Here is a 60,948-nt window from a genome sequence, read left to right as displayed (position 1 = left end):
TCAGTGCTTGGTCCTCTGCTCTTTGTGATTTTTATTAATGACTTAGAGGAGGGGGCTGAAGGGTGGATCAGTAAATTTGCTGATGACACCAAGATTGGTGGAGTAGTGGATGAGGTGGAGGGCTGTTGTAGGCTGCAAAGAGACATAGATAGGATGCAAAGCTGGGCTGAAAAATGGCAAATGGAGTTTAACCCTGATAAATGTGAGGTGATTCATTTTGGTAGGACAAATTTAAATGTGGATTACAGGGTCAAAGGTAGGGTTCTGAAGACTGTGGAGGAACAGAGAGATCTTGGGGTCCATATCCACAGATCTCTAAAGGTTGCCAGTCAAGTGGATAGAGCTGCGAAGAAGGCCTATAGTGTGTTAGCTTTTATTAACAGGGGGTTGGAGTTTAAGAGCCGTGGGGTTATGCTGCAACTGTACAGGACCTTGGTGAGACCACATTTGGAATATTGTGTGCAGTTCTGGTCACCTCACTATAGGAAGGATGTGGAAGCGCTGGAAGGAGTGCAGAGGAGATTTACCAGGATGCTGCCTGGTTTGGAGGGTAGGTCATATGAGGAAAGGTTGAGGGAGCTAGGGCTGTTCTCTCTGGAGCGGAGGAGGCTGAGGGGAGACTTAATAGAGGTGTATAAAATGATGAAGGGGATAGATAGAGTGAACGTTCAAAGACTATTTCCTCGGGTGGATGGAGCTGTTACAAGGGGGCATAACTATAGGGTTCGTGGTGGGAGATACAGGACGGATATCAGAGGTAGGTTCTTTACGCAGAGAGTGGTTGGGGTGTGGAATGGACTGCCTGCAGTGATAGTGGAGTCAGACACTTTAGAAACATTTAAGCGGTTATTGGATAGGCACATGGAGCACACCAGGATGATAGGGAGTGGGATAGCTTGATCTTGGTTTCAGATAAAGCTCGGCACAACATCGTGGGCCGAAGGGCCTGTTCTGTGCTGTACTGTTCTATGTTCTATATTTTATGAACCATTTGCTTTCTTTACTTCCTGCTGTACCTGTGCACTTAATGATTGGAGAAGGCACCAGCTTCACCTCAGTGCGAGTGTAGTTGCCCGCCTCTGCACCAACACCCCTCCCCTTGCCCCCTCATATCCCAATAACAGAACGGCAGCATATTCCTTCATGACAAGGTGACTTTTATGACTTTGTAATATTTGGCAGCTTTTATTGAATGGAATTCAAAACAGTAACATTGCATTTATGGAGTGTCTTTAATTCAGTAAGACGTCCTGAGGTGCTTCACAGGAGCATAGCCAACATTTGCCACCAAGCCACACGAGGAGATATCGAGACAGAATCTCAGTCATAGAGGAAGGTTTTAAGGAGCGTCTTAAAGGAGGAGAGAGAGAGAAGAGCAACGAATACAAGAACTGCCCAGCTGGGACTGGCAGCATCTAGAGACAGAAACAGAGCTAATTTTTCATGCCAGAGTCCAACTCCGTCCCCCTCACCGCAGCTGCTGCCAGTATCTCCAGCATTGTGTTTTAATCTTTCAGACTTCCTGGATCCGCAATGTCTCGCTTTTGCGTGAGGACTGGGTGTGAGCTCAGGTACAGGCGGCAGAGTTTCGAATGAACTCAAGCTCATGGGGGCATTGGAATAGGCACGTCTTGTGGTAACGAGGGTCGGCACGGTGGCACAGTGGGTTAGCGCTGCTGCCTCACAGTGCCAGGGACCCGGGTATGATTCCCGGCTTGGGGTCACTGTCTGTGTGGAGTGTGCACATTCTCCCCCGCGTGCCTGCATGGGTTTCCTCCGGGTGTTCAGGTTTCCTCCCATGGTCCGAAAGATGTGCTGGTTAGGTGCTAAATTCTCCCTCAGTGTAACCCGAACAGGAGTGTGGCGACTAGAGAATTTTCACCGTAACTACATTGCAGTGTTAATGTAAGCCTACTTGAGACTAATAAACTTTAACTTTACATGAGGATTCCCGCAGTGGATAAGCTGAGAGAGGGGCTGGGCTGGGCAGGGCTGGGCTGGGTGGGGCGGGGGGAAATGTTAGGGAGGTGAAAGTAGCTGATGTGAAGACAATGACCTCGTGGTATTATCGCTAGACTATCTATCCAGAAACTCAGCTAATGTTCTGGGGACCCGGGTTCGAATCCCACCACGGCAGATGGTGAAATTTGAATTTGATTTTAAAAATCTGGAATTAAGAATCTACTGATGACCGTGAAACCATTGTCGGAAAAACTCATCTGGTTCACTAATGTCCTTTCGGGAAGGAAATCTGCCGTCCTTACCCGGTCTGGCCTACATGTGACTCCAGAGCCACAGCAATGTGGTTGACTCTCAACTACCCTCAGGCAACTAGGGATGGGCAATAAATGCTGATGTGGAGATGCCAGCGTTGGACTGGGGTGAACACAGTAAGAAGTCTCAGAACACCAGGTTAAAGTCCAACAGGTTTATTTGGTAGCAAAAGCCACTAGCTTTCAGAGCGCTGCCCCTTCGTCAGGTAAGTCACTTACCTGATGAAGGAACAGCACTCCGAAAGCTGGTGGCTTTTGCTACCAAATAAACCTGTTCGACTTTAACCTGGTGTTGTGAGACTTATTGCAATAAATGCTGGCCAGCCCATGTCCCACGAATGAATAAAAAAGTCTTAGTGATGGAGCAGGTGGATGGTTGAAAGCTCACCTGGAAGTCAGATCCAACACCAAGATCGTGAATGGTTTGGTTCAGCCTTGAACAGTTGCCAGGTAGAGGGATAAAGTTCAGCAGGTTGTGAGGCCTCCTTCGTAAACTGTCACACCTTACATGGCGGTTAGATTCCAGGTTTCTTATACTGTACCAAACATCTCAATTGGGCGAGGCAGAGAGGTCAGTGCTCAACTGTACCACTGGGGCTGACATGATGGGGAGTGATCTGAGGAGGAGGTGGATGAACTTGGGATGGATGCAGTGCAACAACATTTGAAGCTCAACAGCATGCAAGGTAGGACCCATCACTTCATCAGTGCCCCTGCCAGTGGATTCAATATCCACCAGTGCCCTGGCGCACTGTGGCTGCACGGTGGACCGTAGAAACTCACCTAGGTCTCTTCAACGGCCCCCCGCGATACTTGCTCTTGGCAGAAGGTTGTCAAAAGGTGGTTGACTCGCCGATGGTGGGGATGTCCAAATACGAGGGGTAACACCCGTCTCTTCGAGATCGTTAGCCGGCACTTCTGAAGCAGCGATCCTGACCTGGCACTTGCCAATTGGAGGGTGCTACACCGATATAATCACTTATCAAGGACACAGTGCAGGAAAAAGACGAAAGTGAAAACTGATAATGCAGGATTTATTCCAACCGGTTTTCCACAAAGATCCAAGCATCACTTCCACAATCGGGGAGGGGGGTGGAAAATGGAGGATTAAATGGGCCCAGTTAATGCCTATTTTATATTCGTGTATGATTTCTCTGGATAGAGCATCACATAATTCACTGAAAGTCATTAGAAAATGGGAAAACCGAGGCAATGCTGTGAGTAATTGCTGTTGACTCTGCAATTAACACTTGCTCTCCCCAAGGTCTGAGGGATGGTGTAAAGGAACTCAGTACTCAGCAACAGCAATGCTCCAACTCGACGGGCGGCACAGTGGTTAGCACTGCTGCCTCACGGCGCCAGTGACCCGGGTTCGATTCCAGCCTCGGGTCACTGTCTGTGTGGAGTTTGCACATCTCCCGTGTCTGCGTGGGTTTCCTTCGGGTGCTCCGGTTTCCTCCCACACTCCAAAATTGGATGGGTTAAATTGATTTTAATATTGATCTGATATTAAATTGATTGGCTATGCTAAATTGACCTTAGTGTCAGGTGGGGATTAGCAGGGCACGTGTGTGTGGTTACGGGGATAAGGCCTGGGTGGAATGGTGATCGGTACAGACTCGATGGGCCGAATGGCCTTCTTCTGCACTGTAGGGATTCTATGGTTCTATATAGCTAAACGATTCTTCTCTGACAAATTTTAGAAGTGCTGATAGCTCTTTGATTCGTCTAATTGTGTCACCCTCACACCTCCCCTCTCGACAAGTCTGGCTGCCAGCCTGTAACTCACATATTGTCTTTGGGCTAAGCTGTGCTGCGCTGAGCAGTAGTTTGGGAAGGTTATTAACCTGCATCAGCATTCCTCTACTCCCAATGGCTCATTGGGGTAAAGACAAGTCCCTGGTATGGACCACCACCGTAGGCCAGAAAGTAGACAGGTTGGAGCTTCAGTCTCTGGCAGCACAGTGGCACAGTGGTTAGCACTGCCACCTCACAGCGCCGGGGACCCGGGTTCGATTCCCGGCTTGGGTCACTGTCTGTGCCGAGTCTGCACCTTCTCCCCCGTGTCTGCGTGGGTTTCCTCCGGGTGCTCTGGTTTCCTCCCACAGTCCGAAAGACGTGCTGGTTAGGTGCTAAATTCTCCCTCAGTGTAACCCAAACAGGCCCCGGAGTGTGGCGACTAGGGGATTTTCACAGTAACTTCATTGCAGTGTTAATGTAAGCCTACTTGCGACACTAATAAATAAACAGTGTAGGAATTGGTGTGCAGTGACTGCCATTGCGAAATGCTTGCATGAGTGGGCAACATTTCTTGGGTGAAAATTTCTCCATAATACAATATAAAGTACAATATAAAGGGAAAGACTCTTAGTACTGTAGAGGATCAGAAGGACCTTGGGGTCCGGGTCCATAGGACTCTAAAATCGGCCCCGCAGGTGGAGGTGGTGGTTAAGAAGGTGTATGGTGTGCTGGCCTTTATCAATCGAGGGATTGAGTTTAGGAGTCCGGGGATAATGACGCAGCTTTATAAGACCCTCGTCAGAACCCACTTGGAGTACTGTGCTCAGTTCTGGTCACCTTATTACAGGAAGGATGTGGAAAAGATTGAAAGGGTGCAGAGGAGATTTACAAGGATGTTGCCTGGATTGAGTGGCATGCCTTATGAGGATAGGCTGAGGGAGCTCGGTCTTTTCTCCTTGGAGAGATGAAGGATGAGAGGAGACCTAATAGAGGTACATAAGATGTCGAGAGGCATAGATCGGGTGGACTCTCAGAGGCTTTTTCCCAGGATGGAAATGGCTGCTATGAGAGGACACAGGTTTAAGGTGCTGGGGGGTAGGTACAAGGGAAATGTAGGGGGAAGTTTTTCACACAGAGGGTGGTGGGTGAGTGGAATCGGCTACCGTCAGTGGTGGTGGAGGCAAACTCAATAGGGTCTTTTAAGAGACTCCTGGATGAGTACAGGGGACTTAATAGGATGGAGGGTTATAGGTAGGCCTAAAAGGTCAGGATATGTTCGGCACAACTTGTGGGGCCGAAGGGCCTGTTTTTGTGCTGTAGTTTTTCTATGTTTCTATAATGAAATGCTGCTGGAACTAGGATCAGACAGGGGGATGACTGCTTGGGTGAAGGAGCAGCACCTCAATGTGAATTAATACTTTCGGAAGAGGAGCAAACGTACAGGAGGAAAATATAAATTTGCCGTGCAGTCCGTATGGCCAGGAAATGTCACACTTCCTGCAACATTTACAAGTAAAGGTGTCAGCTTTGGAACAGTAGTAACATGCTCAGCTCCAAGTCAGGGTTCCTGCGCTAAAATAAAGCACATAATCTGGATTGAATCTTCAGCTGCTCCATCAATGACCTTCCCTCAATCATAAGGTCAGGCGTGTGGATATTTACTGATGATTGCACAATGTTCAGCACCTTTCATATCTCCTCAGATACAAGGGAGAACCTACCCCTCCCGCCTTGACATTCAAAGACATCACCATCGCTGATTCCCCCACTATCAGCATCCTGGGGGTTCCCATTGACCAGGAACTGAACCGGACCCAGGTATATAAATACTGTGGCTACCAGAGCAGGTCAGAGGCTGGGAATCCTGCGGAGAGTAACTCACCTCCTGACTCCTCCAAGTCAACTGAAGTTGTCCGCCATGTACAAGCCTGTCCGCCATCTGCAAGGCACAAGTCAGGAGTGTGATGGAATATTCCCCACTTGCCTGGATGGGTGTGGCTCCAACAACACTCAAGAAGCTCGACACCATCCAGGACAAAGCACCCTGATGATTGACATCCCATCCACCATTTTCAAAAGATTCACTCCCTCCACCACCCTCCCTCCATCAGTAGCAGCAGTGTGTACCATCTACAAGATGCACTGCAGCAACTCATCCTTAGACAGCACCTTCCAAACCCACGACCTCTACCATCTAGAAAGACAAGGGCAGCAGATGCATGGGAGCACTAGTACCTTCAAGCTCCCCTCTAAGCCACACACTATTCTGACTTGGAAATACGTCGGCTGTTCTTTCACTGTCGCTGGGTCAAAATCCTGGAACTCCCTCCCTAACTGTGCACTCTGGGTGTACCTACACCACATGGACAAGCGGTTCAAGATGGCGGCTCACCATCACCGTCTCCAGCTCAATTAGGGATGGGCAATGAATACTGGTTTCATGTTCACATCTCATGATCATATGAATAAAGAACTTCAGCACAGTACTGAAGGCATGCCACACTGTGGGAGGTGCTGTCCTTCAGAACGACTGTCGATCCCGCCCTCTCAATTGGGCACCAAAGATCTCAGGGCGCTATCCCAAAGGGGAAGCAGGAAAGTTCTCCCTGGAGCCCTGCCCAATGTTTATCCCTTAAACAGCTTCTTTAAATTCAGATGATCCAATCGTAATCTCTCACTGTTTATGCATTTGCAAATTGGAGCCACGTGGCCTTGCAATCCAGCAGGCCCTAAATTACTTAAGTGTCCAATCAGGGCTGGGAGGTTGCAACAAGTTATATAAAAATGCAGCTTACATACGTCGAGGTACCGAGTAGGACCAGCAGGGAATAAAATAAGCTTCAAAAAAAAGAACATTTACATCTCTTCTGAGCTCTGTTGCTAAGTTGCAGGTCCACTGTGCCAGGTCCGCAATGGTCTCAGCTGACGCTCCCAAATGCAATACTGAAGGAGTGCGGCACAGTCACAGATGCTGTCTTCAGCTCTTAAATGGAGATCATGGAGGTGCCTTCAGGTGAGTGCGATAGATTCCACGGCACCATTCGAAGAGCAGCAGGGAATGATCCCAATGCTGTGACCGCCATTTCACTCTCAAGCAACACAATCAGAAAAACACACACACGTGGTCACTTAACGCACTTGCACTGCAGCAACTCGTGGGACTTTGCTGCCTTCCACTCCTGCACTCGAGTCCAAAGACGTGCGGGTTAGGTGGACTGGCCATGCTAAATTGTCCCTTAGTGTCAGGGGACGGGCTAGGGTAAATGCATGGGATTATGGGGATAGGGTTTGGGTAGGATTGTGGTCGGTGCAGACTCGATGGGCCGAATAGCCTCCTTCTGCATTGAAGGATTCTATAAATAAACAAGTTGCAACACACTTTGGGGACAATGTAAGGACGACACGGTGGCACAGTGGGTTAGCACTGCTGCCTCACAGTGCCAGGGACCCGGGTTCGATTCCCGGCTTGGGACACTGTCTGTGTGGACTCTGCACGTTCTCCCCGTGTCTACGTGGGTTTCCTCCCACACTCCAAAGATGTGCGGGTTAGGTGGATTGGCCGTGCTAAATTGACCCTAGTGTTAGGGGGATTAGCTAGGGTAAATGTCCGGGGTTACGGGGGATAGGGCCTGGGTGGGATTGTGGTCGGTGCAGACTCGATGGGCCGAATGGCCTCTTTCTGCACTGTAGGATTCTATGATTTGATGAGATGCTATGTGAGGAGTCCTTGCGAGGAATTAATTTCAGAAAGCTTTTGTGTTGACTGCTTTTGGTAACGGCAAAAGTTGAAAGATCTCACTTTGACTGTTTTTAAAAACAGTTTTTGCAAGATGGAAGGGCCCAAACCTGTACCCGTGCCTTCTCTGCAGGCAACGATTAATTCCGAGACACAGCTTCAGGGGTGTCGGGTGCTTGCCAGTGCAAGTCGGGACTGACACGAATGAGGGTGGCACAGTGTTTAGCGCTGCTGCCTCACAGCTCCAGGGACCCGGGTTCCATTCCCGGCTTGGGTCACTGTCTGTGCGGAGTCTGCACGTTCTCCCCGTGGGTTTCCTCCGGATGCTCCGGTTTCCTCCCACAGTCCAAATGTGTGCGCGTGGATCAGGTGGATTGGCCGTGCTAAATTGCCCCCGAGTGTTGGGGGGGGATTAGCAGGGTAAATATGTGGCGTTGCGGGGATAGGGCCTGGGTGGGATTGCCATCGGTGCAGGCTCGATGGGCCGAATGGCCTCCTCCTGCACTGTAGGGGGTTTCACCACCCCGAATAAACCCCTCCGGTCCTGCCTGTAACACCAATGGAGACTCCACATGCAGTATTTCTGCCAAGGGGCTTATTCCTGTTTACGCAGTGAGGTGAATAACCTCCTTCGGTTACACACAAGCCACACCACAAACTTCAGTCGTAAGCCCCCGGGACAAAGCAAAATTATCTCCCATACGGGGGTCCCACGCAACCGGCTCAAAACGATTCTCTGCACAGCAGCACTGAGTTACCTTTCCAGGATTTGTACGATAGGCTGACAACCTCTTTGAGGTTAAAGGAAAAGAGCAAACGGAAACCAAAGCGCGGTATTGCTCCCAAGGAGGAGCCTTTAAATACTGTGGTGCATTTTCAAAGTCGTAATTAAAGAGTGCGTGGGATTCGCAAGTCAATGGGTCAAACATGATAAGTGCATCTGAACGCAACTATGTTGTCCTTGAACGGAGAGACAGTCTCCAAACCCGTAAAGCCAATCGACTCGGCAGATCTTCGGCAGGATTCGAGCCGGGCTTCTCAGAGTTTCTTTCGGGTCCCGTGTTGGCCGCTGCAGTGGACTTTCGTTCCTATACCTCCCTCCGAAAGAGGTAGCGGCGACAGCCACATCATTGCCCCCCCCCGGGATTTCAGTGAATGTTAATGGTGGCTAGGGATGGGCTCAGCTCGAAACTCCGTTCCAGAGACGGCTGCTGGTCCCTGTGCTCAACGTGTCCATTCCGGTGGTGACCGTACTCGAGCTTAATCCTCATTTCCCCAATCTTCAATCTGGGCAGGATGTCTGGGATCCATTCAATAATAAACGGAGTGGGCTCCTTCTGCTCAGGGGACATGTTCCCTGGATGCAAAGGAAAATTCCGCAGTGAATTTCACAATAGCCACAAAGCAAAGCACCACCCTGCTGCAACCCACTGACTCGCCTCCAACAGAGACATGACCACAAGGGGCTGAATTTTGCCATTAGAGATGTGTTAGGTTGATTGGCCAGGTTAAATAGTCAGGAGGACTAGCTCGAGTAAAGGTGTGCAGTTATGGGGATCGGGCCTGGATATGATTGTGGTCGGTGCAAACTCGATGGGCCGAATGGCCTCCTTCTGCACTGTAGGGATTCTATAAATACCATAAAGCAAAGACCTTTCTAAGGAATTTGTGCTTTTGGTGTGACTTCAGTCTTAAGACAACAACTTTTATTTTTTAATATATATATGATACATGCACCTTTGACAGAATAAAATATCCCAAGTTGCTTCACAGACACATCATAAACAAAGTACGACAGCGAGCCACCTGAGGAGACATTAGGTCAGACGATCAAAAGCTTGGCCAAAGAGGTTGGTTTTAAGGAGCGCCCAAAGGGGGAAAGTGAGGTAGAGAGGGTGGTAGGGAAGGAATCCCAGAGCTTGGGGGCCGCTGAAGACGCAGCCACTAATGGTGGAATGATTAAACTGGGGGATACTCAGGAGGCCTGAATTGGGGGAAATGCAGATACCTCAAAGGGTAATAGTGTTGGAGGAGATTGGAGATAGGCATGGGCCAGGCTAAATCAAGGAGCACAGGAATTGGAGAGGCAAAGAGAGAGTCTGAGATTAGATTAGCACGAACAGTAAAATGGCAGTCAAAACAAAGGTGGAGTTTCTTCAGGGCCACAGAGGAGGTCTGCTGGTGGAAGGAGAGGGTGTGCCCGAGGTCCAGAATGAGTGTTTTGCATCTGTTTTCACCAGAAGAGAGGATGATGCTAATGTAAAGGGGGTGTACTCGCAATAATGGTCCCAATAACGAGGATGTACTTCAGTGGTTGGCTGAAAGCCACCTCGTCTGGATCGGACGTTTCCAAGGTTACTGAGGAAAGCATGGATGGAAATTGCTGAGGGTTTGAATCCAAGGGTGGCACGATAGCACGATGGTTAGCAGTGCTATCTTCTACTGCCAGGAACCTTGGGTTCTGCCCTTGGGTGACTGTGTGGAGTTTGCACGTTCTCCCCCCGTGTCTGCGTGGGTTTCCTCTGGGTGCTCCGATTTCCTCCCACACTCCAAAGTGAAGTAGAGAGGGTGGTAGGGAGGAAATTCCAGAGCTTGGGGCCCCCAGGCAGCTGAAGGTGCAGCCACTAATGGCGGAACGATTAAAATGGGGGATACTCAAGAAGCCAGATTGGAGGAATGCAGATAGCTCAGAGGGTAATAGGGTTGGATGAGATTACAAAGGGGATTTGCTTGTGGAAGGAGGGGGGCATGCCTGAGGTACAATTATGTGGGGTTACGGGGATAGGGTTTGGGTGGGATTGTTGTCAGTGCAGGCTTGACGGGCTGAATGGCCTCCTTCTGCCCTGTAGGGATTCTATGAATCATCTGGTCTTAGATATTCAACGCCTGTGCTGAAAATGGGTTCAGAACTACAGGCCAGCCAGCCGACCTAACACAGGCGCCGGGCTTTTAGGGTCAATGATCAGAGACAAAATTAATTGGCACCCAAAAAAAATGTGTTAATAAGCGATAGGCAGTCTAGATAATGGGCAATAAAATCATGTTTGACAAACTTGATTGTGTTCAGGCAGTGCAGACACTGTTGAATGCATGCTGTGTGACAAAGCACCACACAACAAACCTGTGTGGAAAGGTTTATGGAGCAGTGAGAGTGGATTGTATCCCCTGGATGCTTCCTCTGACTATAAAAACTCCCAAATAGCAAAGCTCTCGTTACTCACCAACTCTCAGGAAAGTCTTGAGCTCCAGTGGTCGAATTGTTGGCTGCTTCTCCATGCGCCCGTAAGCCTCCGAAATACTTTCTACCTGAACCTTGGGGCACTTAAATAACTCGTAGGTGCCATCGTGGTTTTCAGTGAAACTGCGGGTAACTTCCAGGGGCACCTGAATGATGGAACAGAGAGTGCCGGATTATCCACTGACTCGGTCTACACTTCCCGCTGCCTCGGAAAAGCAGCCAGCATAATCAAGGACTCCACGCACCCCGGACATACTCTCTTCCACCTTTTTCCGTTGAGAAAAAGGTACAAAAGTCTGAGGTCACCTACCAACCGATTCAAGAACAAGCTTCTTCCCTGCTGCCATCAGACTTTTGAATGGACCTACCTCGCACTGATCTTTCTCTACACCCTAGCTATGGCTGTAACACTACATCCTGCACCCTCTCCTTTCCATGAACGGTATGCTTTGTCTGTATAGCGCGCAAGAAACAATATTTTTCACTGTATCCCAATACATGTACGTGGAGGCTTTGGAGAGAGTGCAGAAAAGGTTTACCAGGATGTTGCCTGGTATGGAGAGTATTAGCTATGAGGAGAGATTGAATATACTGGGATTGTTCTCCCTGGAAAGACGGAAGCTGAGGGGCGACCTGATAGAAGTTTATAAAATTATGAGGGGTATGGATAGGGTGAACAGTTGGAAGCTTTTTCCCAGGGCAGAAATGACAATTACAAGGGGGCACAAGTTCAGGATAAGGGGGGAAGGGTTCAGTGGAGATGTGCGGGGGGGATGTTTTTTACACAGAGGGTGGTGGGGGCCTGGAATGCACTGCCAAGTGAGGTGGTTGAGGCAGCTATGTTAGTGACATTTAAGACTTATCTTGACAGACATATGAACAAATGGGGAATGGAAGGATATGAGAGGTTGGTTTAGATAGGGAAACGTGCTCGGCGCAGGCTTGGAGAGCCAAAGGGCCTGTTCCCGTGCTGTACTGTTCTTTGAATGTGACAATAATAAATCAGATCAAAAACCAAAATCAAAAATTCTATGAGGCTGGAAGGGTGGTAACAAATCCAGAGAATCTTATTCGACTGCACTTCAGGAAGGGTGTGAAGACTTTTGAGAGGATGCAGACAAGATTCACGAGAATGGTCCCAGGGAGGAGGGACTTCAGTTGTGTGGGCAGATTGGGAGAAGCTGGGGCTGTTCTCCACGGAGAGAAGGTTGAGCAGAGATTTGACCGAGGCGTCCAAAATCGTGAGGGGTCCACGTGGACTAGATGGAGAGAAACTCTTCCCGTTGGTGGAAGGATTAAGAAGGTCACACAGATTTGAAATGACTGGCGAAAGGAGCAATGAGGGCATGGGGAAATTTATTTTTTTGGCCAAGCACGTGGTTAGGATCTGGCGAGCGTGTAGGAGTCAGAATCAATCATGGCTTTCAAAAGGAAATTAGATAATCAACTGGACAGAAAACAAATTGCAGGGCTACGGGGCAAAGGCGGAGGAGCTCGGGACTAGATGACTGGCCTCACAGACAGCCAGCACAAATACAACGGGCTGAATGACCTCCTCCTGTGCTTTGAAAAATATCGAATTGGGAAATGAGGCACCAAGCACCAATCTGGACCAGTTTCTGCCAATACGAGCAAACAGAATTTAGTTACGAAAGCCCCACCAACGCCTCCACTTTCTCAGAAGACTAAGGAAATTCGGCATGTCCGCTACGACTCCCACCAACTTTTACAGATACACCACAGAAAGCATCCTTTCGGATTGTATCACAGCTTGGCATGGCTCCTGCTCTGCCCAAGACCGCAAGGAACTACAAAGGGTCGTGAATGAAGCCCAGTCCATCACTCAAACCAGCCTCCCATCTATTGACTCTGTCTATACTTCCCGTTGCCTCGGAAAAGCAGCCAGCATAATCAAGGTCCCCACGCACCCTGGACATTCTCTCTTCCACCTTCTGCTGTTGGGAAAAAGGTACAAAGGTCTGAGGAAACGTAGCAACCGACTCAAGAACAGCTTCTTCCCTGCTGCCGTCAGACTTTTGAATGGACCTACCTTGCGCTAAGGTGGTCTTTCTCTACACCCTTTCTCAACACTCCTCATTGTTCCACTGGAGCAAGCTGAGAGGGAGTGATTGGAGGCAGCAGTACTGGTGAGAGATTGATTGAATTGTTTATTTATTTAATTAGTCAGCTAGTGTGTGTTTTTTTTTGGCCTTTACTTTTGCAGTAGTATTTTAAGTTTAAAGTGAAAACTGGAAGTGGGCTGCTAAGGAGTCTGGGAAGGGTTTTTTAAGCACGCGAAGTATAAAAGGTAGGCTGCAGTATACAGCGGGCAGCGTCGGGAGCGGGCAGGGGAGTGAGTGGGAAGCAGAGTGTGAGCTATAAGGCTTTGGCTCACAGGGCTCAGGCAGAAAGGGCGAGCAGGGGTGAGTTTAATTCATTTTTGCTGTTTCTACCTGGTACTGGCAAGGTATCTAGAGGGGATGAGTGTGCAGGCAGTGCTATGTTCCTCTTGCACTATGTCTGAGGTGAGGGACGACGACAGTGTCCCTGCTGATTACATCTGTGGGAAGTGCACCCATCTGCAGCTCCTCCAAAACCGTGTTAGGGAACTGGAGCTGGAGTTGGATGAACTTAGGATCATTAGGGACGCAGAGGTGGCCATAGACAGAAGCTTTAGGAATACAGTTACTCCGAGGAATGAAAACAGATGGGTGACGGTGAGAGGGGCTGGGAGGAAGCAGTCCGTGCAGGGATCCCCGGTGGTCGTTCCCCTTAGCAACAAGTATTCCGCTTTGGATACGGTTGAGGGGGATGACATACCAGTGGTGAGCCGCAGTGAGAGGATCTCCAGCACTGTGTCCGTCTCTGTGGCTCGGGAGGGTAAGGGGCAGAGCGGGAGGGCAATAGTTATTGGGGACTCGTTAGTTAGAGGGATAGATAGGAGGTTCTGTGGCAGCAAAAGAGACTCACGGATGGTATGTTGTCTACCGGATGCCAAGGTCCGTGACGTCTCAGACCGTATTTTCCGGATTCTGAAGGGGGAGGGGAAACAGTCACAAGTCGTGGTACACATTGCTACCAATGACATAGGTAAGAGAAGGGACGGGGATTTAAAGCAGGAATTTCTGGAGCTGGGCTGGAAGCTGAGAGCCAAGACAAAACATGTGGTCATCTCTGGTACGTTGCCGGTGCCACGTGATAGCGAGTTGAGGAACAGGGAGAGAGTGCAGTTAAACATGTGGTTGCAGGGATGGTGTAGGAGGGAGGGTTTCAGATACGTGGATAATTGGAACACATTCTGGGGAAGGTGGGACCTGTACAAACAGGACGGGGTGCACCTGAACCAGAGGGGCACCAATATCCTTGGAGGGAAATTTGTTACGGCTCTTCAGGGGGGTTTAAACTAATTTGTCTGGGGAGTGGGAAAAGGAGTTTTAGTCCAGAAGTCAGTGAGGGTGGTGAGGTATTGGGGAAGGTATCAGGGTCAAGGGTGGGTACCGGTAGACAGGAAGGTGGGTTGAAGTGTGTCTACTTCAATGCAAGGAGCATCCGGAACAAGGTAGATGAACTTGGGGCATGGATTGGTACTTGGGACTACGATGTTGTGGCCATTACGGAGACGTGGGTAGAACAAGGACAGGAATGGTTGTTGGACATTCCGGGGTATAGATGTTTCACTAAATGTAGGGAAGCTGGTAAAAGAGGTGGAGTGGCGGCATTGTTAATCAAGGATAGTTTAACGGCTGCGGAAAGACACTTCGAGGGGGATCTGCACACTGAGGTAATATGGGCTGAGGTTAGAAATAGGAAAGGAGCGGTCACGTTGTTAGGAGTTTACTATAGGCCCCCAAATAGTAATAGAGATGTGGAGGAAGAAATTGCTAAGCAGATTATGGATATGTGTGGGGGTCACAGGGTAGTTGTCATGGGGGATTTTAACTTTCCAAATATTGATTGGAACCTTTGTAGGTCAAATAGTTCGGATGGGGCAGTTTTTGTGCAGTGTGTGCAGGAGGGTTTCCTGACACAATATGTGGATAGGCCGACAAGAGGTGAGGCCACATTGGATTTGGTACTGGGAAATGAACCGGGCCAAGTGTTAGATTTGGTTGTGGGAGAGCACTTTGGAGATAGTGACCACAATTCAGTGTCTTTTGTTATTGCAATGGAGAGGGATAGGGCCGTACGGCAGGGCAAGGTTTACAATTGGGGGAGAGGTAATTATGATGCGATTAGGCAAGAATTAGGGGGCATAGGTTGGGAACAGAAACTGTCAGAGAAAGGAACTAATGAAAAGTGGAACTTTTTCAAGGAACAAATACTGGGTGTCCTTGATAGGTATGTCCCTGTCAGGCAGGGAGGAAATGGCCGAGTGAGGGAACTATGGTTCACGAAAGAGGTGGAATGTCTTGTGAAAAGGAAGAGGGAAGCTTATGTAGGGATGAGGAAACAAGGTTCAGATGGCTCGATTGAGGGTTACAAGTTAGCAAGGAATGAGCTGAAAAAGGGGCTTAGGAGAGCTAGGAGGGGACACGAGAAGTCCTTGGCAGGTCGGATCAAGGAAAGCCCCAAGGCTTTTTACTCTTATGTGAGGAATAAAAGAATGACCAGGGTGAGGTTAGGGCCGGTCAAGGACAGTAGTGGGAACTTGTGTATGGAGTCAGTAGAGATAGGCGAGGTGATGAATGAATACTTTTCTTCAGTGTTCACCAAGGAGAGGGGCCATGTTTTTGAGGAAGAGAAGGTGTTACAGGCTAATAGGCTGGAGGAAATAGATGTTCGGAGGGAGGATGTCCTGGCAGTTTTGAATAAACTGAAGGTCGATAAGTCCCCTGGGCCTGATGAAATGTATCCTAGGATTCTTTGGGAGGCAAGGGATGAGATTGCAGAGCCTTTGGCTTTGATCTTTGGGTCCTCACTGTCCACGGGGATGGTGCCAGAGGACTGGAGAATGGCGAATGTTGTTCCTCTGTTTAAGAAAGGGAATAGAAATGACCCTGGTAATTGTAGACCGGTTAGTCTTACTTCGGTGGTTGGTAAATTGATGGAAAAGGTCTTTAGAGATGGGATTTACGACCATTTAGAAAGATGCGGATTAATCCGGGATAGTCAGCACGGATTCGTGAAGGGCAAGTCGTGCCTCACAAATTTGATAGAATTTTTTGAGGAGGTAACTAAGTGCGTTGATGAAGGTAGGGCAGTTGATGTCATATACATGGATTTTAATAAGGCGTTTGATAAGGTCCCCCATGGTCGGCTTATGATGAAAGTGAGGAGGTGTGGGATAGAGGGAAAGTTGGTCGATTGGATAGGTAACTGGCTGTCTGATCGAAGACAGAGGGTGGTGGTGGATGGAAAATTTTCGGATTGGAGGCAGGTTGCTAGCGGAGTGCCGCAGGGATCAGTGCTTGGTCCTCTGCTCTTTGTGATTTTTATTAATGACTTAGAGGAGGGGGCTGAAGGGTGGATCAGTAAATTTGCTGATGACACCAAGATTGGTGGAGTAGTGGATGAGGTGGAGGGCTGTTGTAGGCTGCAAAGAGACATGGATAGGATGCAAAGCTGGGCTGAAAAATGGCAAATGGAGTTTAACCCTGATAAATGTGAGGTGATTCATTTTGGTAGGACTAAGTTAAATGTGGATTACAGGGTCAAAGGTAGGGTTCTGAAGACTGTGGAGGAACAGAGAGATCTTGGGGTCCATATCCACATATCTCTAAAGGTTGCCACTCAAGTGGATAGAGCTGTGAAGAAGGCCTATAGTGTGTTAGCTTTTATTAACAGGGGGTTGGAGTTTAAGAGCCGTGGGGTTATGCTGCAACTGTACAGGACCTTGGTGAGACCACATTTGGAATATTGTGTGCAGTTCTGGTCACCTCACTATAAGAAGGATGTGGAAGCGCTGGAAAGAGTGCAGAGGAGATTTACCAGGATGCTGCCTAGTTTGGAGGGTAGGTCTTATGAGGAAAGGTTCAGGGAGCTAGGGCTGTTCTCTCTGGAGCGGAGGAGGCTGAGGGGAGACTTAATAGAGGTTTATAAAATGATGAAGGGGATAGATAGAGTGAACGTTCAAAGACTATTTCCTCGGGTGGATGGAGCTGTTACAAGGGGGCATAACTATAGGGTTCGTGGTGGGAGATATAGGAAGGATATCAGAGGTAGGTTCTTTACGCAGAGAGTGGTTGGGGTGTGGAATGGACTGCCTGCAGTGATAGTGGAGTCAGACACTTTAGGAACATTTAAGCGGTTATTGGATAGGCACACGGAGCACACCAGGATGATAGGGAGTGGGATAACTTGATCTTGGTTTCAGATAAAGCTCGGCACAACATCGTGGGCCGAAGGGCCTGTTCTGTGCTGTACTGTTCTATGTTCTATGTTCTAGCTATGACTGTAACACTACATTCTGCACCCTCTCCTTTCCTTCTCTATGAACGGTATGCTTTGTCTGTATAGCGCGCAAGTAACAATACTTTTCACTGTATGCCAATACATGTGACAATAATAAATTAAATCAAATCAAAATTCAGCACCAGTGTTGAGACACCTTCACTCTGTTTTCAATTTCTCGTACCCGGTCCGGGAACACTCGATTCCAACAGTGGAAGGCAAGATGAAAAATTGTTTTGCTGGGAGTAAATAAGGAGAAACTGGTTCTGCTAACGGGAGTGGGCCAGAGGACACAGGCTTGAAATAATATGTGGAAAGTCCCAGAGGGGAGAGGAGAACTATTTCTACACACACAGCGAGTCGTTGTAATCTGAAACACACTGGCTGAGACAATGGTGACTTGTGGAAAGTGAACTGGACACACACTTGACAAAGGAAGATTTGTAGCATTGCGGGGGGAAAAAGCTTTGCTTATATAGATTCTGTACAGGCACGTTGTATGATTCTATGAGTGGTCAGTCATTGAACCACGCCAGGCGTCTCCCTCATTTCCATTGCTTTGGATTGAAGGGGCAGCACAGGGGTTAGCACTGCTGCCTCACAGCACCAGGGACCCAGGTTCGATTCCCGGCTTGGGTCACTGTCTGTGCGGAGTTTGCACGTTCTCCCTATGTCTGCGTGGGTTTCCTCCGGGTGCTCCAGTTTCCACCCACAGTCCAAAAGACGTGCTGGTTAGGTGCATTGGCCATGCTAAATTGCCCCTCTGTGTACCCGAACAGTATTTATTAGTCACAACTAAGGCTGACATTAACACTGCAACGAAGTTACTGTGAAATTCCCCTAGTTGCCACACTCCGGCACCTGTTCGGGTCAATGCACCCTAACCAGCACGTCTTTGGACTGTGGGAGGAAACCGGAGCACCCGGAGGAAACCCATGCAGACGAGGAGAATGTGAAAACTCCACATAGACAGTGACCCAAGCCGGGAATCGAACCCGTGTCCCTGGGGTGAGAGGCAGCAGTGCTAACCACTGTGCCACCAGGCACCTGAGTGTGGCGGCTCGGGGATTTTCACAGTAACTTCATTGCAGCGTCAATGTAAGCCTACTTGTGACACTAATAAATAAACTTTAAGGCCTGGGCTTAGCTCAATGGGACCTACTGTTATGTAGCCTTATTGCGGAGCACCTACCTCCGGGGTATCAAATATCTGCTTGACCTGCAGAATGTTTGTGATGTGCCAAGTGTACTTGGAGAATGTTCCCAGAGGCACAGCATCCTTCCGAACAAAACCTATAAGACACAACACACACATCAAACATCAGTCAGCACCGGGCAAAAGCACAACAGGAAAGAATAACAGTTGTTGCTCTGCCTCTCTCCCAAGGCAGGAGAGATTTGAAAAGCAAGTGCGTGACCCTGTTCGGTTCCAAAGGATTTGGTACTGCCCTGCGTCGCACGGCATGCTTTTGCTTCTGGTAAATTGTGTTCTGATTCAGTTCAGTGAAGTGGAATGAAGGTTGCCTTTGTCTGCTGCCAACCTCCCCAGGGCCAGTGCATTTGGAATAGGGCCATAGGAGCAGGAGTAGGCCATTCAGCCCATCAACAGCCGACAGAATTCAGCACAGCCACTTGATCTCAGGAGGTTTTTTTATAAAGTTTTATTTACTAGTGTCACGAGTAGGCTTACATCAACACCGCAATGAAGTTACTGTGAAAATCCCCTAGTCGCCACACTCCGGCGCCTGTTCGGGTTACATGGAGGAAGAATTTAGCACCTAACCAGCACGTCTTTCGGACTGCGGGAGGAAACCGGAGCGCCCGGAGGAAACCCATGCAGACACGGGGAGAAAGTGCAGACTCCGCACAGACAGTGACCCAAGCTGGGAATCGAACCTGGATCCTTGGCGCTGTGAGGCTGCAGTTCTAACCCACTGTGTCTCCCTACTTCAGTACGAAGGAATTCAAGTTAAACATCTTTATCCAGAGAGTGGGTAGAAAGTGGAACTCATTACCACAAGGAGCGGCTGAGGCAAATAGTATAAAAGGCCCTGAAGGGGTTGTTGGATCAGTACTTTGTGATCTGGAGGTCCAAATTTGTGTAAATCCCTCTTGCTGACCATCATATATTAATGGCCTCTTGCAGTAGGCTTGCTAAGGAATTGAAGTGAATGGATCAGCCATGATCACGTTAAATGGGGGAGCACGCTTGATGGGCTGAATGGCCTACTCCTGCTCCTATGGCCCTATTCCAAACGCACTGGCCCTGGGGAGGTTGGCAGCAGACAAAGGCAACCTTCATTCCACTTCACTGAACTGAATCAGAACACAATTTACCAGAAGCGAAAGCATGCCGTGCGACGCAGGGCAGTACCAAGTCCTCTTGAGCGGACCAGGGGTACGCACTTGCTTGCCACACACTTTCACCTTGACTTGGGGTAATGCAGGTAAGAAAGATTTAGAAACATAGAAACTAGAAGCAGGAGGAGGCCATTCGGCCCTTCGAGCCTGCTCTGCCATTCATTTTGATCATGGCTGATCATCAAAATCAACATGGAAATGGCCAAGGGCTTCAAGTTTCTAGGTGACCTGGTCACCAATAACCTGTCCTGGTTCCTCCACACCAACGTTATGGTTAAGAAAGCCCACCAATGCCTCTACTTTCTCAGGAGGCTACGGAAATCCGGCATGCTTGCTACGATTCTCACCAATTTTTACAGATGCACCATAGAAAACATCCTTTCCAGATGTATCTCAGCTTGGTGTGGCTCCTGCTCTGCCCAAGACCGCAAGAAACTATGAAGGGTTGTGAACGTAGCCCAATCCATCACGCAAACCAGCCTCCCATTCATTGACTCTGTCTACACTTCCCGCTGCCTCGGCAAAGCAGCCAGCATAATTAAGGACCCCACAGACCCCGGACATTCTCTCTTCCACCTTTTTCCATTGGGAAAAGGATACAAAAGTCTGAAGTCATGTACCAACCGACTCAAGACAGCTTCTTCCCTGCTGCCATCAGACTTTTCAATGGTCCTATCTTATATTAAACTGATCTTTCTCTATACCCTAACTATGACTGTAACACTATAATCTGCACCCTCTCCTTGGATGGCATGGTGGCACAGAGGTTAGCACTGCAACCTCACAGCGCCAGGGACCTGGGTTCAATTCTGGCCTCGGGTCACTGTCTGTATGGAGTTTGCACATTCTCTCCGTGTCTGCGTGGGTTTCCTCCGGGTGCTCCGGTTTCCTCCCACAGTCCAAAGATGTGCGGGTTAGGTGCATTGGCCATGCCAAATTGCCCCTTTGTGACCTGGGATGTATCGGTTATAGGGAATAGTGGGGTAAATGTGTGGGGTTGCGGGGATAGGGCCTGGTGTGGGATTGTTGTCTGTGCAGACCCGATGGGCTGAATGACCTCCTTCTGCACTGTAGGGTTTCTATATTTCGAAGAACAAAGAAAATTACAGCACAGGAAGAGGGCCTTTGGCCCTCCAAGCCTGCACCGACCATGCTGGCCGAACTAAAACCCCCTACCCTTCCGGGGACCAGATCCCTCTACTCCCATCCTATTCATATATTTGTCAAGACACCCCTTAAAAGTCACCATCGTATCTGCTTCCATTGCTTCCCCCGGCAGCGAGTTCCAGACACCCACCACCCCTGGTGTAAAAAAACTTCTACTCTATGAACGGTATGCTTTGTCTGTATAGCGCGCAAGAAACAATACTTTTCACTGTATCCCAATACAGGTGACAATAATAAATCAAATCAAATATCCTGATTCCACCTTCCCCCTTTAGCCCCAGGAGTGATACCCATAGAAAGATGTGTTACCTGTGGTGGAGTTGGGGAGACGTTTCTTTCTGCTTCCCATCGAAATCCTCTGCTGGAGGGCATCAAAGAAGGTCTGAGGCACGTGGAACACCAGTGGCTCGGGCTTCCCTGCGTGAATGACAACTTGCATTTTACCACTGCCTGCAGCAACCTGCATTTATACAAGTGCTTTCAGCAACAAATTGCGTTTATATAGTGCCGTTGAAGCGGCAAAATGGTCCAAGATGCTTCACAGGAGTGGAGTTACTGCCCGTGATCATCTGGGACTATGGCGCCCTTATCTTTACTGTACTGATCCTCTGTTGAGATAACGCATCTCCTCAAGCGACGACACCCCAAACTGCATATTTGTCAAAAAAGGGAGACATTGGTACGGGTGACTCATAGAAACCCCACAGTGCAGAAGGAGGCCATTTGGCCCATCGAATCTGCACCGTCAACAATTCCACCCAGGCCCCATCCTCGCTTAGTTGCCCCTGCTAATCCCTCTAACCCATCACGTCCCTGGACACTAATTTAGCATGTCCAATCCACCTAACCAGCACATCTTTGAAGTGTGGGAGGAAACCGGAGCACCCGGAGGAAACCCACGGGGAGAACGTGCGAACTCCACACAGACAGTGGCCTAAGTCGGGAATCGAACCCAGCTCCCTGGAGCGGTGAGGCAGCAGTGCTAACCACCGTGCCGCCCAAATCTCAAAAGAGATAGATTTGAAGATGTATCCTAAAAAGGAGAGAGAGTGGGAGATAAGATTTGGGAAGTGATTTCCAGAGCTCAGGGCTGATGGAAGGCACAGCCTCGAATGGTGGTGGAGATGCAAAAATAAAAGGGGGATGGAATTGGATCTCGCCGCCTATGAAGGTGGTGGAAGTGGCGACAATCAAAAGGGCCTGAAGGAGATAAGCTTGTACAGTCATGGGGATAGAGCGTCGGGAATGGAACTGACTGCATTGCTCTACGGAGAGCTGGCAGGGACTTGATGGGACGAATAGCCTCCTGCATTATGATACAAGAGGCCAAAATTGGAGGAAGACAGATTTCTTAGAATTGTATGGGGTGGTGCAGCAGGAGGCGGAGGGGGTGGGGGGGGGGGGGGGAGAGAGGAAGGAGGAGAACACTAAAACCAAGCCTGTCATTTACCAATATAGATCAGTGAGTGACGGAAAAACACTGCAGTAAGACAGAACGGTGACATGTCGCTGCAATCAGATTCTCCAGCTGGGGTATAATTACTTCATTAACTTTAAACCACGGGGACATCACAGGCACAGCTTTAGAGATAGAACGGCTGGCAGTGAACGCCAATATTCCAGATTGGCGTCCGTGTTCGAAGAGTGCTGCTGATGACTGCGGGGCCAGATGGAGCTAAAGCTGCCAACCCTCCAGGGGCCATCCTGGAACGTCCTGGAATTAAGGACCCCCTAGATGCTGCTGCGAGAAGTGTAGGCAAAAAAATAAAAAAAAACAAAAAAAGATAATTTTCTTTCAACGCTTTTCATTTCTCGGTAAGTACCGGACTTGGGGAGGAAAGAATAAAGGCTGCTTCATCTGGATCGAGCAGCTGGAGGTCGAAACCTCAAGGAATACGTCCAACAAGAGTTGGTAACCCTATCTGGAGCTACTTATTGAGACTCTTATATACACACACGTGCTTTTGTATAACTAACTCTCTCCTGTGAAGAGCCTTGGCTATTTTACTATGTTAGAGTTACTATGTAGATGCCGGTTCGGTTTAGCTCAGCTGGCTGGACGGCTGGTTAGTGATGTGGGGCGGCGCCGCTGACAGCGAGGGTTCAGTTCCCATACTGGCTGAGGTGTGGTGATCTTCAGGTTAAATCACCGCCAGTCACTCACTGCCTGTGGACTATGGCGATTTTACCTTTGTTGGATCACCTTTGGTCATCTTGGAGAGGTCTATAAAATAATGAGGGGCACAGATCAGCGAGATAGTCAACATCTTTTCCCAAAGGTAGGGGAGTCTAAAACTAGAGGGCAGAGGTTTAAGGTGAGAGGGGAGAGATACAAAAGTGTCCAGAGGGGCAATTTTTTCACACAGAGGGTGGTGAGTGTCTGCAACCAGCTGCCAGAGGTAGTAGTAGAGGCGGGTACAATTTTGTCTTTTAAAAAGCGTTTAGACAATTACATGGGTACGATGGGTATAGAGGGATATGGGCCAAATGTGGGCAATTGGGACTAGCTTAGTGGTTACAAAGGAGGGCGGCATGGACAAGTTGGGCTGAAGGGCCTTTTTCCATGCTGTAAACCTCGATGACTCTATTTACTGTATGGAAGCCTCTATTGAGATAATGCATCTCCTCAAGATGCAGCTCCCCAAACTGCATATTTGTTAACAAATACCTTTACCTCCTTTATTTATAGAAACCACAGGAATACTTACAGTGCAGAAGGAGGCCATTTGGCCCATCAGGTCAACACCGACAACAATCCCAGCCAGGCCCTAGCCCCGTCACCCCACATATTTACCTCGTTAATCCCTCTAACCTAACCATCCCGGGACACTAAGGGTCAATTTAGCATGGCCAATCAATTTAACCAGCACATCTTTGGACTCTGGGAGGAAACCGGAGCACCCGGAGGAAACCCACGCAGATACGGGGGAGAACATGCAAACTCCGCTTGGACAATGGCCCAAGTCGGGAATCGAACCCGGGTCCCTGGCGCTGTGAGGCAGCAGTGCTAACCACTGTGCCGCCGTGCCACTTGGAATGGGCTCCAAATGCTCATCTTAAGGAGGGTATGTATTATGGGAAACAAGTCTGAGATCTTCCTGCCTGAATCTCCCGATTGCAGTAAGGATACAAGGATGAAACTACTGGATAAAACAAAACCATCTGTTTCACACCATGTCCCTCCCCTTATGGAATAGTCTAGAACTAGGGCACACAGTTTAAAAACAAGGATTCCCCATTTAAGACAGAGAAGTTGTTTCTCTCAGAGGGACATTAGTTTTGGAATTCTCTTCCCCAGGGAGCAGTCGAGGATGGTTCATTCGAGGCGGAGGTAAATGGATTTTTGATCGACAAGTGAGGGAGGCAGATGGGAAAGTGGAGATGAGACCATAATCAGATCAGCCATAGTCTTATCAAATGGCGGAGCAGGATCGAGGGGCCGAATGGCCTACTCCTGCTCCTAAGTTCTTGCGTGCTTTTCTGCAGTGACTATTTCCGCTGCCTTTCAACGTAGGTGGTGGTCAAGTACTCCACAGGAGTTGGCCAGTTTCCCCTCAAAAGACAAGATATCGAATTAGCCTGTTGCAAACCCACTCAAGCCATCAAAAAATATAAAAATTATAAATTATTTTACTGGCAGTATCAACACCAACAATTTTTTTTTATTCATTCGTGGGACGTGGGCGTCGCTGGCTGGGCCAGCATTTATTGCCCATCTCTAGTTTCCCCTGGAAGGCAGCAGAGTCAACCACATTGCTGTGGCTCTGGAGTCACATGTAGGCCAGACCGGGTAAGGACGGCAGATTTCCTTCCCTAAAGGATATTAGTGAACCAGATGGGTTTTTCCGACAATCGACAATGGTTTCATGGTCATCAGTAGAGGTCATAGAGGTTTACAGCATGGAAACAGGCCCTTCGGCCCAACTTGTCCATGCCGCCCTTTTTTTTTTAAAGCTCCAAAGCTAGTCCCAATTGCCCGCGTTTGGCCCATATCCCTCTATACCCATCCGACCCATGTAACTGTCCAAATGCTTTTTAAAAGACAAAATTGTACCCGCCTCTACGACTACCTCTGGCAGCTTGTTCCAGACACTCACCACCCTGTGTGAGAAAAAATTGCCCCTCTGGACATTTTTGTATCTCTCACCTTAAACCCTCTAGTTTTAGACTCCCCTACCTTTGGGAAAAGACATTAACTATCTCGCTGATCTATGCCCCTCATTATTTTATAGACCTCTATAAGATCAACCCTCAGCCTCCTACGCTCCACCGTAGATTCTTAATTCCAGATATTTTTTATTGAATTCAAATTCCACTATCTGCCGTGGCGGGATTCGAACCCGGGTCCCCAGAACATTAGCTGAGTTTCTGGATTAATAGTCTAGCGATAATACCACTAGGCCATCGCCTCCCCAGTAAGGGACCATTCTATGCAAAATTACTGAGCCACTGCCCCTTTAGCAAAGCCAAAAGCTTCGCAAAATCACATATCATTCACCATCAAATTGGTAATGCATGGTCTGGTTGATGCGCTCTGTGACACTAGCAAGCCAGTCCTGAAATGATAGGGTCACTTGGGATTCATCGATGGGTTGACTCACTGAAAGAGAGAGAGAGAGACAACAGTCACTACATAGGCATCAGTCCACATGAGCTGCTATACCAACAGACAATGTTCATTCATTTCTCTGGCTGTCTTTATTGTGAAGGTGCCTTCCCTTCCCTAGGGGCAAGAGGCACTCTCACACAGCCAGGGGACTGTCTACAGACTAATAGAAGTGCAATGAGGTGAAGCTTCAGGAAGGCAAATCATACAATAAGTACCCAAATATTAAGGCAGTGGAAAATTGCCACAAGTACATAAAGTTAAAGTTTTTAAGTTAAAGTTTTTAAAGTTTATTTATTAGTGTCACAAGTAAGGCTTACATTAACACTGCAATGAAGTTACTGTGAAAATCCCTGAGTCGCCACACTCCGGCGCCTGTTTGGGTTACACTGAGGGAGAATTCAGCACCTAAACAGCACGTCTTTCGGATTGTGGGAGGAAACCCACGCAGACACGGGGAGAACGTGCAGACTCCGCACAGACAGTGACCCGTGACAGGAATCGGACCCGGGTCCCTGGCACTGTGAGGCAGCAGTGCTAACCCACTGTGCCACCCTGCCAAGGAGGAATTGTGGGCATAACCGTTCTCACTTGCTAAATGTGAGTCTTGGCTCTCTGCACATCCAAAAAAAAACACGCCCCCTTGGAGGAAGACGAAGATTCTGCCTTTGTGAACTTCTCAGTAGTTAATCAGGGTGATGGACTGAATTGGTGAGTTTGCAAGTGTGAAACTGGCCCTTATTTAACATGATACAAGTTGTTGCTTTTTATCGTGGGATGGGAAGGCGGCTAGCAAGACCAACATTTACTGCTCGCCCCTAATTGCCATTGAGAAATTGAGCCGCCTGTGAGACGTCAGATAGGGAGATCCAGGATTGACCCAGTGACAATCAATGCATGGGGATATACTTCCAAAACACCGCTAGGACGGCACGATGGCACAGGGGGTTAGCACTGCTGCCTCACAGCACCAGGGACCCGGGTTCGATTCCTTGGGTCACTGTCTGTGCGGAGTCTGCACATTCTCCCCGTGTCTGCGTGGGTTTCCTCTGGGTGCTCCGGTTTCCTCCCACAATCCAAAGATGTGCAGGTTAGGTGGATTGGCCGTGCTAAATTGCTCCTTAGTGTTAGGGGGGGACTAGCTAGGATAAATTCATGGGGATAGGGCCTGGGTGGGATTGTGGTCAGTGCAGACTCAATGGGCCAAACGGCCTCTCTCTGCAATATAGGATTGTAGATGTTCAACTGGGGCGTTATCAAACAAATCTTGACACCCAGCCACATAAGGAGATATTAGGACAGGTGAGCAAAATTGGTCAGGGACAGTTTTCAAGGACTGCCTTCAAGGAGAGAGACAGAGAGAGAGGCAGATAACTTTAGAGATGGAATTTCAGAGCTTAAGGTGTGTCACCTAAAGGCAGCAATGGTGGGACAACTGGAATCTCACTCTCAGGATGGCTGGAAAATAAGCCACATGTGCAACATGCAACAGCAGCAGGATGCAGACTCTCCTGGGCTCAGGTATATTTGTTGGGGAAAGCAGAGAAGGTTTCTCCTCTATTGCGCGTAGTACAACCTGAAAACGGATCTGTTTCCCCCTCAGCGCGGGCAGCTCTCAGCCCAGCCTCTGTAAAGTTCCCGCAAAAGGCAAAATTCTAGCAGCGCTCAAGTGTTTACCAGTGACATCGTCCTTTTTCTTCTTCTTTGCTTTCGAAACTGCGCTCACCGCAGCCAGGGAGGTGGGATCCTGGCAGTAAATCGCCAGCAAGTGTGTCTCAGCATTTGCCTGAAGACCTGGTTTAAGGAAATTAAATCCGACACAAACAAGTCAGAGCGGCAAAGTAAACATTCATAGAATCTGCAGTGCAAAAGGAGGCCATTTGGCCCATCAAGCCTGCACCGACAACAATCCCACCCAGGTCTCGTCCCCCCCAACCCCACATATTTACCCCCCTAATCCCCCTGACACTAAGGGGCAATTTAGCATGGCCAATCAACCTAACCTGCACATCTTTGGACCATTAATTTTTGAATTCATTCGTGGGACATGGGCGTCGCTGGCTGGGCCAGCATTTATTGCCCATCCCTAGTTGCCCGAGGGCAGTTGAGAATCAACCACATTGCTGTGGCTCTGGAGTCACATGTAGGCCAGACCAGGGTAAGGACGGCAGATTTCCATCCCTAAAGGAACCAGATGGGTCTTTCCAACAATGGTTCCATGGTCATCAGTAGATTCTTAATTCCAGATATTTTTTATTGAATTCAAATTTCACCAGCTGCCGTGGCGGGATTCGAACCCGGGTCCCCCAGAACATTAGCTGAGTTTCTGGATTAATAGTCTAGCGATAATACCACTAGGCCATCACATCGCCTTATTAATGGATGCAGAGGAAGTTTTCTTTATCCAGAGTGTGGGGAGGACGTGGAACTGGCTTCCACTTTGAGGAGAATCACATAGATACATTTAAGGGCAAGTTGGATGAGGGAAAAGGAGTAGGAGGATATGTTGGGGTTAGATGAAGTGGCGGAGACCAGTTGAGTTGAATGGTCTGTTTTGAAGTAAATTTCATGCAATATTGAGATTAGGCTCAAATATATTCTTCACAGCAGACCCCCTCAGTCCTTACTCTCCAGATACCTACTTATTTATTCTTGAATCCATTTGAACTCTCTCCTTCAATGACCTTTCCCAAATATGTTAGTTCCCATCGATTGGTTCTGAAAGCTAAACAGTCTTATCGCCTCCTCATGGTATTTAACAGCATTACCATCATCACACTCCCCACCATCAATAACCTGGGAGGAGGTCACCACTGACCAGAAACTCAGCCAGACAAGAACAACTATAGAGCTATACAAGATCCTCGTCAGACCCCACTTGGAGTACTGTGCTCAGTTCTGGTCGCCTCATTACAGGAAGGATGTGGAAAAGATTGAAAGGGTGCAGAGGAGATTTACAAGGATGTTGCCTGGATCGAGTGGCATGCCTTATGAGGATAGGCTGAGGGAGCTCGGTCTTTTCTCCTTGGAGAGACGAAGGACGAGAGGTGACCTAATAGAGGTATATAAGATGTTGAGGGGCATAGATCGGGTGGACTCTCAGAGGCTTTTTCCCAGGGTGGAAATGTCTGCTACGAGAGGACACAGGTTTAAGGTGCTGGGGGGTAGGTACAGGGGAGATGTTAGGTGTAAGTTTTTCACACAGAGGGTGGTGGGCGAGTGGAATCGACTGCCGTCAGTGGTGGTGGAGGCGAACTCAATAGGGTCTTTTAAGAGACTCCTGGATGAGAACATGGAGCTTAATAGGATGGAGGGTTATAGGTAGGTCTAGAAATCATAGAAATCATAGAAACCCTACAGTGCAGAAGGAGGCCATTCGGCCCATCGAGTCTGCACCGACCACAATCCCACCCAAGCCCTACCCCCACATATTTACCCACTAATCCACGCATCTCAGGACTCTAAGGGGCAATTCTTTAACCTGGCCAATCAACCTAACCCGCACATCTTTGGACTGTGAAGGTAGGGATGTGTTCAGCACAACTTGTGGGGCCGAAGGGCCTGTTTGTGCTGTAGTTTTTTCTATGTTTCTAACTTAAATGCTGTGCATTCTGTGGAGAGTAACTCACCTCCTGACTCCATAAAACCATAGGGAGCAGAATTAGGCCACTCGGCCCATCGAGTCTGCTCCGCCATTCAATCATGGCTGATATTTTTCTCATCCCCATTCTCCTGCCTTTTCCCCATAACCCCTGATCCCCTTATTAATCAAGAACCGATCTATCTCTGTCTTAAAGACACTCAATGACCCAGCCTCCACAGCCTTCTGCTGCAAAGAGTTCCACAGATTCACCAAACCCTCTGGCTGAAGAAATTCCTCATCTCTGTTTTAAAAAGGATCGTCCCTTTAGCCTGAGGTTGTGCCCTCTGGTTCTCCCCAAAGCCTGTCCACCCTCTACAAGGCACAAGTCAGGACTGTGATGGATGCTCTCCAATTCCCTAGTGAGTGCAGTTCCAACAACACTCCAGGAACTCAACACCATCCAGGACAAGGCAGCCCGTTTAATTGGCACCCTATCCACTACCTTGAAAACTAACTCCTTCCACCGCTGACACACATTGGCATCAGTGTGTACCATTTACAAGATGGACCACAGCAATTCACCAAGGCTCCTTCGATAGCATCTTCTAAGCCAGCAACCTCTATCATCTAGAAGGACAAGGGCAGGAGACACATGGAAACACCAGTAGACTCTTGCAACTACCCTCCAAGCCATTCACCATCCTGACTTGGAAATATAATCGGCCGTTCCTTCACTGCGGCTGGGTCAAAATCCTGGAACTCCCTCCCTAACAGCACTGTGGGTGTACCTACACCACATGGACTGCAGCTGTTCGAGGAGGGGGCGCACCACCACCTCCTCAAGGGACAGTTAGGGATGGGCAATAAGTGCTGGCCGAGCCAATGAGGCCCACATCCCATGGATAAAAACAACTACACTGCTTGTCTCACTCTTAAGTTCTTCATTCTAACTTGTAACCATATGAGCTATATTGAACATTAACCCTATGTGCTAACGAGGCAACTTCCTGGGTGTTTCATGTTAAATGATGGCTTGGCAAAGTGATAACTGGGAATCCATCAGTTGGAATATGCCATGTATCAGTAAGAATAGTTAGAAACTTCCATCAGGAAGATTCTGCAAGGGAAAATAAATCAGCCAGGGTTCACTTCTCCTGATAGTTGTGCACCGTTGGACATTGTGTGGATGTGTTGGTTTAGACACGGTGCCCTGCAATTCTCACACTGAAAGACTTGGCACTCGGGTGAGATGCCCAAAGGCTGCTGGTGTTTATGTGAGTTACAGTCTTCAGGAGAGAAGGCAAAGGGTGACCGTGAGCAGGAAAGGAAAATAAAAACAAAAGTAGAATCATAAAATTCTTACTGCACAGGAGGCCATTCAGCCCATCGAGCTTACACAAACAACAATCCCACTCAGGCCCTATCCCCATGCATTTATCCTGCTTGTCTCCCTGACACCAAGGGGCAAATTTAGCATGGCCAATCAACCTAACCCACACGTCTTTGGAGTGTGGGAGGAAACTGGAGCACCCGGAGGAAACCCACGCGGACACGGGGAGAATGTGCAGACTCCACACAGACAGTGACCCGAGGCTGGAAATGAATGCAGGTCCCTGGCTCTGTGAGGCTAACCACTGTGCCACCCCTAATACTTGGACATGACGGTTGAAGGTAACGGACTTGATAACCAGAACAAAACTCAACTGCCTCGACTGGGCGGCACAGTGGTAAGCACTGCTGCCTCACAGCGCCAGGGACTCGGGTGCGATTCCGGGCTTCAGTCACTGTCTGTGCGGAGTCTGCACATTCTCCCCATGTCTGTGTGGCTTTCCTCCGGGTGCTCCAGTTTCCTCCCACAGTCCAAAGATGTGCAGGTTGGGTGGATTGGCCATGCTAAATTGCCTCTTAGTATCCAAAGATGTGCAGGTTCGGAGGATTGGCCATGCTAAATTGCCTCTTAGTATCCAAAGATGTGCAGGTTCGGAGGATTGGCCATGCTAAATTGCCCCTTAGTGTCCAAAGATGTGCAGGTTAGGGGGATTGGCCATGCTAAATTGCCCCTTAGTGTCCAAAGATGTGTAGGTTAGGTGGATTGGCCATGCTAAATTGTCCCTTAGTGTCCAAAGATGTGTAGGTTAGGTGGATTGGCCATGCTAAATTGTCCCTTAGTGTCCAAAGATGTTTAGGTTAGGTGGATTGGCCATGCTAAATTGTCCCTTAGTGTCCAAAGATGTTTAGGTTAGGTGGATTGGCCATGCTAAATTGTCCCTTAGTGTCCAAAGATGTTTAGGTTAGGTGGATTGGCCATGCTAAATTGTCCCTTAGTGTCCAAAGATGTGTAGGTTAGGTGGATTGGCCATGCTAAATTGTCCCTTAGTGTCCAAAGATGTGTAGGTTAGGTGGATTGGCCATGCTAAATTGTCCCTTAGTGTCCAAAGATGTGCAGGTTAGGTGGATTGGCCATGCTAAATTGTCCCTTAGTGTCCAAAGATGTTTAGGTTAGGAGGATTGGCCATGCTAAATTGCCCCTCAGTGTCCAAAGATGTTTAGGTTCGGTGGATTGGCCATGCTAAATTGTCCCTTAGTGTCCAAAGATGTTTAGGTTAGGTGGATTGGCCATGCTAAATTGCCCCTCAGTGTCCAAAGATGCGTAGGTTAGGTAGATTGGCCATGCTAAATTGCCCCTCAGTGTCAGGGAGACTAGCTAGGGTAAACATGTGGGATTACGGGGATAGGTCCTGGGTGGGCTTGTCGTGAGTGCAGTCTCAATGGGCCGAACGGCCTCTTTCTGCACTGTAGGAGTTATATGATTCTCAGAGGTGCTGGCCCCAGGTTCCAGACCAGGAAAGCAGTACAGCTTCCAGTCGCAACATTGTCTGGCAGTTCGGCAAATGATGCGGCTTACTTACCTGGACCTCTGTACCTACCGGCGGAATCAAAGTTGACAAAGTAGGAAAACTCTTGCCCCAGCTTCTCATCGCTGGCAAAGGCGCAGACGCAGGCGTAGAAGTGAATGCAGCGTTTTGGGGACTCCCCTTTGTTGGAGCCGGGCTTGCTGGCTTTGAAAGTCTGGCAGGAGCAGTAGAACTTGCGCTCCGTCACGCCTTTCATCCGTGCCTTCTCGTGGAAGGAGACGTGCAGAAAGCCCAAGCTGTGCTTGGGGCTGGCTTTGCATTTCACCACCATAATGCTCTTGGTGATGCGCTGCACCAGGGGCCCACTCGACTCCGTGGCCAGCGTCCAGATGGCCTGCTTGGTCTCGGCGCTCACGTGGAGGGAGTTCAGCACCGAGCTCTTCAGAGTGTGCGGCGTGGCTTCCATGTGGCACTCCATGGCGAGCTTGACGTGCTGGCACTGGTTCTCGGACACCTCTTGCGAGGACACCTTGAAGCAGGTGGGGACCAAGCAGCGGCCGGTTATGTGGGTGATGATGGTGCCTTCCACTGTCTGGATCGCCTCCGTCGTGCCGAGCTCCACAAAGCCCCGGTAGTCAGGCCCGCGGTCCCGAAGCCTCACCGAGTAGACCTGCGACGCCGAGCCGGTGACTATTCGAACCGCGTCAATGCTGGGCGGCTGCTTCCGCACTCCGTCCCGAAAGACGGCGCCACAGCTTTTGTTCTTGCAGCTCAGCCCGCGAGTGCCGTTGATGGTGCCGCACTTGGAGCACTTCTTGATGCCCCGGAGAGTAGGTTTGCCCAGGTCGGCTAGGAAAGCCAGGGTTTTCGTCCGCTCTGGGTGCTGCTCCATCTCTCATGGGGCTGGTCTTGTTAAAAACCTGCCAGACAGGAAAGGGGGTTAAGTTTGTCAAACTGGCAAGGCAAGATCTGAAGAGATAACTAGGGCGCACCACAAAAGAGAGACAACTTGCCTCTGACATTAACTGCGATCACTGCAATGAAGATGTGGGGGACCAGATCTGGAAAGGTCCATTTTGGGAGTGGCTATTAGCACAATGGCTGGGATAAAGGTCACTTACGGCACTTCCAATCCCACCTGGTTGACCACACCAGTATATGACACAATGAAAAAGTGTTCACAAATGCATGCCTTCCTTCATAAAAAGGCTTGACCTTTGTCTCAACAAATATTATATATTTTTCTGAACCATAGAATCCCTACAGTGCAGAAGGAAGCCATTTGAGCCTGCACTGACAACAATCCCACCGAGGCCCATCCCCTTAACTTCATGTATTTACCCTACTAGTCCCCCTGACACTAAGAGGCAATTTAGCATGGCCAATCCACCTAATCCGCACATCTTTGGACACTAAGGGGCAATTTAGCATGGCCAATCCACCTAACCCGCACATCTTTGGACACTAAGGGGCAATTTAGCATGGCCAATCCCCCTAACCCGCACATCTTTGGACACTAAGGGGCAATTTAGCATGGCCATTCCACCTAACCCGCACATCTTTGGACACTAAGGGGCAATTTAGCATGGCCAATCCACCTAACCTGCACATCTTTGGACACTAAGGGGCAATTTAGCATGGCCAATCCACCTGCACATCTTTGGAATGTGGGAGGGTTAGGAATGGGTTAGCAGACCCATTTGATGTCAATTAAGCAGCCAGCATAATCAAGGACCCCGCGCACCCCGGACATTCTCTCTTCCGCCTTCTTCCGTCGGGAAAAAAAAGACACAAAAATCTGAGATCACGTACCAACCGACTCAAGAACAGCTTCTTCCCTGCTGCCGTCAGACTTTTGAATGGACCCACCTCGCATTAAGTTGATCTTTCTCTACACCCTAGCTATGACTGTAACACTACATTCTGCACCCTCTCCTTTCGTTCTCTATGAACGGTATGCTTCGTCTGCATAGCGCGTCAAGAAACAATACTTTTCACTGTATACTAATATATGTGACAATAATAAATCAAATCAAACTACTTGACTCCTTATAATGCCACTGAAACTCAGAGTTTTATAATGATGTGCACACCTCCCCATCACACTACATTACTCACACTCAGAATGGTTATAAACAGCATATCCCAAGGCTCCAATCAATCTGATTGAAGGAGAATTGCTGGTATTGAAAATTTTCGAATGGTTAAAATTTGGTTTCAGGCAGAACCAAATACCGTATTAAGGATAAAATAAAGTACGTGGCTGAACTTTGTCGTGACATTGCCCAGGTTTGCAAAATATTGGAGTTCTCCATTTTGAGAACTTCCTTTCATGATCTTAGTAATCCCAAAAAGGCTTTACATCAGATGACTATACTTAAAAAATGTTTAAAGCTTATTCATTAGTGTCACAAATAGGCTTATATTAACACTGCAATGAAGTTACTGTGAAAATCCCCTAGTCGCCACATTCCTGTTCGGGTTACACTGAGGGAGAATTTAGCACCTAACCAGCACGACTTTCGGATGGTGGGAGGGAACCGGAGCATCCGGAGGAAACCCACGCAGACATGGGGGGAGAACGTGAAGACTTCACACAGACAGTGACCCAAGCCGGGAATCGAACCCGGGTTCCTGGTGCTGTGAGGCAGCAGTGCTAACCCACTGTGCCGCCAATAAAGGTTGGAGCTCATAATCAGGGACATTCACTGAGGGTCTGAGGGAGCAATCTTCCCAGAAAATCCCATGGAGGTCAATGCATCAGGACTTTGAGGGAGACCTGATGTGAATTTTAGGTGATATTGAATCATAGAATCCCTACAGTGCAGGAGGAGGCCATTTGGTCCAACGAGCCTGCACTGACAACAATCCTATCCAGGCCCTATCCCCGTAACCCTATGTATTTACATTGCTAGTCCCTCTGACACGGAGTCAATTTAGCATGGCCAATCAACAGTGGTCCAAGCCATGAATCGAACACAGGTCCCTGGCGCTGTGAGGCAGCAGTGCTAACCACTACGCCACCGTGCATCTATATAATGATTTAGATGATGCAGGCGCCCCCAAAGCCTATCATATTCTGACAAATTTTTGAAGTGAAGACACAGTTGTGAGGTAGGATCCTGTGGGAGTCAATTTGTGCATAGCAAGCTCATGCAGTGTCAGTGGGGTAAATGACCCACAGCTAAAAGCAAAAGGGAAGAGGAAAGGGCTCAAACAAAAACAGAAACTGCTGGAAAATCTCAGCAGGTTTGACAGTATCTGTGGAGAGAGAATAAGAGCCAGCGTTTTGAGTCTGTGAGGGCCATGCTGACTCAAAATTTTGACTATTCTTTCTCCAGCACTTTGTGTTTCAGATACCAGCATCTGCAATATTTTGCCTTTATCTTAAGAAGGGCTGCTGGGTTTTGGTGGGGGGAGGGGAGGGTTAGTGAAATGACCCACCCCAGTAAAATACCAAGCTGCCATCAAATTCCCCAACATTCTACTCCCAGAGATGGCTGGATGTGGAATGCTGTTCCAGAATTTTAGGCGGCACGGTGGCTAGCAGCTCTGCCTCACAGCGCCAGGGACCGGGGTTCAATTCCGGCCTCAGGTGACCATCCGTGTGGAGTTTGCACGTTCTCCCCGTGTCTGCGTGGGTTTCCTCCGGGTGCTCCGGTTTCCTCCCACAGTTCGAAAGAAGTGCTGGTTAGGTGCATTGGCTATGCTAAATTCACCCTTGGTGTACCCAAACAGGTGCCAGAGTGTGGCGACTAGGGAGTTTTCACGGTAACTTCATTGCAGTGTTAACGTAAGCCCACTTGTGGCACTAATAGATAAATTTAAACACCGAGTGTCCAAATTTGTGCGGATTAGGTGGATTGGCCATGCTAAATTGTCCCCTTAGTGTCCAAAGATGTGCAGGTTGATTGGCCAGGCTAAATTGCCCCTTAGTGTCAGGGACGAGCGGGATTAATATGTGGTACACGCTCCATGGATCAAATCAAAAAAAGAATCATAGAAAACCTACAGTGCAGAAGGAGGCCATTCGGCCCATCGAGTCTGCACCAACCACAATCCCACCCCAGGCCCTATCCCCACAACCCCATACATTTAGCCCGCTAATCCCTCTAACCTACACATCCCGGGACACTAGGGGGCAATTTAGCATGGCCAATCCTCCTCATCTGCACATCTTTGGACACTAAGGGGCAATTTAGCATGGCCAATCCTCCTAACCTGCACATCTTTGGATCCTGAGGGACAATTTAGCATGGCCAATCCACCTAACCTACACATCTTTAGACACTAAGGGGCAATTTAGCGTGGCCATTCCACCTAACCTGCACATCTTTGGACACTAAGGGGCAATTTAGCATGGCCAATCCACTTAACCTACACATCTTTGGACACTAAGGGGCAATTTAGCATGGCCAATCCACCTAACCTACACATCTTTGGACACTAAGGGGCAATTTAGCATGGCCAATCCACCTAACCTACACATCTTTGGACACTAAGGGGCAATTTAGCGTGGCCATTCCACCTAACCTGCACATCTTTGGACACTAAGGGGCAATTTAGCATGGCCAATCCACCTAACCTACACATCTTTGGACACTAAGGGGCAATTTAGCGTGGCCATTCCACCTAACCTGCACATCTTTGGACACTAAGGGGCAATTTAGCATGGCCAATCCACCTAACCTACACATCTTTGGACACTAAGGGGCAATTTAGCATGGCCAATCCACTTAACCTACACATCTTTGGACACTAAGGGGCAATTTAGCATGGCCAATCCACCTAACCTACACATCTTTGGACACTAAGGGGCAATTTAGCATGGCCAATCCACCTAACCTACACATCTTTGGACACTAAGGGGCAATTTAGCGTGGCCATTCCACCTAACCTGCACATCTTTGGACACTAAGGGGCAATTTAGCATGGCCAATCCACCTAACCTACACATCTTTGGACACTAAGGGGCAATTTAGCGTGGCCATTCCACCTAACCTGCACATCTTTGGACACTAAGGGGCAATTTAGCATGGCCAATCCACCTAACCTACACATCTTTAGACACTAAGGGGCAATTTAGCATGGCCAATCCTCCTAACCTGCACATCTTTGGATACTAAGGGGCAATTTAGCATGGCCAATCCTCCTAACCCACACATCTTTGGCCTTCTTCTGCGCTGTAAGGGATGCTACGATTCTCCCATAGTTTTATAACTTCTGGAATTTGGACCACTCTGTGCAAATTAAATTTTAAAATTTCAAAAGGATGAGGATCTAAGCTTCATTACAGCTGGAGCCACCACTGCTGGCAAACCCTCCCACCTGAGCCAAGCACTTTGATTGACAGGCCACCCGCCTGACAATCATGGTCCCGCCCACAGCGGCAGCCCCAATTGGTCCGGCCCCCAGCCATACTGCAGCCTGATTGGGCGGGCCGGCTGTCAGTCAAAGCGTGAGGCCCGGAGGCCCGGCCCAGTTTCGAGCACCCAAACCGCCGAAGGAAAACGCCCGACCGCGACAGCCGACTCCGCAGCCGCTCGTTCGCCGCCTTTCACATCGATTCTCGCCGAGGAAATAATTAAACTGGAGGGAGAGACTCACCTTCCACCCCCTCCCCTCAGTGCTCCGGGTGTGGGACACCCTCCCCGCTCAAAGCCGGCGCTCCCTCAAGACGCGCAGCCATTTCGCCTTACAAAATCCTCTCGGCGCTGCGCTGTAACGGCCGCGCCCATTGGCTGCCGCCGCCCGCGGTATTCTGGGGGATGTAGTTTCCCCCCCACCAGCCAGGTCGACTACACTTCCCAGAATGCCCCGGCCCCTCAGCTGAGGAACGGCAGCGCCCGCGGCAACATTTCCCAGAATGCTCCGCTCGCTCCTGGTGCGACGCCGCCCGTGGCATTCTGGGAGATGTAGTTCTCCCACCACCGAATCGACTACATTTCCCAGAATGCTCCAACCCCCCTCCTGAGTTGGCACTACTGCCTTGTTGTTGATGAGAACAACACTGTTTACAACCATGATTTTATTGGCAAAAACTACCATAGATTAAGCTGATCTTTCTCTATACCCTATCTGTGACTGTAACACTATATTCTGCACCCTCTTTCTCCCCTCTGTCCTCTGTGAACAGTATGTTTTTGGCTTTATAGCCTTACAAGAAACAATACTTCTGACTGTATCAAGCATAGTGGTGGAAGGATAGTGGAGGACATGCCCCCTCTACATCGACGGTGATGCAAACTTTTGAATGGACCTACCTTATATCAAGTTGATCTTTCTCTACACCCTAGCTATGACTGTAACACTACAGTGGCACAGTGGTTAGCACTGCTGCCTCACAGCGTCAGGGACCCGGGTTCAATTCCCAGCTCGGGTCACTGTGGAGTTTGCATGTTCTCCCTGTGTGGGTTTCCTCCCACAGTCCGAAAGACGTGCTGGTCAGGTGCATTGGCCATGCTAAATTCTCCATCAGTGTATCTGAACAGGCGCCGGAGTATGGCGAATAGAGGATTTTCACAGTAACTTCATTGCAGTGTTAATGTAAGCCTACTTGTGACACTGATAAATAAACTTTTAAGAAACTCTTCTTAAACATTCTGCACCCTCTCCTTTCCTTCTCCCCTATATACAGTATGAATTGTGTGCTTTGTATAGGACAAGAAACAAAACTTTTCATTTGTATATCAATACACATGACAATAATAATCAAATCCTTTTCATTCATGTACTCTATGAACAGTATGTTTTGTCTGTATAGCACACAAGAAACAATACTTTCTGCTGTATCCCAATACATGTGACAATAATAAATAAAATGAAGTGAATATGATCGAGAGCTTCAAGTTTCCAGCTGTCCAGATCACCTATAATCTGTCCCGATCCCTCTGCACCGACGCTGTAGTTAAGAAAGCCCACCAACGCCTCTCTCAGGAGTCTAAGGAAATTTGCCATATCCGCTATGACTCTCACCAACTTTTACAGATGCACCATAGAAAGCATTCTTTCTGGTGTATCACAGCTTGGTATGGTTCCTGCTCTGCCCAAGACCGCAAGAAACTACAAAGGGTCATGAACGCAGCCCAGTCCATTATGCAAACCAGCCTCCCATCCATTGACACTGTCTATATTTCCCGCTGCCTCGGCAAAGCAGCCAGCATAATTAAGGACCCCACGCACCCCGGACATTCTCTCTCCTACCTCCTTCTGTTGGGAAAAAGATACAAAAGTCTGAGAACACAGACCAACCCACTCAAGAACAGCTTCTTCCCTGCTGCCATCAGGCTTTTGAATGGTCCTACCATAAATTACGCTAACTTTTCTCTATATCCTAGCTGTAACTGTAACAGTATATTCTGCACCCTCGCCTTTCCTTCTCTATGAACTGTATGCTTTGTAGAGTGCAAGAAACAATACTTTTCACTGTATCCCAATACATGTGACAATAATAAATCAAATCAAGTCAAATGAATGGACCTACCTTATATTAAGCTGATCTTTCTCTACACCCGAGCTGTGACTGTAACACTTTATTTTTTTCAATATTTATTCGTGGGACATGGGTGTCACTGGCTGGCCAGCATTTTTTGCCCATTCCTACTTGGCCTTGGAGGGCAGTTGAGAGTCAACCACATTGCTGTGGCTCTGGAGTCACATGTCGGCCAGGCCAGGTAAGGATGGTAGATTTCCTTCCCTCAAGGACATGAGCGAACCAGATGGGTTTTTCCAACAATCGACAATAGTTTCACGGTCATCTTAATTCCAGATATTTTTTAATCGAATTCAAATTCCACCATCTGCCGTGACGGGAATCGAACTCTGGTCCCTTCCGCACCCTATTCCTTTACTTCTCCCCTCTGTACTCTATGATCAGTATGTTATGTCTGTATAGTGCACAATAAACAATACTTTTTCTGTATCCCAATACATGTGACAAGAATAATAATAGAATCCCTACAGTGCAGGAAGAGGCCATTGGGCCCATGAATCAAATCCAATAATACTTTTCACTATATCCCAATACGTGACAATAATAAATCAAATTTTAAAAACTGCTGCCTTTAAGCTTTTAGTTCTGAAAAGACTGAAGAATAAGCTCCATTCCCTTAGGTTAGAAAATAAGGTGACATCCTGCAATCTAAAGTGGGTAGGCTGAAGAGACCAGTAATTATTGACCAGTTTGCCTTGTTGGGGAAATACCACACCCTATAATTGAGGGACTGAGACTTCATTCACAGCTGATCAGAGGGAATCAGCACAGATTTGTAAAAAGGTGGGACGACACACCAGATTTTGATTTGATTTAATTTATTGTCACATGTACTGGGATACAGTGAAAAGTACTGTTTGATTTATTATTGTCACATGTATTGGGATACAGTGAAAAGTATTGTTTGATTTATTATTGTCACATGTATTGGGACACAGTGAAAAGTATTGTTTGATTTATTATTGTCACATGTACTGGGATACAGTGAAAAGTACTGTTTGATTTATTATTGTCACATGTATTGGGACACAGTGAAAACTATTGTTTGATTTATTATTGTCACATGTATTGGGATACAGTGAAAAGTATTGTTTGATTTATTATTGTCACATGTATTGGGATACAGTGAAAAGTATTGTTTGATTTATTATTGTCACATGTACTGGGACACAGTGAAAAGTATTGTTTGATTTATTATTGTCACATGTATTGGGACACAGTGAAAAGTATTGTTTGATTTATTATTGTCACATGTATTGAGATACAGTGAAAAGTATTGTTTGATTTATTATTGTCACGTATTGGGACACAGTGAAAAGTATTGTTTGATTTATTATTGTCACATGTACTGGGATACAGTGAAAAGTATTGTTTGATTTATTATTGTCACATGTATTGGGATACAGTGAAAAGTATTGTTTGATTTATTATTGTCACATGTATTGGGATACAGTGAAAAGTATTGTTTGATTTATTATTGTCACATGTATTGGGATACAGTGAAAAGTATTGTTTGATTTATTATTGTCACATGTATTGGGATACAGTGAAAAGTATTGTTTGATTTATTATTGTCACATGTACTGGGACACAGTGAAAAGTATTGTTTGATTTATTATTGTCACATGTATTGGGATACAGTGAAAAGTATTGTTTGATTTATTATTGTCACATGTATTGGGATACAGTGAAAAGTATTGTTTGATTTATTATTGTCACATGTATTGGGATACAGTGAAAAGTATTGTTTGATTTATTATTGTCACATGTACTGGGATACAGTGAAAAGTATTGTTTGATTTATTATTGTCACATGTACTGGGACACAGTGAAAAGTATTGTTTGATTTATTATTGTCACATGTACTGGGATACAGTGAAAAGTATTGTTTGATTTATTATTGTCACATGTATTGGGATACAGTGAAAAGTATTGTTTGATTTATTATTGTCACATGTATTGAGATACAGTGAAAAGTATTGTTTGATTTATTATTGTCAGATGTACTGGGATACAGTGAAAAGTATTGTTTGATTTATTATTGTCCCATGTATTGGGACACAGTGAAAAGTATTGTTTGATTTATTATTGTCACATGTATTGAGATACAGTGAAAAGTATTGTTTGATTTATTATTGTCACATGTATTGGGACACAGTGAAAAGTATTGTTTGATTTATTATTGTCACATGTACTGGGATACAGTGAAAAGTATTGTTTGATTTATTATTGTCACGTACTGGGACACAGTGAAAAGTATTGTTTGATTTATTATTGTCACATGTATTGGGATACAGTGAAAAGTATTGTTTGATTTATTATTGTCACGTACTGGGACACAGTGAAAAGTATTGTTTGATTTATTATTGTCACATGTATTGGGATACAGTGAAAAGTATTGTTTGATTTATTATTGTTACATGTACTGGGATACAGTGAAAAGTATTGTTTGATTTATTATTGTCACATGTATTGGGATACAGTGAAAAGTATTGTTTTTTGTGCGTTATACAGACAAAGCTTACGTGCATTGGGAAGGAAAGGAGGGAGTGCAGAATGTAGTTTACAGTTATAGCTAGAGTATAGAGAAAGATCAACTTAGTGCAAGGTAGGTCCATTCAAAAGTCTGATGGCAGCAGGGAAGGAGCTATTCTTGAGTTGGTTGGTGCTTGACCTCAGACTTTTGTATCTTTTTCCCGATGGAAGAAGGTGGAAGAGAGAATGTCCGGGGTGCGTGGGGTCCTTAATTTATACTTCCCGCTGCTTTTGCGAGGCAGCTGGAAGTGTAGACAGAGTCAATGGATGGGAGGCTGGTTTGCCTGATAGATTGGGCTACATTCACAACCTTTTGTAGATTCTAGCAGTCTTGGGCAGAGCAGGAGCCCATACCAAGCTGTGATATAACCTATGGTGCATCTGTAAATGTTGGTGAGAGTCGTAGCGGAGATGCCAAATTTCCTTAGTCTTCTGAGAAAGTAGAGGCGTTGGTGGGGCTTTCTTAACTAGTGTCAGAATGGGGGGACCAGGACAGGTTGCTGGTGATCTGGGTACCGAAAAACTTGAAGCTTTCGACCATTTCTACTTCATACCCGTTGATGCAGACAGGGGCATGTTCTCCTTTACGCTTCCTGAAGTCGATGACTATCTCCTTCGTTTTGTTGACATTGAGGGAGAGATTATTGTCCAGTTCACCAGATTCTCTATCTCATTCCTGCACTCTGTCTTCTCAGATTGGTCACCCCTTAAAAAAAAATTCAAGTACTGGGCAGGGAATGTCTATTGATATTTATATAGACTTTAGGGAAACATTTAACCAAGTCCCTCAAAAAAAATTTTTTAAATTCTTAATCCATTCCTAAAGTTACAAAGCCAATGTGCAGAGGAGGCTGGGCAAGCCCTTAATCCAGTGGTTCCCAAAGGGTGCGGCGCGCCACTCTGGTGTGGCGAGAGAGGATGGCAAGTGTGGCCGGAAGATTCAAGGACAATCAAAGAAACATTTAAACATGGTTTAAACAAGCATTGTTTTATACTTTCTGGATGTCCCATGATCATATTATAAAGTACTTGTGTTCTATGTTATGAATCAAGCACTGCTAGTTGTTTTTTTTTTGTTTTTGAATGTATTTCTTATCAATAAAAAATTCGGTGAGGCGCGAGCAAATTTTTATTCCGAAAGTGCGGCCCAGTGAAAAAAGTTTGGGAACCACTGCCTTAATCCATCTCCTTGCCTGCTCCAAAAAATAATTCAAATTGAATCCAATTCATAATCCCCTCAAGAAAGACATACAAGATCCAAGCTGACAAGAAAAGACATAGCACCTGATCTTGTGCTTGATCTAACACTTCACCTTAGCTAAAAAGCTGAGATGTTAGCTGGTTGAAGCTTATGGGATCGCAGTCAACGGTGGCACAGTGGTGAGCAGTGCTGCCTCACAGCGCCAGGGACCCGGGGTCGGTTACCGGCTTGGGTGACTGTGTGGAGTTTGCACGTGTCTGCGTGGGTTTCCTCCGGGGTCCTCTGGTTTCCTCCCACACTCCAAAGATGTGCAGGTTGGGTTGATTGGCCATGCTAAATTATCCCTTAACGTCCCAAGATATATCGGTTAGGCAGATTGGAATTTAGAAGATAGAGGGGGGAGATCTTATATAAAATTATTAAGGGAATAGATAAGATAGAAGCAGGGAACTTGTTTCCACTGGCGGATGAAACTAGAACTAAGGGGCACGGCCTCAAAATAAGGGGGGAGCAGATTTAGGACTGAGTTGAGGAGGAACTTCTTCACCCAAAGGGTGAATCTGTGGAATTCCCTGCCCAGTGAAGCAGTTGAGGCTACCTCATTGAATGTTTTAAGGCAAGGATAGATAGATTTTTGAACAGTAAAGGAATTAAGGGTTAAGGTGAGCGGGCGGGTAAGTGGAGCTGAGTCCACAAAAAGATCAGCCATGATCTTATTGAATGGCGGAGCAGGCTCGAGGGGCCAGATGGCCTCCTCCTGCTCCTGGTTCTAATGAAAGCCACATTTTCAAGTTTGCCAATGACAAATTTAGATGGCATTGCAGAAATTTACAAAGAACTATATTAACAGATTAATTGATTAAAATTAAATAATTGAGTAAATTATTGAGTTCAAAATTATTAATTAAATCAGTGGATTTCAACGTAGGCAAATGTGAGGTCATCTACTTTGGTCCAAAAGGGGAGAACAGGGAACTTTCTAAATGGTGAAAAGCCAGAAACACTAGAATTTGGGGGGTCTTGGTACTTAGATCTTTAAAATGTCATGAATAGGCAACATCATTTTTCGGGGAGGCGATGGCCTAGTGGTATTATCGCAAGATTAGAAATCCAAAAACTCAGCTCATTTTCTGGGGACCCGGGTTCAAATCCCACCACGGCAGATGGTTGAATTTGAATTCAATTTTTTTTTAAATCTGGAATTAAGAATCTGCTGATGACCACGAAACCATTGTTGATTGTTGGAAAAACCCATCTGGTTCATGAATGTCCTTTTAGGGAAGGAAATCTGCCGTCCTTACCCGGTCTGGCCTACATGTGACCACAGCAATGTGGTTGACGCTCAACTGCCCTCTAAGGGGAACTAGGGATGGGCAATAAACGCTGGCCCAGCCAGCGATGCCCATGTCCCTTGAATGAATGAAAAAAGCTCATGAATGCTGACCTTTTTACCCACAGGACATATGATACAAATCAGTTATACCTTCTGTTTCAGCTATACCAAGCCCTGGTTAGACCACACCTGCAGTATTGTGAGCAGTTCCAGACACCATATCTTTAATGTTTATTTATTAGTGTCACGAGTTGGCTTACATTAACACTGCAATGAAGTTACTGTGAAAATCCCCTAGTTGCCACACTCCTGTTCGGGTACACTGAGGGAGAATTTAGCACCTAACAAGCACGTCTTTCGGACTGTGGGAGGAAACCGGAGCACCCGGGGGAAACCCAGGCAGACAATGGGCAGACTCCGCACAGACAGTGACCCAAGCCGGGAATCGAACCCGAGTCCCTGGCGCTGTGAGGCAGCAGTGCTAATCACTGTGCCACCCCTGCTGCCTTCTTAGGAGGGAGTGCAGTGCAGAATTTACCTGGACTCCAAAGGTTAAATTACAAGGCGAGAATACACAAACTGGGGTTTTACATCCTAGAATTTATAAAGGTAAGGATAGTTTGATCGAAGTTTCAGATATTTATGGAGAGTGTGTAGAATAGAGAGGCTGTTAATAAAAATAAATAACTGCGGAGGATGGAAATCAGTTCTGTAGAACAGTCAATGGACTTGAAATGTTAACTGTGTTTCTCTCCCCACAGATGCTGCCAGACCTGCTGAGTTGGTCCACCATTTTTTATTTAAGTACTTGGGGAATGCAGATGATCAAATTCATACAGGCCTCCATTTAACTGCATAAACTTTGGTGTTGTTTTGAATCATTGTACGCTTCAAGGCCAATATACATTTCCTGAACTCTGACGAACGGTCATCCTGACTCAAAATGTTGGCTCTATTCTCTCTCCACAGGTGTCGTCAGACCTGTTAAGATTTTCCAGCGTTTTCGTTCTTTTTTGTTTCAGATTCCAGCATCTGCAGTATTTTGTCTTTACACTTCCGGAGATTTGGTGGGAGACCGCAACTAAAATAAAAGCTCAATTGTTCCAAACCTAGATTATGGGTGGCACAGTGGTTAGCACTGCTGCTTCACAGTGCCAGGGATCCAGATTCGATTCCCGGCTTGGGTCACTGTCTGTGTGGAGTCTGCACGTTCTCCCCATGTCTGTGTGAGTTTCTTCCAGGTGCTCTGATTTCCTCCCACAGTCTGAAAGACGTGCTGGTTAGGTGCTAAATTCTCCCTCAGTGTAACCCGAACAGGCGCCAGCGTGTGGCGACCAGGGGAGTTTCACGGTAAATGTAAATCTACTTGTGACTAATAAATAAACTTTATGTGCTCAAAATTCGGGGCAGCATGGTGGCACAGTGGTTAGCACTGCTGCCTCACAGCGCCAGGGACCTGGGTTCAATTCCGGCCTTGGGTCACTGTGTGTGTGGAGTTTGCACATTCTCCCCGTGTCTGCGTGGGTTTTCTCTGGGTGCTCCGGTTTCCTCCCACAGTCCAAAGATGCGGTTAGGTTGATTGGCCGTGCTAAATTGTCCCTTCGTGTCAGGGGATTAGAATGGTACATACATTGGGTTACAGGGATAGGGTCTGGGTGGGATTGTGGTCGGTACAGACTTGATGGGCCGAACGGCCTCCTTCTGCACTGCAGGCATTCTATGACTCTATGAAATCGAGAGTGAAGGTTAATGTTAATAAATGAGAGTGGCAAAACTATGATTAATTAAGGCAAGCTAACACAAAATTAAGGTCAATTTATCTCAATATTGGAAAACTAATTCAAATGTAGATACATACTGATTGCAGAGCGCCAAGGTGTAGATGGGTCTAGGCGTCCAACAGCATGGGACTGTAAATGGTACATACTGGTACAGCGAGTAATTCGGAAAGCAAATAGAATGTTAGTGTTTACTGTGAGGAGAATTGAATACCAAAGGGAGGTAATGCTTCAGTACACATGCATGTGACTCGGCCAACGTTGTCTATCTCATACGCTGCAGGAAAGGACATCCCGAGGCGTGGTACACTGGGGAGACCATGCAGACGGTCCAAAAACGGATGAATGAACACTGCTCGACAATCACCAGGCAGGAGTGTTCCCTTCCAGTCGGGGAACACTTCAGCAGTCAAGGGCATTCAGCCTCCGATCTTTGGGTAAGCATTCTCCAAGGCGGCCTTCAAGACACACAACGATGCAGAATCGCCGAGCAGAAACTGATAGCCAAGTTCAGCACACATGAGGACGGCCTCAACCAGGATCTTGGGTTCATGTCACACTACGTGTAACCCTCACCATTTGGCCTGGGGGCTTGCAAAATGCTACTAACTGTCCTGGCTGGAGACAATACACATCTCTTTAACATGTGATTATCCCTCTCTCCACTCGCATTGTCTGTACCTGTAAATTCTTGAATACCTATAAAGACTCGCATTCCAACCATTATCTTGTAATTGTGCCTTTGTCTATATATGCCCTGTTTGTAAAACCTATCTCTCCACTCACCTGATGAAGGAGCAGCACTCCGAAAGCTCGTGCTACCAAATAAACCTGTTGGACGTTAACCTGGTGTTGTGAGACTTCTTACAGTGCTTCAGTTGTACAGGCCATTGGTGAGGCCACATCTGGAGTATTGCGTACAGTATTGGTCTCCTTATTTAGGGAAGGATGTAAATGCGTTGGAGGTGGTTCAGAAAAGGCTTACGAGATTAACACCGGAAATGGGAGAGTTATATCCTGAGGGAAAGCTGGCCAGGCTCAGCTTGGAGCTGGAGCTTGGAGTAAGAGGCGAATTAAACGCAATGTACAAGATCCTCAGGGGACATGACAGGGTCAATGTGGAGAACATGTTTCCTATTGTGGGAGAATCCAGCTTTAGGGGGCCACTGTCTTCAAAAATAAGGAGTCATCCATTTGGAGGTGAGAATTATTTTCTCAGAGAGTGCTACACACTTCCTCAAAAAGCGGTGGAGGCAGAGTGTGTGAAAGTTTTTAAGACAGAGCGGGATAGATTCTTGATCAGCATGGGGTGGGGGGGGGGGGTTGACAGGTTATTGGAGGTAGACAGGAATGTGGGGTTAAAGTTACAATCAGATCAGCCATGATCTTATTGAATTTTTTATTTTATTCATTCGTGGGACATGGGCGTCGCTGGCTGGCCAGCATTTATTGCCCATTCCTAGTTGCCCGAGGGCAGTTGAGAGTCAACCACATTGCTGTGGCTCTGGAGTCGCATGTAGGCCAGACCGGGTAAGGACGGCAGATTTCTTTCCCTAAAAGACTTTAGTGAACCAGATGGGTTTTTCCGACAATCGACAATGGTTTCATGGTCAGCAGTAGATTTTTAATTCCAGATAGTCATCGACTTCAGGACGTGTGGTGGAGAACATGCCCCTGTCTACATCAATGGGGACGAAGTGAAATGGTCAAGATCTTCAGGTTTTTAGGTGCCCAGATCACCAAGAACCTGTCCTGGTCCCCCCATGCCGACATTATAGTTAAGAAAGCCCACCAATGCCTCACCTCTACTTTCTCAGAAGGCTAAGGAAATTTGGCATGTCAGCTACGACTCTCACCAACTTTTACAGATGCACCATAAAAAACATTATTTCTGGTTATATCACAGCTTGGTATGGCTCCTGCTCTGTCTAAGACCACAAGAAACTACAAACGGTCGTGAATGTAGCCCAGTCAATCCATGCAAACCAGCCTCCCATCCATTGACTCTGTCTACACTTCCCACTGCCTCGGGAAAGCAGCCAGCATAATTAAGGACTTCACACACCCCGGACATGCTCTCTTCCACCTTCTTCCTTCGGGAAAAAGATACAAAAGTCTGAGATCACATACCAACCGACCCAATAACAGATTCTTCCCTGCTGCCATCAGACTTTTGAATGGACCTACCTCTTACGAAGTTGATCTTTCTCTACACCCGAGCTATGACTGTAACACTACATTCTGCGCTCTCTCCTTTCCTTCTCTATGAACGGTATGCTTTGTCTATATAGCACGCAAGAAACAATACTTTTCACTGTATACTAACACTTGACAATAATAACTTATTGAATTCAAATTCTACTATCTGCCATGGTGGGATTTGAACCCGGGTCCCCAGAACATTAGCTGAGTTTCTGGATTAATAGTCTAGCGATAATACCACTAGGCCATTGCCTCCCTCTCACTAATGCCCTGTACAACTGAAGCATACCCTTCCTATTTTCATATTCTATTCCCCTCACAAATTATAGCATTCCATTAGCTTTCCCAATTACTCACTGTACCTGTACGTACCATTCCCGGTCCATGCTGTAGGATGGCATGGTGGCTGGCACTGCTGCCTCACAGCGACAGGGACCCAGGCTCAAGCCCAGCTTGGGTCACTGTCTGTGCGGAGTCTGCACGTTCTCTCTGTGCCTGCGTGGGTTTCTTCCGGGTGCTCCAGTTTCCTCCCACAGTCCGAAAGACATGCTAGTTAGGTGCATTGGCTGTGTTAAACTCTCCCTCAGTGTACCCTAACAGGTGCCAGAGTGTGGTGACGAGGGGCTTTTCACACTAACCTCATTGCAATGTTATTGCAAGCCTACTTGTGACACTAATAAGTAAACGTTTAAAAAAAGGATGCCTAGATCCTACTCCACCTTGGAGCTCTGCAATCAGTACATATCTACATTTGAATTCCTTTTCTAATGTTGAGATAAATTGGCCCCTAATTGCTTACTCCTGCTCCTAATTTGCATGTTCATCTGAATTGGGAATATTGCGTATGCAGCCAGCAACCTAGCCAGGTACTATTTCTCTGTTTCAGTGTTTGCATCCACCAGGACCACATTAAAGTGTCATCAATTTGCCTCCAGCTCCCATTATCAAAAGATCGTAAGAAATAGGAGCAGCAGACCACTCAAAGAGCGAGGCTGTTCCACCCTTGAATAAACTAGGGCAATGCCCAGAAAATTATGCCCATGAGGAAGGAATACAACAAATTCCTGAACTGCTTCCCTTCTGTGATGCCAGTGTTGTTGCGAAGTTGGGAGAGTAATTGTAGATTGGGAGGTAGGAAGTTAAAAAGTGGTGCTTTTTGTGTGCTTAGAGATTTAAAAAAAATTCAAGTACATTGAGTACCCAAACTGAAACATTTATATCTAAAGGCCAAGCAGCAGCGTTACCAAGACAACATGCTTTTGAATTTAGCCAATCAATTTGAATCAGGCACTTAGATACCAAAAACCTATTAAATTTAAATCCGATGGTTTTGACAACCTCGGACCAATCCTATTTGCGTGAAATATTGATATGTCATCACGGGTATAAAAGGAGGCGGCAGTGGAACAAAGAGGTAGAGCAACTGCCACCTGCCAGAGCTAACAGCTCACAGCTCGAGAGAGAGAATCGCTGGCTCTCATAGCTTCAACTATGTCCTAGAGAAAGCACCATCTAGATAGTAAAGGTACCAAAGAAGAAAGAAGTTCCAGACAGAAGAATCAACAGAGAAGGCCCAGAATATTCCAGAAGGCGCAAAACCTGGTTGTAATTTCGAGAGTGACTAAATTCTATTTTGTTAATGAGTGGGATTTGTATTTGTATGAACAGTATACCATTAGAATCTTGTTTTATTCAGGAATAGTTAATGGGATTTATTTGGTTTGTTAATAGTTTGGTTAATTTGCTCACTTAGTTAGATAGATAAATAAATTGTTGTGTGTTGATTTGAGTGTGTGTCAGGGATTTATTTTGTATTTAACCACTCGAAGTTGCTGAAGAGCAGGTTACACCACTTCTCTCTCACTTTGTACAGATTACAGGGGAAGGTACTCCTCTGGACGGTTCGGTGTTGGTTCTCAGAGGGGGGAATCAACCTCTGCTTTATAACTGTGTACCTTTAAGGAAAAAAAGTATTTTAAAAATCATGTTCTCTGTAGTTGTAAGCAGGCCTTTTGGTTTCATTGTTGCTGAGGTGTCTGGTTAGAAGTCCTTTCATTGCTGCTTCAATGGTTTAAATGGGGATTTGTTTATTTTTATTTGGGGCAGCAGGTACTTTCTGAGATCTTTTATGACCCTGCGTTGTGAGGGGGGAAGATTGGTTGACAAGTCAAAGTCAGGTGGTTCCTCCCCAGGAGAAACCAAGGATACATTTTCAGTTTTGGTTTTAGAGTCAGAAGCTGTCATGGTTCTCAAGTGGCAATCTGTGCTTTTCTCTCTCTCCCTCCCTGGTACTGAAAAGTCTGTAAGAGTTTTAACAACACCAGGTTAAAGTCCAACAGGTTTATTTGGTAGCAAATGCCATAAGCTTTCGGAGCGCTGCTCCTTCATCAGATGGAGTGGAAATCGGCTCTCAGACAGGGCACAGAGACACAAAATCAAGTTACGGAATACTGATTAGAATGCGAATCTCTACAGCCAACCAGGTCTTAAAGATACAGACAATGTGAGTGGAGGGAGCATTAAGCACAGGTTGAAGAGATGTGTATTGTCTCCAGACAGGACAGCCAGTGAGATTGTGCAAGTCCAGGAGGCATTGAAAAGTCTGCCAGCTAGCTGGAAGCTTACCTTCCTGGAGTGAAAATTCTGCTGTTGGTGGTTTGCTAGCTGGCAACTAAATTCTCTCTCTCCTTGATGTTTTGGGAAGCTGTTCTGACTTCAATCTGTGTGTATATCAAGAGGGCTGCTAGAAGCTACAAGGCTGGGGAAGTCAGAGTTTCAATTATCCAACCAAAGGACTAAGTTTCAGCATCACGCGAGCATTCATATTTTCTGTGCGAAACCTATGGCAAGGATTTGGTTTATGGGATGTGTTTGGTTGGAACTGTACTTAGCTGTTACGGTTTATACAATATCATGGTTATTTTTCTTGTTTGTAATTGGTAAAAGTTATTGCTAATTTTCTTACTATACATGTTAACTAGATTCTTAAATAAACTTTGTTTGATAAAAGCTCCCTAGTGAGTCACTTGAATCATACCTGAAGTGAAACATCTCATGCTCACCCTAGCCAAATTTGAAGTGCAAAACTTATGAACCAGGGGGAAAAACACTTTGAAGTTTCTGACCTGAATTATAACAGTTCCATTACAAAACTATCCCACTCACAATTTTAGAACTGCTGCTTCACAGCTCCAGGGTCCCGGGTTCGATTCCCGGCTCGGGTCACTGTCTGTGTGGAGTTTGCACATTCTCCTCGTGTCTGCGTGGGTTTCCTCCGGGTGCTCCGGTTTCCTCCCACAGTCCAAAGATGTGCGGATTAGGTTGATTGGCCAGGTTAAAAATTGCCCCTTAAGAGTCCTGAGATGCGTAGGTTGGCGGGAAAAATATATGGGGGTAGGGCCTGGGTGGGATTGTGGTCGGTGCAGAGTCGATAGGCCGAATGGCCTCCTTCTGCACTGTAGGGTTTCTATGATTTCTATGAGAACTGTTTGGATCTATCAAACATAGATATTTTTCCTCACGATTGAAAGTTTCTTCAACAGTGCTAACTTTAAACAAAAAAGGTCATTCCACATTTTCTTGGGAAGGCAGTGATTCATGTTAGGATTACGCTTCCACTAAAGGCTGCCTCCGAAAACAACCTTACCCTCTACTTGCAGTGTATAATCTTCCACGCACTTTGAGAAGCGATTCAATTGAGGAGAAACACCAAAACTACGCTGTCCTGCCCAGGCAACCCATCAACCTGCATCGCCTTCAACAAACATTTAACACTTTGAAGGAAGTTGGAACTGATGCAAAGTAAAATTCTTCAAAGCTTATTTTTTAAAAAAAGTTTATTAGTGTCACAAGTACGCTTACATTAACACTGCAATGAAGTAACTGTGAAAATCCCCCAGTCCGGCGCCTGTTCGGGTTACACTGAGGGAGAATTTAGCACCTAACCAGCACGTCTTTTGGGCTGTGGGAGGAAACCGGAGCACCCGGAGGAAACCCACGCAGACATAGGGGGAGAATGTGCAGACTCCGCAGGGACCCAAGCCAGGAATCGAAGCTGGGTCCCTGGTGTTGCGAGGCAGCGGTGCTAACCACTGTGCCGCCGTTGCATGAGGATATGAAATGGATTCAAATCGCATGGGTGATTTCTGCAAACATGTATAGAAGAAGATACCAAGATGCCGCCACCATTGTAGGCTCCACTTCATGGGGAACATTAATGGAAAGGAGGGACTGGGCTGGCTAAAGATCAACAAGGGTAAGAACATAACAAAAAGAACAAAACACAGGAAGAGATGCAACAAAAACCCAGCAAAGCACAGGTCTTTTCATCTTGCATTGGTAATTCATAAAAGAACATTCAATCAGTATTTTGTAATAAATCTGATTATCTTTATGAAAATTACCAACATGGGCAAAGGGAGAAATGCTAACCAATAAGCCGGCTGGATTTTCCTTTTAAGGAAATTTGTAAATCTAAACTTCCACAAACCCATTAACGACTTGCATTTATATATCACCGTCAACCCTACAAAATGCCCCAAGGTGCTGTGCAGTAATTATCAGATCAAATCTGAGAAACGGCCATGTGGGTCAGGTAATGAAAATAAAGACAAAATACTGAGGAGTTTTCTTTTTATTCATTCGTGGGACATGGATGTCGTCGACTGGCCAGCATTTATTGCCCATCCCCAGTTGCCCTTGAGGTGGTGAGCTGCCTTCTTGAATCGCCCTGCAGTCCATGCGCTGTGGGTCCACAGGACCACAATGCCACCTAGGTCAATGCCAGGTGGTCCGCCCGGTTTCTTTTCTTTGTTGAGACTTTGTAGCGATTGATTCAACGGAGTAGCTTGCTAGGTCCTTTCAGAGGGCAGTTGAGAGTCAACCACATTGCTGCGGCTCTGGAGTCACATGTAGGCCAGACCGGGTAAGGACGGCAGATTTCCTTCCCTAAAGAACATCGGCGAACCAGATGGGTTTTTCCGACAATCGTTTCATGGTCATCAGTAGATTAATTCCAGATTTTTTTTATTGAATTCAAATTCCACCCTCTGCCGTGGCGGGGATTCGAACCCAGGGTCACCAGAACATTATCTGGGTTTCTGTATTAGGAGTTGCGCGATAATACCACTTGGCCATCACCTCCCCTCTGGATGCTGGAGTCTGAAACAAAATCAGAAAAATGCTGGGGAAACTCTGACAGCATCTGTGGAGAGAAAATAGAGCCAATATTTCAAGTCTGGATGACCCTTCGTCAGAACTGAAGAGATGCGACTTTAGTGAAACGTACAAGATCCTGAGGGATTGTTGCAGGGTCAGTTTGGAGAGGACTTTTCCTATTATGGGAGCATCTAGTATTAGGGGCCACAAAACATAAGGGGTCATTCATTTAGGCCAGAGGCAAGAATTTCTTTTCTCTCTGAGGGTGGTGAGACCTTCTCTTCAGCTGACGAAGGGTCATCCAAACTCGAAACGTTGCTCTATTCTCTCCACACAGATGCTGAGACACCGGCTGAGTTTCTCCAGCATGTTCTGTTTTTGCTTCAGGTGATCAAAAACTTGGTCAAGCAGCTAAGCTTGAAGGAGAATCTTCTTTTTTAAAAAAAGAGGCAGAAAATGAGGTGTGAGAGATTTAGGGAAGAAAATGCAGTGCTTGGGGCCCAGACAGCTGAAGGAAGGCCTGTTAGTGGAGAATGAAGGAAATAAACTTTATTTATTAATCTTTATTTCACACTGCACTGAAGTCGCTGTGAAAATCCCCCAGTCGTCAGAATCCGGCAGCTGTTCGGGTACACAGAGAATTCAGCAGCGAACCAGCGCGTCTTTCGGACTGTGGGAGGAAACCGGAGCACCCGGAGGAAACCCACGCAGACACGGGGGAGAACGTGCAAACTCCGCACAGACAGTGACCCAAGCTGGGAATCGAACCCAGGTCCCTGGCGCTGTGAGGCAGCAGTGCTAACCCGCTGTGCCACTGCTCAACGTTTCACTTGGGAACTGGATACAAATGAGTTCAAAAAACGTAAATAAACAAAGGGAACTGGAGTTACCTTCCGGGCAGGGGAAATCTCTGACATTGTTCCGGAGACAACTGGATAATGCACAGAGCAGATTAGGGTTCTATCAGAGAATAATAATCTAAACCCAATTGCTAAAAGCTTGAATCGAAAACTCAACCGTTCTGAACTGCATTTCAATTTTCCCAAGTGGAATTCCCTATCCAATCTCATCTCCATTGAATCCTCACTTCCCAAGCAACCCTTGTAAATTCACAAATTGTAACCTTGCACAGCTCGACTCTCAAAACTAGAATTTGATTTCTTCACCTTGAACCCTTCACAGCTTCACCTTCGGGGGCGGGGGGGGTGTGTGTGTGTGTGTGTGTGTGTGTGTTCAGATTATATTTTGCACCTTAACTAATATGAGCTTGGAAGTAGATACAAGGAGGGAGAGTTAGGAACCAAATGAATTCTCAGATTAATCACGGAATCTTTGGTAAACTGTTACCAGTTCTCTTACATCGATCTCTACATTCTGCACTCTCTCCTTTCCTTCTCTATGAACAGTATGCCTTGTCCGCATAGTGTGCAAGAAACAATACTTTTCACTGTATACTAATACATACTTCAGGAAGTGTAGTGGAGAACATGCCCCTGTCTACATCAATGGGGACGAAGTAGAATGGGTCGAGAGCTTCAAGGTTTCAGGTGTCCAGATCACCAACAACCTGTCGTGGTCCCCCCATGCCGACACTATAGTTAAGAAAACCCACCAATGCCTCTACTTTCTCAGAAGACGAAGGAAATCTGGTATGTCAGCTACGACTCTCACCAACCTTTACAGATGCACCATAGAAAGCATTCTTTCTGGATGTATCACAGCTTGGTATGGCTCCTGCTCTGCCCAAGACCGCAAGAAACTACAAAAGGTTGTGAATGTAACCCAATCCATCACGGAAACCAGCCTCCCATCCATTGACTCCGTCTACACTTCCCACTGCCTTGGCAAAACAGCCAGCATAATCAAGGACCCCATGCACTCTGGACATTCTCTCTTCCACCTTCCTGTGTCGGGAAAATGATACAAAAGTCTGAGGTCACGTACCAACCGACTCAAGAACAGCTTCTTCCCTGCTGCTGTTGGACTTTTGAATGGACCTACCTCGCATTAAGTTGATCTTTCTCTACACCCTAGCTATGACTGTAACACTACATTCTGCACTCTCCCCTTTCCTTCTCTATGAACTGTATGCTTTGTCTGTATAGCGCGCAAAAAAAACAATACTTTTCACTGTATCCCAATACGTGACAAATCAAATTAAATGTGACAATAATAAATAATCAAATCAAAGAGAATACCTTGGGTTTAATCTGCGAGTGTTCTGTGCTGCTCCTATGTGGAGAAAGCTGTCCCCCACCAGCATGTACCTGAAGGTAGTACAGTGGTTAGCACTGCTGCCTCACATCGCCAGGGACCCGGGTTCGATTCCCGGCTTGGGTCACTGTCTGTGCGGAGTCTGCACCTTCTCCCCCGTGTCTGCGTGGGTTCCGTCCCACAGTCCGAAAGACGTGCTGGTTAGGTGCTAAAATTCTCCCTCAGTGTACCCGAACAGGCGGAGTGTGGTGACTCGGGGATTTTTTTCACAGTGACTTCATTGCAGTGTTAATGTCAGGTTACTTGTGACACTCATAAATAAATATAAAGCCGACAGCAGTGCATGTTGGTTGCTAAGTGAGGAAGTGTGCCGTTATCACAAACATTAAATTCTCTTTCCCTCACCCTTTGCTGCTAGGTTTCCGAGTTTAACATTTGGAATGTACAGCAACACTGTGGACTGAAGCTGGGGAGATGGAAGGCAGCATTCCACGGTGCCACAGTGGGTTAGCACTGCTGCCTCACATCGCCAGGGACCCGGGTTCGATTCCGATTCCTGGCTTGGGTCACTCACTGTCTGTGTCAAGTTTGCACGTTCTCCCCGTGTCTGCATGGGTTTCCTCCGGGTGCTCCAGTTTCCTCCCACAGTCTGAAAGACATGCTGGTTAGGTGCTAAATTCTCCCTCAGTGTAACCCGAACAGGCACCGGAGTGTGGTGACTAGGGGATTTTCACAGTAACTTCATTGCAGCGTTAATGTAAGCCCACTTGTGACACTAACAAATAAACTTTAAACAAACTCGCCAGGAAAGCTGCAGCAAAGAAGCGTTGCCATCAAAGTATCCCTGTGCGATAGCATAGAACAGGGAATTTTCATAGATTCCCTACAGTGCAGAAGGAGGCCACTTGGCCCATCAAGCCTGCACTGACAACAATCCCACCCAGGCCCTATCCCTGTTACCCCACTTACTTACCCCACGAATCCCCCTGACACTATGGGACAATTTATCATGGCCAATCCACCTAACCCGCACATCTTGAGACACTAAGGGGAAATTTAGCATGGCCAATCCACCTAAACTGCACATCTTTGGGCACTAAGGGACAATTTAGCGATGTGAGGCAGCAGTGCTAACCCGCACGTCTTTCGGACTGAGAGAGAAAATCGGAGCACCCGGAGGAAACCCACGCAGACACGGGGAGAACGTGCAGACTCTGCACAGACAAGTGACCCAAGCCCGGGAATCGAACCCGGGTCCCTGGCGCCGTGAGGCAACAGTGCTCACCACTGTGCCGAATTTTTAAGATCAACGGTGCCCCTTAACACGGCTCGGTGTGAATTGGCACTGCGTACATACATGTATTCACACATTTCCCAATATCAAAGCAAGCGGGGGGCCACAAACCTCACTTCTTCAGTTGTGAGATAGCACTAAGCAGCAAGAGGTACTGAGCAGCTGTGATTAAACAGAATAAAGGAGTTCAGTATGATGGCCCAACGACCGTTTTATTTATTGACTGTTAATAACTGCTACAGTTATAATACCAACAAGGCCGTGCAGTTAACAAATCCGAATGCAAGTCAACTGGTCCTTCACAAACCTAGTTCTTGTGATTTTTGCCTGGAATAAAATTCCCCTGAGGTGAAGTTTTTTTTTTCCTTTCTCCAAAAAACGCTGACGCAGTTTAAACAGAAAACGAGAGACTTTATCCCTTTTCTTTACGTGGCCCGTTTCGGCTGCATTCTTTCTTCCTTGTTAAAACCCCAACCCGTCTAAACCTGCTCGCCCTGGCGTCCCTTCGCGGGAAGCCTTGCAGTGTTCGTCTGCCACCACCCACTCCCGGGAAGGACGACGACTCCGGGGACGGCAGTGATCCGTCCACCCCCACTCTCCCGCAATTACAGCACCAAAATCTGGGAGGAAGATGCACGTCGATACAGCCTTGTCCCGTGACAAAAAGTTATCATCTGAAACTTTTTCTTGTGCTCTGACTTGTGTGCAAGCGGGAGACTTTTTTTTGGAGGGGGGGGTAGGGGGTGAGGTGGGAGGAGAATTGGGAGCGAGCACGTGAAATTGAAACAACCGCCACCATCTTTGGAAATAATCTCAGTTCACATTTGTTCCAATTGCCTCGCAACGCCCAGTGAACCTTAATACAGTTGGATGCAAACTTAAAAAAACAAAGTTCTGTACAAACCACTTAACTGAGTGCAAGCGTGGCAGTTGGAATTGGTGCAGTTATTTCCAAGTGCCAGCCCCTTGTAAGGTCGACAAAAAGGGATACAGTCTCCAGTGCTCAAGAGATCAGGATTTCGTAACAACAAAACGATCCACAACTTCGTCTGCAGCGCACCAGTTCCACTTCCAAGAAGACAACTGACTCAAAACTCCTGGGGCTGGGCCAACCAGTTACGCACTTCAGCAACTAAATGTGGGATCTATCGTGAAAAGGAAAACACAAACCCTGCCAAACAATCCAATAAAAAATACATTAACCCCACTTGAAAACTGGTTAAAATTGTGCATCGAGCGTACCTGGTAAGAATTTGCACGCAAGTCATCTGTGAGTTAAGTCACAGACGGCCCAGAGTCTTCCCACCAGTACGTAGGGGAGTTGTTAAGCTGGGAGATTTTAAAAAGGGAGAAACTAAACATGGCGATTCGCCGCTGCAGCCACAGGTTTCTCTGCAGAAGAGCATTCGAATGACCAAATCCTCCGCGTACGCCGCACACAAAGCACTCCCACACCGAGTGACGCAAGTCACGTCTCGCTCCGTTTCTGCCCGCTGAAACTGTTCTAAATCGGTTGGATTGGCACAGCCCTATTTGACCCTGCAGTCCAGGCAAACCTGACAATCACATTAAGACGACGGTGAAGAAAGCTCGCCGTCTTCCTGGTTCCCTGAACTACGGAAGAGAAATCGCAGTCGGAAGGACTTCCAAGACAATCGCCTTGCCCGGGACGCAACTGGCGGGGAAACGCAAAATTCTCCCCAGCGAGCCTGGGGCAGAGCATTTTAAAACCAATGTACAACTGATCTGCAACAAAATACATTTACAGTACCTCTTATATGCATATGCAGCCAGTATTGCGAGCATAGCCGATCATTTACACTAGAAAACCACATCGTTCGGGACACTCTTTGAAGTGATACGTCAAGAGATTTTCCTTTGAAGCTCTTTTTTTCTCCTGAGGTGCTCCGAAGTTGCGATTTAGCCAAGAACAGACAAAACATATCAACTGTGGCTGATGGACTTGCTACATTGGGGGGGGGGGGGTTCGGTCAGCCCGGACTCCCCCACCCCACAGCCCATGCAGCAGAACCCATAACCATCTGGTTAATCATAGAATCCCTACAAGTACAGAAGGAGGCCATTTGGCCCATCGAGGTCTGTACCCGACCGCAATCCCCACCCTAATCCCATAACCCCACTGCTAATCCCCCTGACACTGGGGTCAATTTAGCACGGCCAATCCACCTAAACCCGCACATCTTTGGACTGTGGGAGAAAACCGGAGCACCCGGAGGAAACCCACGCAGACACGGAGGGAGAACGTGCAGACTCCGCACAGACAGTGACCCGAGGCCGGGAATTGAACCCGGGTCCCTGGCGCATGTGAGGCAGCAGTGCTAACCCACTGTGCCGCCAGCTAATCCCCCCTGGTTAACCAGCCAGCGCTGCGACTGCCGTCACTGACAGGATTGAATTTTGTCCCCCCTCCCTTTCTCTCAAATTACTATTCATGTCGGCGGACTGTTCACTCTGTTTCGGGACGCACAATGATTCCCCCCCCAATGAATCGCAGCCTTAAGACACCACTGCCGCCAACTTCCTGAAGCGTTTACGAGCCAGTACCCAAGTCAGTAGTCAACCCATGACAGCGAACGTGATTCCTACCATCAGCCCCCTGAAGTCACAAAACCGTACAGACCAAAATACAAAGCCAAGAGTAGGATTCCCCCCCTTCCCCCCAACCAGAAACAAAAAGCTACCTTGGGTTAACAGTCGAGGTTGCGTATATTCTAATCATCTTTTCGTGCAGACTGCAAATTCTGGCAAAACAGGTTAACCTTCCCCCCCATTAAATCATCATAGAATCCCTACAGTGCAGAAGGAGGCCATTCGGCCCATCGAGTCTGCACCGACCACAATCCCACCCGGGCCCTATTCCTGTGACTCCCACATATTTACCCTAGCTAATCCCCCTTAACACTAGGGTCAATTTAGCATGGCCAATCCACCTAACCCGCACGAGTGCTTCAGGATTTTCTCACCCCGACCTACCAACCGCCCCTCCCCAACTACAATTTGACACAAACGGCGCCATTTTCTATTTTGCCAGTAGTTCCATGTACGTTTAAAACAACAAGAAATAAAAAAATCAGGAACCCAAATTCGGATCCGGGGAGCCTCGGCTGTCTTGCCATTTGCCTGCACGCACCCGGACAAGTTCCTGAGGATGGTGCCTGGCGGTGCTGAGGGGAGCGTTACTCGGATCGGTGGGGGGTGGGGGGGGGAGCCCCTTTCCCAGGAGATTTGAACGCGCTTTGGGGTGACACTGGGAGAGCAACGGGGAATCCGACACTCAGAGAAGTGCTTTCTCTACAACATCGCCACGGTTTTGCTTGGTTTCTTTTTAATGAAATGATTAAAATACTACTGCAAAAATAACAAAAAAAAAAACCACAGAAGTAAACATTTACTATAGTATTTCATTGCGTTAAACTATGCTGCGTACATGCTGCGGGAACCAGGGTCTCGCCATTTCATTTGTTTTTTTTAACCCCCCCCTCCTGTGTTCTGGGGGATCTATTTTTTTCCCCCCTCTGCGAACAACCTCCTAACATTTACAAAGGATGGCCTCGTACAATAGAAATGTGGAAAACATAGGATTATTAGATTTGATAGGTAGAAATCAAATTTGTGGAATGCTTAACTAAGCTGCCCGGCATCCGTATAGAAACACGGCGTCTTAAGGTTGTGCAATTCGCCTGCCGCGTTTTATAAAAGTGGCAGCCTGACTTAGAAATCCCTGCTTTTTGCATGTTCTCTCCAAGGGCCATAGGAAATAAGATTTTAATTT

General features: G+C 47.2%; 2 protein-coding genes across 8 annotated transcripts in view; both read right to left on the bottom strand.

The window, feature by feature from the left end:
- Positions 1-6,175: 6,175 nt before the first annotated feature.
- c22h2orf42 (chromosome 22 C2orf42 homolog) lies at positions 6,176-37,693 on the bottom strand. Of its 6 annotated transcripts, none has more exons than XR_013500557.1 (9): positions 37,557-37,693; positions 32,004-32,869; positions 27,189-27,305; positions 25,404-25,505; positions 23,095-23,129; positions 21,215-21,322; positions 18,570-18,670; positions 10,971-11,133; positions 6,177-9,106 (listed from the first exon to the last, which is right to left on the bottom strand). XR_013500557.1 is itself a non-coding variant. In XM_078239260.1 (8 exons), the coding sequence occupies exons 2-8, from the start codon at positions 32,839-32,841 to the stop codon at positions 8,898-8,900; spliced, it is 1,638 nt and encodes a 545-aa protein (XP_078095386.1). In that variant the 5' UTR covers positions 32,842-32,869; positions 37,557-37,693; the 3' UTR covers positions 6,179-8,897. The 6 variants fall into 6 exon arrangements, 4 of the variants coding, with proteins under 4 accessions (XP_078095388.1, XP_078095389.1, XP_078095386.1 ...); XR_013500558.1 differs by having other exon boundaries at positions 32,022-32,869; XM_078239260.1 differs by lacking the exon at positions 23,095-23,129 and having other exon boundaries at positions 6,179-9,106.
- A 20,194-nt stretch (positions 37,694-57,887) lies between these two features.
- Positions 57,888-60,948, bottom strand: part of LOC144510059 (cytotoxic granule associated RNA binding protein TIA1-like) — a 47,563-nt gene continuing 44,502 nt past the window's right edge. For both annotated transcript variants that reach the window (XM_078239286.1, XM_078239285.1), the window contains one exon: positions 57,888-60,948. This exon is cut by the window's right edge and continues 393 nt beyond it. The gene's annotated coding sequence lies outside the window, so the exon portion shown is untranslated.

The sequence above is a fragment of the Mustelus asterias genome, chromosome 22 (genome assembly GCF_964213995.1).
Source record: "Mustelus asterias chromosome 22, sMusAst1.hap1.1, whole genome shotgun sequence".
NCBI classification, from domain to species: domain Eukaryota; kingdom Metazoa; phylum Chordata; class Chondrichthyes; order Carcharhiniformes; family Triakidae; genus Mustelus; species Mustelus asterias.
Note: the sequence above shows the minus strand (reverse complement) of the source record. Positions and strands in the feature narration are given on the sequence as shown.

Bases quoted from the DNA above. Each gene is read 5' to 3' on its own strand.
- c22h2orf42 (XM_078239260.1), bottom strand. From the start codon at position 32,841: ATGGAGCAGCACCCAGAGCGGACGAAAACCCTGGCTTTCCTAGCCGAC. The intron at 27,306-32,003 runs GTAAGTAAGCCG...TCCTTAAACCAG, and splicing joins CGGTAGGTACAGAGGTCCAG to GTCTTCAGGCAAATGCTGAG. The intron at 21,323-25,403 runs GTGAATGATATG...TCATTCACGCAG, and splicing joins CATGCATTACCAATTTGATG to GGAAGCCCGAGCCACTGGTG.